This window comes from Schistocerca piceifrons, chromosome 4 (genome assembly GCF_021461385.2).
Source record: "Schistocerca piceifrons isolate TAMUIC-IGC-003096 chromosome 4, iqSchPice1.1, whole genome shotgun sequence".
In the NCBI taxonomy this organism is placed as follows: domain Eukaryota; kingdom Metazoa; phylum Arthropoda; class Insecta; order Orthoptera; family Acrididae; genus Schistocerca; species Schistocerca piceifrons.
This window is the reverse complement of record NC_060141.1, coordinates 335,174,358-335,246,446: the sequence shown is the minus strand read 5'-3', so window position 1 is coordinate 335,246,446 and position 72,089 is coordinate 335,174,358.

Sequence of the window (72,089 nt, the reverse complement as noted above, 5' to 3'; positions counted from 1 at the left end):
TTTGGTGTTGCGATTCTTTTGCACTGTGTTTGTAATTCAGCACGACTCGGATGCTGGTATATAAGCACCAACATGTAGGCAAGGGGTAAATGTGACTTTCGAACTGAAACTTCTTGACCGCCCCTTACAAATTCAGATTAGTCAGTAACTGTCGGTGGATGGTTAATACGCCAGTGAATTTAAAAGTTTCGTTAGTTGAAAGGTTATTAGTCACAGATGCTAGGCTACATTTCCTACTAGATTCATAATATTACTTTTACAATATCCCGTACTATTTTACACGCATTGAGTTGAACAGGCAGAATCCATATCAGAAATTAGAACAGTCATTACGCAAGAACGTGACGCAGACACGAAAGTTATACACTAAGGAACGCACGCACGGATATTACAGAGCTAGAATCTTAAAATTAGAACGCTGCACGAATATAGAAGGTTCCATACGAAGGCTACACACGCAAAAGCTGAACCGTAGAAGGTTACAGTTTGTCTAACAGAGTAGTCGAGCAATGTTACGGAACGCTAATGGCGCCCCAGAGGCAGAACCAGCTGCACGGGTGTTATCTTGGACCGGCTGGAGCAGTGTGAGAAAGAGGCTCTCTGCCTCTCGTCGGAAGCGGCAACCCGCTGTACTCCGTGGAAAATACTCCCCGTGAAAACCGTCGGCCCCCTCCCGCGCGGACAGGGAGGGGTGACGAGGGCGGGAGTGTGGGGTGGGGGGCTGTGTGGACGGCCGTGACGTCGCTTCGCGCCGCGCTGCGGAGCTCCGAGCTTTACGACCCGCGGGGCCGGCGGGCGATATATCTGCGCGCGGCCCGTGTCAACACAAATAATCTCCGCCCTGTTATCTGCTATTGCGGCTCGTAACTCACGCCCGCTTCGACACTTGTCGAGCGGGTGCGGCGCACCCGGCTCGCTCCGCCCACGTCTGGCTTTTATGACGCCCCATAAATTATTACGCCGTGGAATTGAGTTTAATTCATTGTAGTACTTGATAAGTCCATCAGCATGTGGTGGTGTCGGCTACAGCGCCGCTCTCGGACACTCGACGTGCGCACCAAGATAGCCCCGCTGCAGCTGCCAAGCCGGTCACTGCCAATTTTTTATCATTTTTCCTTCTCTACTCTCTTTTTTTCACTAGTCTCACCCACCCCCACGCCCCGTCTCTCTCTCTCTCTCGCTCTTTCTCTCTCCTTGTCTGTCCGCCTTTTTTTTGCGGTTTGGTACGCCGGTAGCCACCCCCTTCTGCTGCCAGCGGCGCCTAAATGGGTGGACAATCGAACGGCGGCGAGCACGTCGGGGAAAAGAGCTCATAACTTGGCAAATGTCTGCTGTGGTGGACGCCAGAATGCACTCTGCCTTTTAACGGTCCAGTTTTATGCTCGGCCGTCGGGTTTTATATCATAATAGCGGCCAGAGCCGGGGGTCGGAAAGCGAGCCGGCAGCGCTCCGGCCGGACTGGGCTGGGCCCGTGTTTATGGCCCGACAGCCGGTGGCAGGGGCGGGGAGGCGGGGGGGGGGGGGGGCGGCGAGGGCGGCAGGCGTGGGGCGCGGAGCAAGCGGCGTTTTCATTAGCCGGCGCGCGGAGCGGCGCCGAGATGCGGTCTGCCCTAATGGATGTCCACCAGCGGCTGCGGCGCGCCGCCTCTGTGGCGCCCCCACGGTCACCGCCATGCTTGCTGCAATGCGTCCTCTGTCTCTATTTATCTCCGTTAACAGGGTCCTCCAAGTTACTAAGAAACATAGTGCCAAATTGAAGTTCCCCTTCTTTAATTTTCGTAACGAAATCTGACATATTCACACTTTAGCACGCCTTCTATTGTGAATTTTTTTGTTATTCATAGTTGTCTTGATCGCATTATGAAAGCTTATCTCTTATTATTTGTCCTCAGAAGCAGTAACTTGTTACGAAGGTAACACGACAATAGTTTCCCAACGCCTGTCATTGTTGCCATCAAGTGACTGTGCTGGGAATTAAACGACTACTGGTGTTTTACTTTCGTTACAAGATACTGCTGCTGCTGATGACTCATAAGAGTCGAAACCAGTTACTTGTCGCATGTACACAAATGCATTAGTGGGAACTGTAAATAAACTTTTTTTTTTAATCGGGATCCGCACCGGCCCCCACTTCTACATAGAGGCTGTTCATTCGGCCCTTTCATTGGTTCTCATTATATTTTGTTTTAGTTGATCGCTATAGATGTCATTTCACGTCTGCTATAATCAGTTTCGATTACTCTATTTAAGTACTGCAGCACCCTCTTTACTTGTCACTTAAGCAATTTTACTTCTTTGGGGCGTAAGTTTGTTTTCGGCCAATAAGAAGCGTTTCAGGGTAGCTGACCATAAGGTCATTCATATTTGAAAGAGAATTGGCAATTACATTCGAGTCTCCCTTCCGTACGGGTTTGCTTGGATGCAAGTTCGTGTAACAATGGTTGGAGAGAAGACTGCATTTGCTGGTGAAGGTGCATGCTGTTGCGAAGATACTAGAATAAATAAAGATCTGGCTGAGATCATTTCGGTTTCTATTCTGAAGTGAAGCTTAGGTGTAGTGGCGAGGTTATGTTGGCATCGCTGGGTTGAAATAACTTTGCTAGTAGCAACGTGGTTACGTCTTCACGAGTAGTAAGATGCAAGCTCTTAGGTTGCATAGACTTAGCTGAATGGAAGAAGATTGTAATATCATACATTACCTTTTCACTTTGCTGTGCCGTAAATTCAGAGACGTTGCCTTCTCCTGAACTGTAATACAGATTTCGAGTGTTCAAAAAACCGTGAGATTAGAAACCAATGTTGCGATTACCTTTTGTGAATATGAATATTATGTTCTAGTGACCGTGTGGCTTGTAAGGCATTTTCTTGTGTTCACCTACAATATAAATGCTTATCAAACCGTATCTTTCAGACTTATTTCAACAAATTACTTATCATTATTTTTATTAAAGCGATGCTGCAAATGTACCATGGACCTTGCCGTTGGTGAGGAGGACTTCATGCTTAGCGATACACATAGCCGTGCAGCAGGTGTAGCCACCACACTGACGGGAATCTGTTGGGAAGCCAGACAAGCGTGTAGTTACTGAAGAGGGGCGACAGCCTTTCCAGTAGTTGCAGGGGCAACAGTCTCGATGACTGACTTATCTGCCCGAGTAACATCAACGAAAAGTGCTTTTCTGAGCCGTTACTGCGGACTGCTGAAAGCAAGGGGAAACTGTAGGACAAGACGACTAATTAGAAAGCAATGACAATTCGTCTGGAAGTTGAGTGTGGTTGTATCTTTAAACTGCACAAAGGATATTTTTGTCTTAGTATCAGCATGACTTCTATGACTCCTCAAATTTGACACTTGCCAAAAAACGCTATCTTAAATATTACCGCTTATTCCGTCCCCTTTTCAACTAAAATGTGATATTCATACACTTAACAGAAGTAGACATTTCCACAATTCCGGCAAGGTGAAACACATCGATGTTCTGGTTCAAATGGTTCAAATGGCTCTGAGCACTATGGGACTTAACATCTGTGGTCATCAGTCACTTAGAACTACTTAAACGTAACTAACCTAAGGACATCACACACATCCATGCCCGAGGCAGGATTCGAACCTGCTACCGTAGCAGTCCCGCGGTTCCGGACTGAACGCCTAGAACCGCTAGACCACCGCGGCCGGCGATGTTCTGGTGCAATTTGACCAGAATATGAGCTCAAAGTCAGGGATCAATAATTTTGAAACGAATAATATAGTGATTACTAGGCTCTTATTGTCTGAGCGTGTGCATTCTTCCCAAACTACGTCTGTATATGTCTTCCTGATGCCCACCACGAATATTATAATGACCACGTGGCCAGGCGATGTTCATGATCATGTTCCTGTGTTCAAAAATAGCTATTGTTGTGACTAACTGGCGCCACACAGTTTTGCACAAAACGAATGATTTTGCACTCATACATTGCGAAATCTATTTGGCCACTCACCGAACATCATGTGGTACCGGGCAACAACAAATTGTTTCTCTTGCATGATTGGCAGATCGATTGTTGTGAATTTTGACTGAATGGAGTAAGCTATAGATTCTTCCTATGTGAAACTCACGGGCGCAATACGAAAATCATGCATGCAATAGGTTCTGAGATAAAAAGAATATTGACTGGTTCTAGGCCCTAACAGGATCACAAGTCTACTGTCGTCATAGTGTTGCGGGACAGTTTCTCTAGAAACGGTCTCACAATATATGCAGACCAGTAATGAAACTTCCATTTGACCACAATACATAATTCACATCAGGAAAAATGATACGCGGAAGTACTAATGATTGTCAGTAAACAACTAATGCAGCCTTGTTAAACTCTTACTTTAAATTCACATTTGCAAGCAATGTAACTATGGGAAAATTTGGTAACGACTTGGGTGATGAAACGGGATGCGGACCCGCTAGGAGGTGTTAAGAGAGAACCGTCCTCGGTGCCAGATTCTTGGAAGACTGCAGGGGACGGGCCGACACTGGTCACTAGCTAGTAGCTTTTGCAGCGCGGAACCACAGCGGAACATCAGATTATTGAATAGACAAACAGAGAGCATCTCCCGTAGAGAAAATGTCTGGGAAAATATTTTACGATAGTAAAATGGGGGGAGGAAACTTGCCTTTTTGGTGGGTGGGCACCTTCGAACTCGAAATGTAGAAAGCTGGTCGTTTCTTTACAAAAACACCAAAAGCAAAAGGTAAACATCTAAATTACAGATAAGGGACGCTCGGTCCTCGGCCTCTGAAAATGTAAGAGACCATTGAAAACTTTGACGTTGGAAAAACAACATTTACTCAAGGCAAAACCTGCCAGTTTGCCTAAAATAACCAAATATTAAGTTGAAACGAGACGCCAGATGGTGACGAGGCAGAGTGCCTCACTGACCAGAGAAAGAGGCAGAGAGAGAGAGAGCGATGCGACTCTTTTCAGTAGAGGGTGGTGGCACGCAAGTGACTGGTTAATCAGTCAGGTTTTGTAAAAAGTAATTTGATCGATCAGCACTTAGCAGATCCATATCTGAGCCAATCAAAACTCAGTGAGAGGCGAAAGACGGGGAAATGCGAGGTTTTCTTTTAATTGACATTCGATTAAAAATCAGATCAAGACTCGGAGCCTCCATTGCCAGATCTTTACGCTTAGAGCCACTTGAACTGATGCCCTGGGAACTTAGAAATATTTTGGGATCGTTTGGACTTAGCCATTGGCGAGAGTCATTGGTTCCACCAATGACCGATTCTGCAGCCACTTCAGCCACCACCTGCTACATTGGACCGATGGCCATTGTAGTCTGGTCCCTTCAACCCCACAAACCAACCAACCTGCTATATTGTGGTGACATCATGTCGCAACCACGAGGCTAGGTGTAGGGAAACCAAAGCTACTTTTTCGTATTATGATTACTTCAAGCTCCGTTCTGAAGACTTAGGGTTTTACACTAATGAACAGTTTGCCTTCAACTTCACCCACAGGTATGACGTATTGTCTCCTGTAGTACTATCTATTTCCCTTAACCTTACGACAATCAATATACATTCCATGATTATATGTAATGTTTTTGCGCAGTTATTAGCACACACCCCCACCCCACCCCCCCGGACCCCGGGACCAGCCTGCCGAAATGGCCGTGCGGTTCTTGGCGCTGCAGTCTGGAACCGCGAGACCGCTACGGTCGCAGGTTCGAATCCTGCCTCGGGCATGGATGTGTGTGATGTCCATAGGTTAGTTAGGTTTAACTAGTTCTAAGTTCTAGGGGACTAATGACCTCAGAAGTTGAGTCCCATAGTGCTCAGAGCCATTTGAACCCCCCGGACCAGCTAAATCAAATATGCCAAAGATCTACATCTACATCTACATCTACATTTATACTCCGCAAGCCACCCAACGGTGTGTGGCGGAGGGCACTTTACGTGCCACTGTCATTACCTCCCTTTCCTGTTCCAGTCGCGTATGGTTCGCGGGAAGAACGACTGTCTGAAAGCCTCCGTGCGCGCTCGAATCTCTCTAATTTTACATTCGTGATCTCCTCGGGAGGTATAAGTATGGGGAAGCAATATGTTCGATACCTCATCCAGAAACGCACCCTCTCGAAACCTGGCGAGCAATCTACACCGCGATGCAGAGCGCCTCTCTTGCAGAGTCTGCCACTTGAGTTTATCAAACATCTCCGTAACGCTATCACGATTACCAAATAACCCTGTGACGAAACGCGCCGCTCTTCTTTGGATCTTCTCTATCTCCTCCGTCAAACCGATCTGGTACGGATCCCACACTGATGAGCAATACTCAAGTATAGGTCGAACGAGTGTTTTGTAAGCCACCTCCTTTGTTGATGGACTACATTTTCTAAGCACTCTCCCAATGAATCTCAACCTGGTACCCGCCTTACCAACAATTAATTTTATATGATCATTCCACTTCAAATCGTTCCGCACGCATACTCCCAGATATTTTACAGAAGTAACTGCTACCAGTGTTTGTTCCGCTATCATATAATCATACAATAAAGGATCCTTCTGTCTATGTATTCGCAATACATTACATTTGTCTATGTTAAGGGACAGTTGCCACTCCCTGCACCAAGTGCCTATCCGCTGCAGATCTTCCTGCATTTCGCTACAATTTTCTAATGCTGCAACTTCTCTGTATACTACAGCATCATCCGCGAAAAGCCGCATGGAAGATACGATACTGGCACATGTCGCCATTTATTTGTCTACGTTTCTATCATGTTATCGTTGCCTCAGGTTTTCTCTTGTTTAACTATTGTAATAATTCAGAGTGATTGTAACCCTTTTTTCATACAGTAGTCAGAATTTCCTCGTTTTCAATTCTGGTGGGTGCATCTGAAAATGTTGATCGAAGCTTCCCGTAATTCTTCTGTTTTTTCAACTTCGTCCTCCAGCAATAGGCTCTGAGAGGAGCAGACTTCTAGAATTTGGCATTCGAGGACTTCAATCCCGATGGTTGATCCCGAGTTGTACCGATGCCGAGCGCCTGGGAGCAGAATCTGGTGTGTGTAGGCACCGTGAGCCAGCGGGCGATACGCTTCATAAGCACGACATTGCTTAATAGGATGCTAGGCGCGAGCCGAGTTTTCAAACTTCACGGAACGTAACGGAAGCGCACGTTCCGCTTAGCTGCATTCTGTTATTTCAACCAGCTGCTTCTCTTTAACTCAAAAGTGGGCGACAGACTTGCGATTGCTTACCTATTGCCAAGCAGGTGTCATTCACATCCTGCCTTCTTACCTGACCTTCCGATAGCACAATGTGATCAAAGCAATTGTTTTTGTCCCGTCGTGCCGCGTATTTCTTGGCTGAACTCCTATCAGGTGGTAAATATCTTTGTCCATACCTAACGTTTTTTGAAGATGTTAGTAAATATTGGGCTGTCCCTTTGAGATGTTTAAGTTGTAAATGGCGTGTACAATCCAGACTGCTATTGCGATATTTATGGGCTTATAGTTTGCTTCTTTGTTTCATGTAGTTAGAGTAAACATTCAGCCCCTTTTCAATGTGCGTGTGTTGTGTGTGTGTGTGTGTGTGTGTGTTTGTGGCCATGTGGTGTAGTGTGTTTACGGAAAAACAATTTTTTAAGCATCGTGTGTAATAAACATGTCATGCGACGGTAGCACATACACGGGCACACACACACACATACACACACACACACACACACACACACACACACACACACACACAAACACACACACACACACACACACACGAAAGGGACGAAAAACAGTAAGGGACAGATGACTGTCAAATACAAGAGTAACACACACAGTTCAAGAAACAATGTCGTTACAAAAATCGTTCAGAGTTCTCCTATGATAAATCGAAAATTCCTGCTCGATAAGTAGTGAAATACCTTACATAACTTGGGTCACAAAAAACGAAGTATGAAAACTGAAAACGAAACGACCTCGATGTGGATCTGTGCTGTTTTTCGTAAATGAAGCAGAACCATGTTGGTCTTGTACCTGCAAGCAGAAATACACGGAACATGATTTTCACATAAAAGGAGAAATAGTAAATAAATATTTATAGCAACAAAAAAGGAGTATCACTTACAAGTCGAATATTATATATCTGGTGCTGAAAATCGCCACACAAACTTGTTTAATCAAATCTAATGTAGATTTTCGACACATCCAGTGTAAATACTGTAACTAACGATTTCGTTGAGAAATCCGTCTTCTCTGGGTAAACATTAGTTAAGTAGTACGCCAGCATTCTTCTCTACCGTAAAAGCAGCTTTTTATAGCTCTGTTATTTAATAGGTAAACAAAATTTTCTAGCCTTGAATCTACAGATACTTAATCTACTACAAATGATGACGTTTTAGTTCCAATTTTAGTTTTCATTAAATTACTCGAAAACTATTAGAGGTAGCCTAAAAAGCTCACATAGTTATTATTTTTAGGTCTGAGGCGCCTTGTCACGGTCCGTGATGCTCCCCCCGTCTGAGGTTCGAGTCCTCCCTTGGGCATACAATTTTCCACATTTCTAAGTCTAATATTTAGCGCCTTCAATTTTTCTTAAAAACCTGGATTCTCATTACAATTTTTATTTAATCATGCAGAAACTTGCACCAATTAATTTTGACATATATCGGCACATTATGACCAATCTCTACCTTTCTAGCTTTATTATTTTGCGCCACTTATTTTTTTCTTAAAACGTTGTATTTGGGAAAACAATTGACCTAATCACTCTAAAATTTGGCATTTAAAACATTATTACTTTAAAGTATATGTTACCAAAGTTTGAAAAAGCAATTTCAACTTTTAATTTTATTCTTAATTACGGTGCAATACTTGGGCGCTACGCGCGGACGCGTTATGATGACGTAGCGCTACTCTCAGTGAACTGGGGTATAAGTCCTGGCTCACCCGCTCGCCTCTGTATCTCGCGAACGATACAGCGCTTGTCCCGCTACATCACCCCCTATTTATTTTTGTGAAAAAAATTATTTCTGAACAAAATTAAATATTAGAAACAAGGTATGTTATACTAGTTGACCTCTTTCAAATGAAATTTGTTTTTAGTAAATTCCTTAACACTACACATACAAAATAATCACGCTTATACACACACAAAAAACCTAAGATAATGGACTTCTACAAATCATTTACATAAATTACATAGTAGTAGTATGGTATTCCGCTTTACGGCAGGCGATGGATAGCCGCGCGGTCTAGGGCGCCTTTTCACGGTCCGTGCGGCTCCCCCCGTCGGAGGTTCGAGTCCTCCCTTGGGCATGGGTATGCGTTGTCCATAGCGTACGTTAGTTTAAGTTAGATTAAGTCGTGTGTAGGCTTAGGGACCGATGAGCTGAGCAGTTTGGTCCCATAAGAAAATGGCTCTGAGCACTATGGGACTTAACAGCTGTGGTCATCAGTCCTCTAGAACTTAGAACTACTGAAACCTAACTAACCTAAGGACATCACACACATCCATGCCCGAGGCAGGATTCGAACCTGCGGCCGTAGCAGTCGCACGGTTCCAGACTGCGCGCCTAGAACCGCGAGACCACCGCGGCCGGCGGTCCCATAAGACCTTACTACAACCTTCCAAATTATAAGACGTGAGGGAAATTACTCGTCATCAGTCTTCCACCATTTAACCATATATGTCAACTTACTGCCTTCATTTCTCCTGTTTCTCCCTATTTTCATTAAAACATATATTTCGACGCTTCTGTCTCCCATTTTTGTTCGTCAGCCTACTGACCTCATTATTGATTTATACATTGGATGTGAACCTCTCACCACTTTCACGTATCTCCTTTAATTAATATTAAAAACGCTTCGGCTTGCCTCTAGGAGCACTACATTCTTACCCTTTGTTATCTTCAGACAACCTTAGTCCCAACTGAAAATTATTACTTTATGCAAATTCTAATGGATCATATTTTAAACATTTCCAGCTTTAATAACTTCTCTTAATGCACAGTGTCTCTCTATTTTCGTTGGTTACTAACCTTTTTACGGATCTAATTTATTATTTATTTGTCTTAGTCATGCTTTTTCTATTATTGGTGCAGAAAAGTTACCCATTGTTGTATTAACCTTTAGAATTTACTTCCGCAAACTACCTATCACCTTTTTTAAAGTCATCATTTCGGTATAGTCATGTTCGGGAATCATTCTTATTCACTAGTAAGACATTATAAATAATAGAATATATACAACATGAAGACATATGTGTTTCTTCCTTACGGTGATAGGACTGAAGAAGGAAATGAAACTTGAAAGGGAAATAAAGTTTCATTCAGCTGGGACCGCACACTTCGCCAAACCGTGTATCTGCCAAATAGTGGCAGACTACCTACAGTAACAAGTTACCGTTATTTTTAAATCGCTTTGCTATCATCCTGATTGGTCCTAGATGCACTTGCTTGAACTTCTTGGTATTAGATCTTTCTTTAGTTTTGACTGCTACTAGCTTATTAATGCTAAAACAAGTAGGGAAAGCTTTTGCGTCATGCTTTCTTTTTCTATCCAAGACTCATTTACTCTAAATTTGATTTGTTCACCGTAGCTTCTTAGCATCTATTTCTGTTAGGATATAGCTCTCTTTTGCATTAGCATCTAGCCATTTACTACCGAGTTCAGTATCTTCCTGCAAATATTCGTCATTCCTAATTACTGTAATAGGCAGTTCACATGGTTTATTATTACAGCCCGTTTGCTTATACGGAATTTGTTCTATTGTTACGTTATCTATGTCAACCGGTATTAAAGCCTCGTGCTGTACTGGCCTAGAAACTTTTCCAGTAGCACCTACTATTCTTGCAACACTTTCTTTTATGTCAGCTAGTTTATTCTTATTAGGAATAACATCAAAGACTGCTTGGGACAAGGCACTTACTTCACTACCACTATCAAACATACAACGCTGTGTTAGTTCTGAGATTTCAGTTTTTATAAAAGAGTGAGTTATTTTAGTCTGAACAGGTTCCTCATAAACATCGTCTAATAAATCCTCCTCAATTTGCATCCAGCTAAATTAGTTTTGTTCTGTTTCAAGTACATTCACACTTAGATTCTGTGGTTCATCACTCTCTACATTTTTAGCTGTATTTTCCAACCTGTACACCAATTTTAAATCAAAGCACTTGACGACTCCCTCTACTTCCGTTTGTTGCATATCAGGTAAACTGTTCTCTAACTCTGAGCAACTGCGTCCCTGCGCAATTGCTACCTATAATACTGCGGCAGCTTCTACAGTTTGTGGAAACTCAATGCACTCGTAGCTATCAGGTTCCTTGACATTATTATTGTTACCCCCTTCATTCATCAATTCCTCCGCTTTAAAACCTTGCAAAACTGACTCTACTTCCTCTACCGCAACTTTAGCCTTCAGATGGTCAGCATTATCGAAGATGTAAGCTTTTACCTCATCTTCTTCCATATCAGACTCAAACCCGTTAATTTCTTCCTCCCTATTATCTGTAGTGTATTCTTGTTCTTCTTTGACCCATTTTTCCTTAGTATCCAAAATGCTGTCAGCTATATTATGAGGTTGGTTTAACACTTCACTGGTACTGTCTATTTCTATTTCGTCATCCCTGTTTTCTGTTTGAGTGTATTGACTGACTGTGGTCTGTGTTTTTGTTACTTGCTGTGTTACCGTTACCGCCTTCTGAGCGCCAGTTTCCTCATACACAGGATTTAGTTTTCCACATGCGGCCTGTTATGTTCATTTGATACAGCATTAGATATGGTAGCAAACTTCTCTCCGCCTTGTCTCAATTGTACAGTATTTAAATTTCTGCTTTCGTCATAATAATTGTTGCGAAAGCGTGGTGACTGTCTACTTCAAAGAAATGTGACTGACGCCCAAACAACAGGGACTTACATGCATCGAGAATAGAAAATACTGCATTGAGAACCGAAATGAGGATTTGCGTAATAAAATCGAAAAAAGGACGACTTATTGCTGCACTCTATGATTTATAAGCCACGTAACAGTCGCTGAGTGCACCCACTTTCCGAATGGAAGGTAACCTGATGAAATAAATTTGTACTATCTACGAAAACCCATCACACTGAAGTCAGTGTAGACTGATAACCACATTTTTGCAATCGACTCGCAACTTAGTAATTTTCGAAGTGTACTGGAACGTTTTTACTTCTATTAACGTATATTTTCACCGGTATCAGTTGTAGTTATTAGTTTTGCTATACTGATAAACCAAAACATTACGACCACTGCAACCAGCAAGACTGAATGCCGCATGATGGAGTTGCTAGCACGTGATTCGTGAAGGAAAGTAGTATAAGACAGTCTAAAACGGATTATAAACTAAAATTCGAAGATATGACTAACTATGAAAATATACACGTAGAAATACATTTATGGTGATTCACAACATGCACCTGTTATGGAACTGATAATTCGTAAGGGACCATAAGAAATATTTGGTTGAAACCTACAATAGTCCAAGTAAGGTATACACTGCCTTATATTGGACCTTCACTTCCCTAAATTGAACCACGATAAAAAAAAAAAAAAAAATAATGAAACTGGCCCCACTCTAACACCATCTTGATGTGATCACCGAGAAGAAAAGTCGAAACAGCTTTGTAATTCAATTGAATAATCTTATTACATTCATCACAATAATATTTCTTCTTTTTTGGTCCCGCTCTAACACAGTCTTCATGTGTCCAATCCCGACAGTTCATATACTCTATCATCCGCCCCCGGGAGCTGAGCGGTCAGCGCGACAGACTGTCAATCCTAAGGGCCCGGGTTCGATTCCCGACTGGGTAGGAGATTTTCTCCGCTCAGGGACTGGGTGTTGTGTTGTCCTTATCATCATCATTTCATCGCCATCGACGCGCAAGTCGCTGAAGTGGCGTCAAATCGAAAGACTTGCGCCAGGCGAGCGGTCTACCCGACGGGAGGCCCTCGTCACACGCATTCAATAAAAAATAAATAAAAATAAAAAAACCTCTATCTTGTTCGTCTGTTCATGTCTCTGACATAAATTACAAAGCAGGTGAGTATGCAAATTTTCTACACTATCTTTACAGGGAAGTCGTTCTTTATATCCTTGTTTTCTAGCTTCTTCTTACATGGATACTAAGTATACACTGTAGAGTCTGCTATTTTGCTCTTTCTCTTTAGGCAGTGGTGATATTTCCGTAGCTATTGAGTAGGTCTCAGATCTTGCATAGCTTTCATATTTATGAGAAGCGGCATCAGTTTCATTGTACTTTCCTGCATCTTCCTGTGGACCCGCTGCTGCAAAACCTTCTGTTGAGACCGCACGTGAAGTTTCTTGTGAAATTGCTGATGAATCTGCTCTGCAAAGACACTGTCATCAAAAAACAACCTAACTCCAAGACTTTTGAACCCTTTTACAACATTGGCTTCTGTTATAGCTCGCCCACATAAACTGCCGAGCATTTCACTTACCTCAGCCTACTGTCGCAAGCTTCATTGTAGAACACAGAGAGAGGCTTACAAAAGGCCACGTCAAGAGGTTGCAGGCAGTGGGTGGTACGCAATGGAAGCGAGAGCATATTAAGCCTGTTACCTCTTACCAAGTTAACAGCGACAGGGTTCTTAAAGTGTGTAGTGTGCCCATGCAGCGAAGGCGAATATTTATTGTTTTTTCTTGCTTTTACAGTTTTTATAAAGTGTTCGAGCCACTGCATAAAATCTCACTTGTGATCCAACCACTTTCTGAGGACGTAAATTTACTCCCTGGAGCTGCTCTTGCGGAGAGGACAAATTTAAACCGGAGCTTCTTGAATACAAGCACAGCTAGTATAACCATCCCTGCGGCCCACATGTAGCAAATTACCGTTGTGTTACTTCCTTTTTCACCACTTGTTATTGCACAAAATTAATGTTTTCCTTCATATTTCTGAGGTTTCTGAAAGGTGGACAGAGCAGTTAGATCCGCGGCGAACATTCGTGTAGGATCCAATTTATTTTCATCAACAATATTTTGTAGAATGTTTAAAAAATATCAACTTTTCCCTTGCAAAATCCAGAAGGACGAGAGATAAATGCGTAATACAAATTGTCGCCAGCCACTTTCAACCCCTAGTTGAATCTATGGGATAAACTGTTCGCTTCCGCCATTTCAAACACTTGTAGTCGAAGGTCATGCCTCGTCAGCCCCCCCCCCCCCCCAAAAAAAAACAAACTCTTTCAAGGTTAATAGATGACTTACCGAGTCTTTTTCTACATCTTCAGGAATGACAACACTGCTTCCAAACTACCATTTTCTACCGTGTTGATATAACTGCATCAACACGCTATTTCAAACTGTATGTGAGAGACGCACAATTCTACCTCACCATCACCATTTCTGTAGGCATCTAGGGCTCTATCCATCATGTCTTCCTCTCAGGTACCATAATTACCACGTTTTGACATTATCTACAAAAACAAAAAAGACTAATATTAGTATACACCTCATTGATTACGAAATTAAGACTATAATTTCAATACTTATAGCAATAACTGATTTCGGAATTATTTAGAAACGCAACAAGTTTGCTTTGAATTTATTTTTCTGAGCTGGACCAATCCAACTAAGCAGTCCAATATAGGAAAATACTGAAAGTCCAATACAAGTCAAAACACGCCATTTTTATTTCTACCAAAGGTCCACGGATAACAAAGACTACAGCAACAAGGGTAAATACGGTATGTTGTCATTACTACTCACTGATTACAAAGTGTATAATACAACTTACCCAACTCAAGAATGTTACGTCTGTTGGCTTGGATGTAGGGATGCATATGCCTTCCAGGTAATGTATTCTTAATCCGAAAAAAGAGAAAAGAATCACTGGGTGCCTTATCTCGAGATTAACTGGGTAGGTAGAAGGAGAAGGAGTGTAGAAAAAAATTTGATAGACCAAAGAAGCACCGTGTGTGACTACGTCTTGCGCAGAATGAGCTTGGACATTGTTTTGAGGTGTGAATGAAGCTTCTTGGACAGCCTCTCTCGATGCTTAGTCCTAACAACCTCCTATATCCTAGTCAGAAGATTTCAGTAGCAGCCTACACCCCTGTGACAGGCTGCCTCTTACATGCGTAAGCAATTAACACTGCATCGTGACGATTCATAAAAGCACTCACTAGTGAAACTCCCTATCGCTACCCCCTCAGATTTAGTGGTAAGATGGACCAGCGGATATTCCGTCAAAAACTGGGCACAGATCAAGCGGGAAAAACGGAAGAAGCTGTACTGAAGTGTGAAAAAAAAAGCAAACGAGAAACAGTGGACCGTACGAGATCAACAAATGCAACATTGAGGGAGAACTGAAACGCTGTGGCTTGGTGGTTAAATGGTTACGATGGTTGACTGCCACGCGGCCGATCATGGTTCAAATCTCGTTCGCCTTGTTTACTTTATTTATTTTTTTCGCGAATTTATGAACTTTCCGTCTGGTCACTGAAATGTTTATTCTCTTTCTGTAGTCTGGCAGCTGTCATATTACATATTGGTTGTAGAATATGAATCATGTGGTAATAATGCCACATAGACGCGCCACAGAAACGAAAACAAAAAATAAACGAGTGTGAACTATGTTACGACAAAGGAATTCAAGAGTCAAAACGTCCAAAACGGAACCCAGCTTTAAAAACGTTAAAAAGATATGTTGTGACAGAGCACAGGGAAAACTATTTGATTATGAAACTGTTGCTTTCATTTGCTTTTGTGACAAACTAATACGTTTTTTATTATTTAGTTCGGCCGCGCGGAGTGGCCACGCGGTTTGTCACGGATTGGGCAGCTATTCCCGCCTGAAGTTCGAATCCTCCCTCGGGCATGGGAATGTGTGTTGTTATTAGTTTAAGTAGTGTGTAAGTATAGGGACCGATGATCTCAGCGGTTTGGTCCCTTAGGAATTCACACACATTTGAACATTCTCATTTGCTTGGGAGCGATCACATTCACGTTCATGCGAACACATAAATCGGGCAAGGATGCATATATCACTCACTAACCAAGCCTACACGTTAGGTGTGTCGATAATAGATTCCTATCATATGACACACATGCAGTCACTAATGCCATGTATGAAATACCAGACGCGTTTCCGGTGGAGGATTCGGTTCACTTGTCGCCTTATCATCAAACGTGAGCGGTTCCCATTCGAAAACCATTTCCTTTCGGCTGCTAACTGAGTAGCTGTGCAGAATCAGCTTTAATATAGTTGCTGTCCTCATACTTCGCTGTTGCATACTGGAATTAAATCACAAAACAGATACATATTTTAGTACAGCGAATAAAAGGAAAATAGATAGCAATTAAATTGGGATGACGAAGCTTTGAACACCGTTCGCCCTCTTCGACGTCCAGTACTGTTACCGCTTAACCAGTCCATCTTCTTAGCTAGGTATTAGCCGGTGTGATAGCGGGTTTGGTCAGAGGGCTAGCTACCCTCTGTAACAAAAAACTGAATGAATGGATCAACGAAGAACCCAAACTGGTGCCATCGGACGTCCGCCGCAAACAAATTCAACAAACAATATAGAACAAAATAGGATCAACAAAAACAAAAAAAGCGGTAATGTGTTTTCCTCCCATGCCACCAGGCCCGGGTCCGATCTCCAGCGGGTTGGCAATTTTCTCCGCTCGTGGACTGGGTGTTGCATTGTTCTCCTCATCATTTCATCCTCATCCCCGGCGCGCAAGTCGCCGAGTGTGGCGTCAGATGAAATAAGTCTTGCACTTGGCGGGCGAACTTCCCCGAACGGGGCCTCCCAGCCAATGATGCCACACGCCCATTTCCATTTTTATACCATTTAGCCGGCTGTGGTGGCCGAACGGTTCTGGCGCTTCAGTCAAGAGCCGCGCAACTGCTATGGTCGCAGGTACGAATCCAGCCTCGGGCATGGGTTTGTGTGATGTCCTTAGGTTAGTTAGATGAACCATGGACCTTGCCGTTGGTGGGGAGGCTTGCGTGCCTCGGCGATACAGATAGCCGTACCGTAGGTGCAACCACAACGGAGGGGTATCTGTTGAGAGGCCAGACAAACGTGTGGTTCCTGAAGAGGGGCAGCAGCCTTTTCAGTAGTTGCAAGGGCAACAGTCTGGATGATTGACTGATCTGGCCTTGTAACAATAACCAAAACGGCCTTGCTGTGCTGGTACTGCGAACGGCTGAAAGCAAGGGGAAACTACAGCCGTAATTTTTACCGAGGGCATGCAGCTTTACTGTATGATTACATGATGATGGCGTCCTCTTGGGTAAAATATTCCGGAGGTAAAATAGTCCCCCATTCGGATCTCTGGGCGGGGACTACTCAAGAGGATGTCGTTATCAGGAGAAAGAAAACTGGCGTTCTACGGATCGGAGCGTGGAATGTCAGATCCCTTAATCGGGCAGGTAGGTTAGAAAATTTAAAAAGGGAAATGGATAGGTTGAAGTTAGATATAGTGGGAATTAGTGATGTTCGGTGGCAGGAGGAACAAGACTTCTGGTCAGGTGACTACAGGGTTATAAACACAAAATCAAATAGGGGTAATGCAGGAATAGGTTTAATAATGAATAGGAAAATAAGAATGCGGGTAAGCTACTACAAACAGCATAGCGAACGCATTATTGTGGCCAAGATAGATACGAAGCCCACGCCTACTACAGTAGTACAAGTTTATATGCCACCTAGCTCTGCAGATGACGAAGAAATTGAAGAAATGTATGATGAAATAAAAGAAATTATTCAGATTGTGAAGGGAGACGAAAATTTAATAGTCATGGGTGACTGGAATTCGAGTGTAGGAAAAGGGAGAGAAGGAAACATAGTAGGTGAATATGGATTGGGGGACAGAAATGAAAGAGGAAGCCGCCTGGTCGAATTTTGCACAGAGGACAACATAATCATAACTAACACTTGGTTTAAGAATCATGAAAGAAGGTTGTATACATGGAAGAACCCTGGAGATACTAAAAGGTATCAGATAGATTATATAATGGTAAGACAGAGATTTAGGAACCAGGTTTTAAATTGTAAGACATTTCCAGGGGCAGATGTGGACTCTGACCACAATCTATTGGTTACGACCTGTAGATTAAAACTGAAGAAACTGCAAAAAGGTGGGAATTTAAGGAGATGGGACCTGGATAAACTAAAAGAACCAGAGGTTGTACAGAGATTCAGGGAGAGCATAAGGGAGCAATTGACAGGAATGGGGGAAATAAATACAGTAGAAGAAGAATGGGTAGCTTTGAGGGATGAAGTAGTGAAGGCAGCAGAGGATCAAGTAGGTAAAAAGACGAGGGCTAGTAGAAATCCTTGGGTAACAGAAGAAATATTGAATTTAATTGATGAAAGGAGAAAATATAAAAATGCAGTAAGTGAAACAGGCAAAAAGGAATACAAACGTCTCAAAAATGAGATCGTCAGGAAGTGCAAAATGGCTAAGCAGGGATGGCTAGAGGACAAATGTAAGGGTGTAGAGGCCTATCTCACTAGGGGTGAGATAGATACCGCCTACAGGAAAATTAAAGAGACCTTTGGAGATAAGAGAACGACTTGTATGAATATCAAGAGCTCAGATGGAAACCCAGTTCTAAGCAAAGAAGGGAAAGCAGAAAGGTGGAAGGAGTATATAGAGGGTCTATACAAGGGCGATGTACTTGAGGACAATATTATGGAAATGGAAGAGGATGTAGATGAAGATGAAATGGGAGATATGATACTGCGTGAAGAGTTTGACAGAGCACTGAAAGACCTGAGTCGAAACAAGGCCCCCGGAGTAGACAATATTCCATTGGAACTACTGACGGCCGTGGGAGAGCCAGTCCTGACAAAACTCTACCATCTGGTGAGCAAGATGTATGAAACAGGCGAAATACCCTCAGACTTCAAGAAGAATATAATAATTCCAATCCTAAAGAAAGCAGGTGTTGACAGATGTGAAAATTACCGAACTATCAGCTTAATAAGTCACAGCTGCAAAATACTAACACGAATTCTTTACAGACAAATGGAAAAACTAGTAGAAGCCAACCTCGGGGAACATCAGTTTGGATTCCGTAGAAACACTGGAACACGTGAGGCAATACTGACCTTACGACTTATCTTAGAAGAAAGATTAAGGAAAGGCAAACCTACGTTTCTAGCATTTGTAGACTTAGAGAAAGCTTTTGACAATGTTGACTGGAATACTCTCTTTCAAATTCTAAAGGTGGCAGGGGTAAAATACAGGGAGCGAAAAGCTATTTACAATTTGTACAGAAACCAGATGGCAGTTATAAGAGTCGAGGGACATGAAAGGGAAGCAGTGGTTGGGAAGGGAGTAAGACAGGGTTGTAGCCTCTCCCCGATGTTTTTCAATCTGTATATTGAGCAAGCAGTAAAGGAAACAAAAGAAATATTCGGAGTAGGTATTAAAATTCATGGAGAAGAAATAAAAACTTTGAGGTTCGCCGATGACATTGTAATTCTGTCAGAGACACCAAAGGACTTGGAAGAGCAGTTGAATGGAATGGACAGTGTCTTGAAAGGAGGATATAAGATGAACATCAACAAAAGCAAAACAAGGATAATGGAATGTAGTCTAATTAAGTCGGGTGATGCTGAGGGAATTAGATTAGGAAATGAGGCACTTAAAGTAGTAAAGGAGTTTTGCTATTTGGGGAGCAAAATAACTGATGATGGTCGAAGTAGAGAGGATATAAAATGTAGGCTGGCAATGGCAAGGAAAGCGTTTCTGAAGAAGAGAAATTTCTTAACATCTAGTATTGATTTAAGTGTCAGGAAGTCATTTCTGAAAGTATTCGTATGGAGTGTAGCCATGTATGGAAGTGAAACATGGACGATAAATAGTTTGGACAAGAAGAGAATAGAAGCTTTCGAAATGTGGTGCTACAGAAGAATGCTGAAGATTAGATGGGTAGATCACATAACTAATGAGGAAGTATTGAATAGGATTGGGGAGAAGAGAAGTTTGCGGCACAACTTGACCAGAAGAAGGTATCGGTTGGTAGGACATGTTCTGAGGCATCAAGGGATCACCAATTTAGTATTGGAGGGCAGCGTGGAGGGTAAAAATCGTAGAGGGAGACCAAGAGATGAATACACTAAGCAGATTCAGAAGGATGTAGGTTGCAGTAGGTACTGGGAGATGAAAACGCTTGCACAGGATAGAGTAGCATGGAGAGCTGCATCAAACCAGTCTCAGGACTGAAGACCACAACAACAAACAAAGTTATAGGGGACTGATGACCTCCGATGTTAAGTCCCATAGTGCTCAGAGCTCTTTGAACCATTTGAACCATACACCACTTAACCACGACGCCCTTCCTCTTCCACACTGCTCTATGTAGCACTTGTTGTGCTTGGACCGTTCACTGTTTCCATTTTGATTATTTTCACAGTTTAGTACAGCTTCTTCATGTTTTCATGTTTGATATGTGTTTAGTTTTTGACGGACTGTCAACTGGTTCCTCTTACCCCTAAATCTGAGAGGGATGTGATGGGGAGTTTCCTTTGTCAGCACCACCTTACCCGACCATAGCATCTGGATTGGCCCGAAACAGTTTCCACATACGGACTGATTGCTTAGGTCGACGAGCTTTGTGAATGGGCGTGATCAGACGCGGAACCTAGTTGTTGGCGTTCTTTGTTATCTTCAAAACGTCATACAATATGATTAAAATTTATCCAATAATGATTTTCACTTTTTCTACCGTCACATCGAGTTTTTTTTTTTTTTGAACAGGTAGGCGCCACGTAACCGCTGTGTCATATGATAGCTCATTGTTAAAGTACACATCCACCAACTCAGAACTGGCTACTACGGAGATGTTCCCCTTCAAATGCAGGAAAATACGGTACATGACAAAAAAGTGAAACTGCCGGAAGACATGATCACATGTCGTTGTAACTGTGTACACAGACGTACCATTGGCTGGTATGTAAACGATTAGATTTGCAATTCTCTGTGGCACGTAGAACGGCAACCATAATGCATTAGTACTGAACATGCCGACTATAGTGTATAAGAAGCATGAGCAGTGTCGGAAGTTCAGTTATCACTGTGAATGATATGGAGATACCACGTGATAATGGGTCACAGCGTTATCATCATGACAGTGTCTGAAAGGCGATTTAATAGTGGGTCACCATTTGGACAGCTCGTCGAATCGTCCAGTATCCAGATTTGTGGGGCATTCGGATATGACAGTGGCCAGTGTTGAACCGCATGGGAACGTGAGGGAAGGTTTACTCGTCGTCAGGGTTCCAGTCTGAGAACTGCAAGAAGAGATCACCGTATGGTGCACCAAAAACACAGTCACTGCTCGACTTCTGCAACTGCCATCCGATAACAAGAAATGGACTATATGTAACTTTCTGTCTCATCCAGCACTTTTGATCGGAAACTAGCAGCAGCCGGAATACGGAATTACAGTCCTGTGTGTAGGCTGCAGTGAACACCATAATACAAATGTCTGCATTTGGAGTAGTTCCATGATCGGAAATGGCGTCACATTGTGTTCAGCGATGAGTTGGGGTTAGGTACTATCCTGGACGGACGTCTCATTCTTCCAATGTTTTGGAGAGCTGCAACGCTGCTACTTGTGGTGTCAGGCTATGGGGAGATATAGGGTAGAACTGCAGGTCACAAATAGTAGTGACTGAGCGAATGCTGACGCCACAGCGGCACACGGACGTCGTTTGTCCTTACCAATTATCTCTCATACCACAATATCATGGTGCAGTATTTCAACAGTACTCGTATAAAGCTAGTCCACAAAAAAAGTGAAATGTCGTGTGGCGAGGGTCTCCCGGCGGGTAGACCCGACCTCCTGGTGCAAGTCGTTTGAGGTGGCGCCACTTCGGCGACTTGCGCGTCGATGAGGATGAAATGGTAATGATAAAGGCGACGCAAACACCCAGTCCCTGAGAAAATCTCCAACCCAGCAGGAAACCGAACCCAGCTCCTCCCCCTGGCATGACAAGCCAGCGCGCTTAGCACTCAGCTATGGTTCAAATGGTTCAAATGGCTCTGAGCACTATGGGACTTAACTTCTGAGGTCATCGGTCCCCTAGAACTTAAAACTACTTAAACCTAACTAACCTAAGGACATCACACACATCCATGCCCGAGGCAGGATTTAAACCTGCGACCGTAGCGATCGCACGGTTCCAGACTGAAGCGCCTAGAACCGCTCGGCCACTCCGGCCGGCTACTCAGCTATGGTGGCGGATGTCTACACAAGTGATGTGTATCTATGAACTGTCAGTGTGATGTTGAGATTCTCCCATGGCCAGCAAGATCCTCAGGTCTGTGCCCGGTAGAACATGTTTGGGTCGAGCTTCAATGTCAACTCCGACCCAACTGAATGAATGCACGCATCGAGGCCAGAGTGGGTGCTGCCTCATACTGATAAGTGGGCTAATATTGCTAGGTTCATTTTGAATCTACCTCGCTGCACAGAGTGGCCGCACGGTTTGAGGCGCCATGTCACAGACTGCGCGGCCCCTCACTCCGGAGGTTCGAGTCCGCCCACGGGCATGGGTGTGTGTGTTGTTCTTAGCTTAAGTGGGGTAGGACGTCAAATAGGCCGACTTGGAGCAGGAGAGGCACCACAGGACATTTTAATTTCCACTGTCTATACTTTTACAAATAAATTGATAAAACTTTGTGGGCATGACCAGAAAGGATTCAAAATTGATACTCATAGGATTGGATGTTCGGTAACATAACGAAATGATTTTTTTACATGTGAAATTTCATCATTTTTTTCACTTACTAATGGCAGTATTTGTTGCTATAGGTACACTTTTCTTCATAAATAAGAGAGATTCCTCGATGACTTTTGCACAGTATACAATCCATACTTGAAGGTGTATGAAACTCTAGAATTTTCCAAATGTATTAAAAACTGTGGTAGAAATTCAGGTAATTAACTATAAAATTTGTGTTTTTTCTAAAAGTTTAAAATATAACAAAATGGTTCAAATGGCTCTGAGCAGTATGAGACTTAACTTCTGAGGTCATCAGTCCCCTAGAAGTTAGAACTACTTAAACCTAACTAACCTAAGGACATCACACACATCGATGCCCGAGGCAGGATTCGAACCTGCGACCGTAGCAGTCGCGTGGTTCCAGAGTGTAAAAATATAACAGTTCACTCTTTTTTTCATAAATTAAATAAATTCTAGAGTTTCATACACCTGTGAGTATGATATGTATGCTGCGCAAAATTCATCGAAGAATCTCTCTAACTTATGAAGAAAAGTGTACCTATAGCAACAAATGCAGCCATTAGTATGTGAAAAATGATGAAATTTCGCACGTAAAAAAAATCATTTTGTTATTTTTTGAACTTCTACTGCAATTAGTGTGAATCTTGAATCCTTCCTGGTGATGCTGACAAAGTTCTATGAATTTATTTGTAAAGGTATAGACACTGGAAATTAAATTGTCCTGTGATGCCTCTCCTGCTCCAAGTCGGCTCGTTTGACGTCCTACCCCCCTTAAGTTAGTTTAAGTAGTGTGTAAGTCTAGGGACCGATGACCTCAGCAGTTTGATCCCTTGGGAATTCACACACATTTGAATATTTGAAACATTACTCGATACTTCACTCACTCAAATAACATTTTAATACCCTTTCTATATGTAACGGTTCATTTAGTTTCCTCCTCTCCTCCACTTTTTTTTGTGAGTCACAGTCATTCCCGCACCAAACTACTCTTTGTAAATAGTCTGCGCTATTTTGTTTTGATTCCCATAGCGGAGTGCTAAGGCCGTGTGTTGGAGGGGTTTCGACATTGACAAGGACTGCAGGCTTGTGCCCTTAAGCAAACAAGACATTAATTTCGTAACTTTATTTGTTCCGGAAGACAGAACTTTACGTCCTTCTCAGGTTCATCAGGATCACTGCCAAACACTGTGCCATATGACCAGTTCTACAATATACTGAGCTCAGTAGTATTTACAGGAACTTAGGGGACGCTCCGGCGACGGTTTTGCCAGAATAATGGTTATAATAGCAGGCAGGGGGACAGGGACGAGGCACGCGACAGGGGGAGGGCGACGCCTGGCGCCGCGGCGCGGCCACAGCAGCGGTAGCGGCGCCCCCGGGCCAGCCAGGCCGGGCTCTGCTTGGCTGTGCCACAGCCGGGCGGGTGATGGATGCGCGCGTTGCGTGCGGCCGCGCCCGCCTGCCGCCCGCCGTCTGATTGATCGCGCCGCTAATGCCTCCCCCTGTAACCTTCATCCATCTCCCGCGCACCTGACAGCCAGCTGTTTGTCGGCGCGCGCGCCCCGCCACGGTCGCCCAACTCCACGCGCGACGCCCGCGCCGCCGACGTCACTGAACGCCCGAGGCCGAACGGGGAAGGACATCGAAAATTACGGCAGCGGATCAATAAGTGTGCTGTCTCAGGTTATCTCAACGTAAGGAGCGTAGCTGACGCTCTCGGGCGATTTGTATTCGAAGCACATTCTCATCGTCCTCAGGTGGCGATGTCTGTTGGCGAAAGCCTACATAACGTAATGAACTGTCGTGACGATACACTACTGCTCAAACATTTTGCACTCTACGGTAAAAGTGCACTGTGTATTAACACTGTGATAACAACCAGTCTTGTGCGGCACTGACTATACAGGGTGTTACAAAAAGGTACGGCCAAACTTTCAGGAAACATTCCTCACACACAACGAAAGAAAATATGTTATGTGGACATGTGTCCGGAAACGCTTACTTTCCATGTTAGAGCTCATTTTATTACTTCTCTTCAAATCACATTAATCATGGAATGGAAACACACAGCAACAGAACGTACCAGTCTGACTTCAAACACTTTGTTACAGCAAATTTTCAAAATGTCCTCCATTAGCGAGGATACATGCATCCACCCTCCGTCGCATGGAATCCCTGATGCGCTGATGCAGCCCTGGAGAATGGCGTATTGTATCACAGCCGTCCACAATACGAGCACAAAGAGTCTCTACATTTGGTACCGGGATTGCGTAGACTAGAGCTTTCAAATACACCCATAAATGAAAGTCAAGAGGGTTGAGGTCAGGAGAGCGTGGAGGCCATGGAATTGGTCCGCCTCTACCAATCCGTCGGTCACCGAATCTGTTGTTGAGAAGCGTACGAACACTTCGACTGAAATGTGCAGGAGCTCCATCGTGCATGAACCACATGTTGTGTCGTACTTGTAAAGGCACATTTTCTAGCAGCACAGGTAGAGTATCCCGTATGAAATCATGATAACGTGCTCCATTGAGCGTAGGTGGAAGAACATGTGGCCCAATCAAGATATCACCAACAATGCCTGCCCAAACGTTCACAGAAAATCTGTTTTGATGACGTGATTGCACAATTGCGTGCGGGTTGTCGTCAGCCCACACATGTTGATTGTGAAAATTTACAATTTGATCACGTTGGAATGATACCTCATCCGTAAAGAGAAATTTGCACTGAAATGAGGATTGACACATTGTTGGATGAACCATTCGCAGAAGTGTACCCGTGGAGGCCAATCAGCTGCTGTTAGTGCCTGCACACGCTGTACATGGTATGGAAACAACTGGTTCTCCCGTAGCACTCACCATACAGTGACGTGGTCAACGTTACCTTGCACAGCAGCAACTTCTCTGACGCTGACAATAGGGTTATCGTCAACTGCACGAAGAATTGCCTCGTCCATTGCAGGTGTCCTCGTAGTTCTAGGTCTTCCCCAGTCACGAGTCATCGGCTAGAATGTTCCGTGCTCGCTAAGACGCCGATCAATTGCTTCGAACGTCTTCCTGTCGGGACACCTTCGTTCTGGAAATGTGTCTCGATACAAACGTACCGCGCCACGGCTATTGCCCCGTGCTAATCCGTACATCAAATGGGCATCTGCCAACTCCGCATTTGTAAACATTGCATTGACTGAAAAACCACGTTCGTGATGAACACTAACCTGTTATGCTACGTACTGATGTGCTTGATGCTAGTACTGTAGAGCAATGAGTCGCATGTCAACACAAGCACCGAAGTCAACATTACATTCCTTCAATTGCGATAACTCGCGGTGAATCGAGGAAGTACAGTACATACTGACGAAACTAAAATGAGCTCTAACATGGAAATTAAGAGTTTCCGGACACATGTCCACATAACATATTTTCTTTATTTGTGTGTGAGGAATGTTTCCTGAAAGTTTGTCCGTACCTTTTTGTAACACCCTGTATACACCGAAGAGCCAAAGAAATTGGTATAGGCATGCCTGAATGTGCAGAGATATATAAACAGGCAGAATACGGCCCTGCGTTTGGCAACGCCTATATAAGGCAACAAGTGTCTGACGCAGTTGTTAGGTCGGTTTTTCCTCCTACAATGTCCGCCCCCGGTAGCTGAGTGGTCAGCGCAACAGAATGTCAATCCTAAGGGCCCGGATTCGATTTCCAGCTGCCAATCGAAAGACTTGCACCCGGCGAACGGTCTACCCCACGGGAGGCCCTACCCACACGACATTTACAATTACATTTATTGACAGATTACCACGATTTAGGTGAGTGTTAACTTGGTGTTATAGTCGTCGCACGACACAGCAGCTCCGAGTTAACCACGACGTGGCGATTTTCCCGTACGACATTTTCACGAGTGTATTGTGAATATCAGGAATCCGGTAAAACATCAATTCTCCGACATCACTGCGGCAGGAAAAATATCCTGCAAGAACGGGACCAACGACGACTGAAGAGAATCGTTCAATGTGACAGAAGTGCAACCCTTCAGCGAATTGCTACAGATATCAATTCTGGGCCATTAACAAGTGTCAGCGTGCGAACCATTCCACGAAACATCATCGATGTGGACTTTTGGAGCCGAAAGGCCACTCATGTGTCCTTGATGACTCCACGACACAAAGCTTTACGCCGACATTGGAGTGTCTTGAAAGGAGGATATAAGATGAATATCAACAAAAGTAAAACGAGGATAATGGAATGTAGTCGAATTAAGTCGTGTGATGCTGAGGGAATTAGATTAGGAAATGAGACACTTAAAAGAGTAAAGGAGTTTTGCTATTTGGGGAGCAAAATAACTGATAATGGTCGAAGTAGAGAGGATATAAAATGTAGACTGGCAATGGCAAGGAAAGCGTTTCTGAAGAAGAGAAATTTGTTAACATCGAGTATAGATTTAAGTGTCAGGAAGTCGTTTCTGAAAGTATTTGTATGGAGTGTAGCCATGTATGGAAGTGAAACATGGACAATAAATAGTTTGGACAAGAAGAGAATAGAAGCTTTCGAAATGTGGTGCTACAGAAAAATGTTGAAGATTAGGTGGGTAGATCACGTAACTAATGAGGAGGTATTGAATAGAATTGGGGAGAAGAGAAGTTTGTGGCACAACTTGACGAGACGAAGGGATCGGTTGGTAGGACATGTCCTGAGGCATCAAGGGATCACAAATTTAGCATTAGAGGGCAGCGTGGAGGGTAAAAATCGTAGAGGGAGACCAAGCGATGAATACACTAAGCAAATTCAGAAGGATGTAGGTTGCAGTAGGTATTGAGAGATGAAGAAGCTTGCACAGGATACATTAGCATGGAGAGCTGCATCAAACCAGTCTCAGGACTGAAGACCATAACAACTACAACTGGAAACATGTTGCCAGGCCGGACGGATCTCGTTTCAATTTGTGTCGAGCGGGTGGACATGTATGGATATGGAGACAACCTCATGAATCCACGGACCCTGCATGTCAGCAGAGGACTGTTCAAGCTGGTAGATGCTCCGTAATGGTGCGAGACGTGTGCGATGGGAGTGATATGGGACCCCTGATATGGCTACATACGACTCTGTCAGGGATACGTACGGAAGCATCCTGTTTGAACACTCGTGTCTGAACACCCGCATTCGCTCATTTCCATTGTGCATTCCGACGGACTTGCGCAATTCCGGCAGGACAATTCGAAGCCCCACATGTCCAGAATTGCTCAGAATGGCTCCAGGAACACTCTTCTGAATTTAAACGCTTACGCTGGCAACCAAACACCCCAGATATGAACATTACTGAGCATATCTGAGATGCCTTGCAACGTGCTGTTCAGGAGAGATCTCCACCCCCTCGTACTTTCGCAGGTTTATGGACAGCCCAACAGGGTTCATGGTATCAGTTCCCTCCAGTACTACTTCAGACATTAATCGAGCCCATGCCACATCGAGTTCCGGCACTTCTGCATGCTCGAGGGGGCCGTACACGATATTAGGCAAGTGTACCAATCTCTTTGGCTCTTCGTTGTAGGATGTCCCACCTATCTTTGCCACCTCATATATTTCCAAAATGGAACAAAATGTGGAAAACGCAATTCACCAGAGATGCATCTATGTCCGGGGTTCATACTGGTAGTGAACTATGTTGTGTGCAGTACTGACACAGTATCAAATTATGCACTTCAAGACATAAGTTCATGGCCTGCAGAAAATAAATCGATGCTACAACAAGTAAGACTCAGTTTTTACAGTTGCTAACACACAGTTGAAGAAAAACTGACACTTTCATTACACAGAATGCTCATTTGTGCAGTGAGACTGAACATTTCAGATTCCGAGGCGTTCAGATATACAGTAAGCAGTCGTGGATAGCCCATGTTCAGGATCTTGTTCAAAAACTAAATAATGCTTTATCTAAAACTGGGACAATATCTGAAATAAGTCATAGCTCAAAAACGAAAAGAAGTCTACTTTGCTTATTTTCATTACCTTATGGCACATAATTTTATTTTTGGCGGTAACTCTTCTTATTCAGAAAGAGTATTTTTGGCTCAGAAACGTGTGGTTCGAGCAATACGTGGTGTTGGTTCACTACTCTTGGAATTTGTGACTTTAGCCTCTAAACACCCACTTTCTTTACTGTTGTTTGTTGTTAACAGTATCAGATTATATCCAAGAGTTGGTAGCTTTTACTTAGTCAATCCTAGGCAGAAATCCAATCTGTGCTTCTTCGACTCTTGTGCGGAAAAGTCTAAACTGAAAATTTTACGCCGAGGAATGCCTGGAAAAATTAAAAAACGAAGCAGACTCCTGAGTTATGTTATTGATTATGTTTATTTAAACTTGTGGCTTGTTGTCTGCCTGCGATTCATATACTCTTTTCAGTTATAATTTATGGAACTGGCCAGTTCCATAACCATGGAGACTTGTTCTTCAATTTGGTCCTACGGAACATGACATGAAAAACGACAGGAAAGAACATTTCATACAAGTAAACAAATATCATATCAAATGTAACAGTCAGCCAACCAGACGCACACAACTTAAAAAAAAAACACATTAACCAGGTTTCGATAGCTCCAAGAGTATCTTCATTGAAATGGTAAAAGTTACTTAGAAAAATATGTCAGGTACAGGTAATATACATCAAATAATTACATATGTGAAAATTCTCAAAAGTTAGGAAACTGTACTTACATAAGAAACTTCCTGGCAGATTAAATCTGTGTGCCCGACCGAGACTCGAACTCGGGACCTGTGCCTTTCACGGGCAAGTGCTCTACCATCTTTTTTTTAAATTTTGGGCTTAACTGGTCCATACTGATGATCTTCTCTGATTACTTTCTGTTGGAAACCCTCCTCCTGCTACGTGAAGTACAAACATTAACTAAAAATCGTTCGTCTAATACACGAAATGCTTGGAAGTGTAATGTAAATTACGCATTTCTATTGGTTACAGGATTGTTTTAGTTAAAAAATTTGCGTAATTTTCTTTGTATCTTTAGTACACATTAACTTGTGGTGCTCAGTTGTAAGGTATATCCAGAAGTCCTCCCTATTGCTTGATTCTTTTGGTAGGATGTAATGCATCGTTTGGCCTTTCAACCAGTTAATTGCATTACGTTTTGTTTTAGGGTAAGGTATACCGTCAGGGTTTAAAAATTCAACAGTCGTAACGGCATTGGGCTTAGTTCTGCCGACGCTCGCTATCTTTTGTCTTATGTAGAGCCATATTTCTTTTTCCCTGTCACACAGCAATCTATGCTCTTCGGTATCTGGTATATTACATAGTGTACACAGCGGTGACTCTGCCGATCGAATAGAGTGAAGTTTAGAGTTCGTCGTAATTTTTCTGTTTACAGCAAAGTACCAGGTCGATTTGACATACGTTGGCAGGTTCCGGCAGGGAATATTTTCCCATATTGTTTCCCAGTTATAACAAGGATACTTTTGTTCTACGTCGGTTCTGGGTTTGTCTTTCATCAAGTTATTGTAAAGTTCTTTTACTTTCATGATGTCTTTTTCAGGAATCCTTGCCTGTATGTAGTTGTATTCTACGAAAAAGTATTTCAAGTGGTATAGTCCGCTGGGTATGTGTTGGACATTTATAGGTGCACTGACGTCAGCAGGCGCTATTTCGTTTAACAAATGTGCAGCAAGGGTACCACTTGGCTCTTTCCATTGTTTGTATGTGGTAGCAAGGTATAAGGCTTGTGCTCTTTTGCTGACATCGGTGAGGTTTAACCCACCACATTTCGTAGGGAGCATCAGAATGTCATATTTGACTTTGAAAATACGTCCGCGGCTCACAAAGTGTCCTAGTGCAGATGCGATGCTTTTCAACAAAGTCGCAGGTTGTGGCAGAACTTGTGCTACATAATTAACCTTGGATGTGATTTATACATTTGCCACTGTTACTTTTTTAAGTTCATCGAGTTTCCTAATACTATGTGCTTGTACAGAGGCGCGTATGCTGTTCAGTAATTTTCGATAATTCGCAGCAATAGTGTGCTTGATATTTCTTTTAAAATCTATGCCGAGATATTTCATGGTTACAAGCTCGCGTAACAGATCCTGTGTTTTCGTCCCAATTCCACGGCCGATGTTGAAAATCCCCGACTTTGTTCTATTAAGTTTTGCAACAGATGCCTGTTCATATTTTGATACTGTTCGTAGTGCGCTCTGTACTTCAGCGCCATTCACGACTAGGAAGCCAACATCATTAGCGTATGCCTTGCACACGATCTTTTCTCCATGTATTTGTAGTCCTTGTAGATGTTTCGTAAGGGAGGCAAGCAGGGAGGGGCTCGATGGCGATGGCGAAGAGTGCCATTGACATTGGACACCCTTGCCTAATGGAGCTGGTGACGTCAATCGGGCGGCTAGTGTGTCCATTGATGACAAAACTGGCTGAGTTGTTTGTTATTGTATTTCTTACTACCGCAATGAATCTAGGTGGGAAGCCCATTGCGCCCATGGTGCGAAGGAGAAAACTATGATTAATCCTGTCGAAGGCTTTGTCAAAGTCGAGTGAGATGAGTGCACATTTTATTTTGCAGCCGTCGGCCGTTGAGATTAGGTTCCTGCAATCACAGAGGGTCTGGAGAATTCTTCTGTCTTTGCCCACACTTGTTTGATAAGGGCCAGCGACGCTAGTCTTTGTGGTTTTCAGCCTGCGAGCGAGGATGCGGCCAAAGATTTTGTAATCGCTGTTTAAAAGCGTAATTGGCCTCAGAGCGCTTACAGATTTCGCATTGGTAATTTTTGGGCACTAACACTACGAGTCCCTCACGAAATTCTTTCGGGATGTCATTTTCAGGGTTTAGCAGTTCGTTGCAGGCCACTAAATCTGCAATAAAATTCCGCCGGAATTCCATCTGCCCCTGGAGCCTTATTTTTCGTGCATCCGTATATAGCTTCTTCGACGTCTTCTTCAGTCACTTGCGAGATGAGAGTTTGTGCTTCCGCGTGGCATATTTTGCCCTGGAGGTTGATCATTAACTCGTCTTGAAGCTGCTCGTCAACTGGTTGACTAGACATTAAGGATTCAAAATGCTGTATGATTGTCTCTTTAATCTCTCTTTGCTTCGGCAGCTTCCTTCCATCATCAGTTGTTATTTCAGATAATATCTTGCGAGACGCCCTTTTGCTTTCACGAATGACATGATAAATGGAAGTGACCTCGTGCTGTATTCTGGGCACGCGACCTTATTTGGTAGCCTTCCAGTTGTTTACGCCGCAGTGCTAAAATCTTTGCTTTAATTTTGTTAATTCCTTCGTAGTTGTCCACAACTGTTGCATTGGACTTGTACAAATCCCTTAGACATTGAAAGTAAAATTTTATAGTTGATTTGTACCAAAAGTTTTTGTCTTTCGAGTAGTTTATGAAAAACCTCCGTATTTTAGGTTTGGCATGTTTCAGCCACCAGTCAGTGCCAGAGCTGTACGAGCTAAATTTGCTTTCACACTCTATCCATACCTTGTAAAATGCCTCCTGACAAGCATGGTCTTCCAGATGTGACACGTTGAGCTTCCATGTGCCTCTACCTCGGAAGGTCCCTTGTTTTATCAGATTGATTGTGTATATGATCCGAAAAAACGGTAGGCCATACTTCGAACTGCAAAATGAGGTGTTTCAAATTGTGCGTTACATATATCCTGTCGAGACGGCTCGCCGAGTGACTTGTGGCGTGGGTGAAGCCAGGGGCTGCACCGTGCATATGTTCCCACGAGTCTATTAGTCTTAAGTCATTAACTATACGTTCTAGTTCAGTACACTTGTTGAAATTGGGAGTTTGGTCTTTGGCACGCAAAACACACTTAAAATCTCCTCCCAGGATAAGGTGTTCATATCGAGTTCCAAATAGTGGGACAAAATCTTCTTTAAAGAACTCCATTCTGCGGTGCCTATTACTGGATCCTGAAGGGGCATACACGTTAATGAGTCGTATGTTGTTTATTGTGGCCGCTATGCCTTTACTGTTTGGTGGTTTTACTACATCTTGGACTACTATGCCCTTCTTTGTGAGCAGAGCCGAGCCCATTTCCGCTCCATGCCCTGGGTTTGTAATGGCGTTGAAGCCAGGTACGTTACCAAGCTCAATGTCTGTCACTTCTTGTGAAAGTATAATGTCACTGTCAGAAGCATATATAAAATCTTTTGAGTTCTGTAGTTTAAAGGAACTATGAATCTTATTAAGGTTTACTGTCGCGATTTTGTATGCTTGTATGTCAGACATTCTTCGTTCTACTTGATCTAACTTTAAAAAACATTCTTCTGTTTTGTCTCGCAAGCGTCAGCTTTAAAACGCATTTTAATAATATTCACCGGTAGCAAATGTTTCAGTGGTGTGTCCGTGTTCTTTAGAATGTTCGTTCGCGGAGACGTCGTCTTTGAAGAAATTAGCCACCTGTGGCGCTAGCTTACAGTCTTTCTTAGTTTCTGAAACTTCTGTCATTTCTTCGTCGGCATTGTTATGGTCGCTTTCGTCTGCCCAGCTGGTTGAGGTTGTCCTCGTGGGTGGGACGAGTGAAGCTTCATGAGAGTGACTCGTTTCTTGGGGGTGGGTGGATGCTGTCTTTGTTGGCTTTTCTTGGACGTCTCGTTTTTCCAGCGCAGAAGGGGAACGCTCCTCAGAAACTGGTGGCGCTTTCGTGTTGCTGTAGATCTTTTGGCTTAAGGTACTACCCATTTCCTTCGCTTTTTGGCGGAGTGCGGGAGCTGTCTCCTCTGCACCTTTGCGCGCCAGCCGGCGTTTCTTATTTTTCTTTGGAGAATTGCCTCTCGACGGACTTTCTTCAGTATCCAAGTTAGTGTCGCTTTCCTGCAAGGTGCGTCGGTCTTCAGCTTCCGACGGATCTGCTGCCTTTACAGTTGCAGGTGCCTGTTTCGGTGGAACTTCAACTGTTTCCGTAGATTGGTGGGACTCTTGTAGGTCGTCAGCTATGACGGCACTGACGTCCATCGGAATTTCAGTGTTTGGAGAATTTGTATTTGCACACGATTCAGGGGCTGAGGAGGCAGTCGGCCGTTCGCGTGCCACGGCGGCGTCAGTTCCTGGCAGTGTTGTCATCGCCGGTGGCCTGGCGGCCTCGCCGGCCGGCAGCTGTGCAACGCGCCGCTGTATACATTCTGCGCGAACGTGCCCAGGCTTGTTACAGGCGGCACAGGTTCGCGGTTGGTCGTCATGAATTAGAATCCCTCTATATCCGCAGACATTGATGTACGACGGGATGTGCTTTTGTAACTCTACACGAAGCTGCCGTACGCCATTTAGTACTGGGAATTTATGCGGGCTTGACCATTTCTCGGCAAAGTTGCTGAGCACTTTCCCGAAGGGTGAAATTACAGCATTAATTTGGTCTGTTGTAATCTCAAATGCAACTCGAAGATTCGAATTGTGCGAATGCCAAAACCAGCATGTGCAACGGTGACTTCACCAACGTTTCCATCTGAGTGCTTAAATTTCATGACGGCTCCGGAAGACTCAACTATTTTCCAGCACAACTCGGAACTACGCATTTTAACAAACACGACACAAGCTACAATCGACAGGTGGATCCCAATTACATCATTAAAGGAGAGCTTCACATCTTCTTGTAACCAATTTTCTACTTCAAACGACTTGGGTCTGGCATATCGAGGATCAAAGCTAAGTTTCAACGTATCTTTTCGACTTGGTTGAGCCATCACTGCATGCTACTCATTACTTCTCGAAGTCTTCTATAAACAGGGTTTTAAGCCGCAGCAAGCGCAAGACTTACCACGCGTAAGCACGGACGGCGCAGCGCACACCACAGTACGTCCTACCTCCACGCCGTCCGCCGGCGAACTTACCATCTGAGCTACCGAAGCACGACTCACGCATGGTACTCACAGCTTTACTTCTGCCAGTATCTCGTCTCCTACCTTCCAAACTTTACAGAAGCTCTTCTGCGAGATACTGGCAGAAGTAAAGCTGTGAGTACCGGTCGTGAGTCGTGCTTCGGTAGCTCAGATGGTAGAGCACTTGCCCGCGAAAGGCAAAGGTCCCGAGTTCGAGTCTCGGTCGGGCGCACAGCTTTAATCTGCCAGAAAGTTTCATATCAGCGCACACTCCGCTGCAGAGTGAAAATCTCATTCTGGAAACATCCCCCAGGCTGTGGCTAAGCCATGTCTCCACAGTATCCTTTCTTTCAGGAGTGCTAGCTCTGCAAGGTTCGCAGGAGAGCTTCTGTAAAGTTTGGAAGGTAGGAGACGAGATACTGGCAGAAGTACAGCTGTGAGTACCGGGCGTGACTCGTGCTTGGGTAGCTCAGATGGTACAGCACTTGCCCGTGAAAGGCAAAGGTCCCGAGTTCGAGTATCGGTCGGGCACGCAGTTTTAATCTACCAGGAAGTTTCATATCAGCGCACACTCCGCTGCAGAGTGAAAATCTCATTCTGTACTTACATAAACTCACAAGACAACTTTTAAATTTATAGCAACAGTGCTATCGTCAAATGACATGATTTTGCTTCATGAGTGCAAAATGTAGGTTATATTAAAAAAGACAGACATTCATCACAAAATAATACAATCGTAGTAGTAAGAGGTGGTGGCATAAGTTAACAGCTGTAGCCGACTAAGAGCGGCACGTACACAGGGCAAGAGTGTAAACCGACACAGCCATGAGATGTACAGGAGAATTAGGAGTGCCATCTAGTAACAAAACGGCAAACTTATAAACATCTACGTTAAGAAATAAATTAGACATTTGTAATATATAGTACCCAGATAATAGGCAATGTGGAAGTTTGCAAAAATAGTAAGTCAGCCTTTTTACAGGTAGTTTTAAATAAAGTATAAGACTGACAATGACAGTTGAATAAAGAAAACCATCATTCCCGACGCTATTCCGAGGAAAATTCCAAAAATCGGGCGGTTGTAAGTAAGAGCTTTAAACCTTGGAAAAAGATTTTATTACGTAATTACAGTTTTTCGTTAGGAATAAAACCGTCTTTAAGCGACAGGTGTTTGAAAATTTATAGTTCTTCAATGATATCGAATCGGAGACCTTTTTTTTCGGAGTGTGAGACATCTTGCAGTTCTTTGGGTTTGTGGCTTGTGATTAACAAGTTGTCGGCAAATGATGAATAATGAATATTAGTTCCCTTTTTCTCCTAGAAGATGTTCTCTAAAGCTTACAGATATAGCTTGCCCTGTTTGTTTTATGTGATAGGCCAGACAAGAGTCACAGACGATTTAATAAACCCATGACTTTTGCATATGAGACGAAGATGAATCCAGATTCTGAATAAGAGTATTTTTTTAGAGAGTTATTGATGGAAAAAACTAATTTGCTATCATATATGTTGTGCAGAAGATGCTGTATTCTGTAAGAGACAGGTCCGAGAAATGGTACAGAAATAAAAGTTTTCCTTTCATTTCGGTCATTAATGGAAACGCCCAGTGTGGTGGTTCTGTTCTTAGTTTTATTATTGAAAATGCTACTTACTGTGTTGTGTTCTTTGTTATTATGAACTGCAATAGTTGTGATCAAATTTATTTCTGCTTCAAGATTTCATTGGACAAGGGAATGGAAATACCTCTACGGACAGCCGAATGAAAAAAAAGCGTTTTTTAACAGACTGGGAGTGTGTTGAAGTAAAAGGTACTATTTGATCAGTGCAAGTTTCTTTGTGGAAGATATGCAAGCGAATTTTCTCATCTACTATTGTTAGACTAAGATCTAAGAAGTGTAATTGTCGGAAAGTTATTTTTTCGACAAGTCCGTTGAAAATTTTGAATAAGTCCCGTTGTTCGGTCCTCTTTAAATAATCAAACTATCGTCAACCTATCTAGAATATGAAATGTTGCTTAAGGCAGCAGCTGAAAAATTTTTAAATAGAAATTTTCGAACACCTGTCGCTTAAAGACGGTTTCATTCTTAACAAAAAATTGCAATTGCGTAACAGAAACTTTTTTCAAGGTTTAGGGTCGTTACGTAAAACTGCCAGATTTTTGGAATTTTCCTCACAGTAGAGACGGGAATGTAGGTTTCCTTTATTTAGCTGTCATTGTCAGTCTTCTACTGTTTATAAACTACCTTAAAATGGCTGATTTATTATTTTTGCAAACTTCCATATTGCCTTTTATCTGGGTACTGTATACTACTAACGCCTAATTTTGCTCTTAACGTAGATGTTTATAAGTTTGTCGTTTTGTTACTAGATGGCACTACTAATCCTCGCGTCCATCTCATGGCAGTGGCGACCTACATGCCGTTTAGTCTGATGTCTCTTGCCCTGTGTATGTTCCGGTCAGCTGTTAACTTGTGCCGCCACCGCTTGCAACTATGACTGTATTATTCTGTCACCACTGCCTGTTATGACCTACAGTTTTGACTGATGAAACAAATCCACGTTATTTGACGATACCACTGTCGCTGGAAATTTAAAAGTTGTCATGTGAGTTCATGTAAGTACAGTTTTCTGGTTTCTATTTGATAATTTTCACGTATTTAACTATTTGATGGATATTCTGCGTATTGTGTATTGAACCAGGGAGCTAGAAACGACAAAGAGGCTCCGTCCCGCCGTAGCCCTCAGTGGTTCAGAACCGCACAACAGGCCACAGCAATCCACCCACCCCACTGCCGCCCACACCGAACCCAGGGCTGTCGTGCGGTTCGGCAACCAGTGGACCCCCAGGGAACGTCTCATACCAGACGAGTGTAACCCCAAATGTCTGCGTGGTAGAGTAATTATGGTGTACTCGTACGTGGTGCTGGCGCAGCAATTGCCGACATAGTATGACTGAGGCGGAATAAGGGGAACCAGCCTCCATTCGCCGTAGCAGATGGAAAACCGCCTTAAAAGCCATCCACAGGCTGGCTGGCATACCGGACCTCGGCACTAATCCGACGAGCGGATTCGTGCCGGGAATCGGCACGCTTTCCCACTCGGAGAACAGCGCGTTAGACCGCGCGGCTGGCCGGGCTGGCTGATGTATATTACCTGTACCTTATATATTTTTCTAGGTAACTTTTACCATTCTGATGAAGATAGTCTTAGAGCTATTGAAATCTGGTCAATGGATTTTTTAAAAAAAAGTTGTGTGCAACCTGCTGGCTGACTGTTACATTTTATATAATTGCATACACGGTTGCTACGCTCGCAGCCACAAAATATTTATAATATCAAAAGAGACATCACTTTCAACACAAAGTTTGGTGGCACATGCTGGCCTATGTTTTCTCCATCGAAATGAAAAGTAGAGGTACGATTAGTGCTGCAGACTTAGTTTAACTGCTCTAAACCTTACACTTTCTGAAATATTAAAAATTTTAAATAATGGAAACGGTGACACAGCTTCTGCGGTAATGCTGCAGTGCCGTAATGCGTGTTGCCTGCACAATCCTGAAGCATGCTGAGACAATCCTTGCTCTGCGCATAACGTCAGAAGTTCTGGCCCCGTTGCCTTCTGTAAAAGTCCACGTATTTCAGAAGGCATGACGTTTAAATCAGTGAAAATAAATCTTCCGTCAGTAGCTGTAGCTCTAGTTTTCATTTCTGTAGAAAAAAAAAGCATACATGTGTCCCTCAAAAAACGTAATTTTGTATTAAAAGTGAATTTTATTTACATTTACCGACTGTGCATTCCTGCTCATTCTGTGAGCCTTTCGTTGCATTTTTCACATGTTGTTTTGTTTTTGGAAATGCATGAGCTGTCATAGTTTGGTGGGACACGCTGTGTAAGTGCAAAGCAGTATCCTCTCTTAAAATAGAGCGGCATCTTCCTTTGTACTCGTACCTTTAGTAAGTCTGGCACTGGCTCCCTTGTTTTCTGCATTTGCAATTAGACAGCAGGGCTCTGCACAGCGCGCAGCATAAGCTACTCGGTACAATATTATGGACTGAGCGAAGGAATGAATGATTCTCTACATGCTTCTGTACCCACTTTATTCTTTCGTCTGTCATTGTCACAACTCCTACCTAAGACGTTCGGCGGTACCAGAACTGTCGCACAGTCCTCCATCCTAGTTTTCTGTACGTCAGGAGTGAAACTGTATTTCATATATTCAGATTTTAACTATTTTAATCACATTGGCATATGACTATTTTAACAAGGGCACTAATAACACTCCTGCTCAGCTATCAAACCCTCAAAGCCAACATCCTCCAACACCCAGTATTTTAATTTGCTGAACAGTATTCCGTTTTTCTAAAGTTGTATCCTCTCATCTCTTTTATCTAGAGTTGTAAAACTGCCTACTGTAGACTACCATTAGTAAATGTAGAATAATGTGGTTTCCTAGTAGCTTTGGTCAGTTAAGGACATACCGGCATTACCTGTACTTCAGGCGTGTTGCATATCTATAGGGTGTTACGTAATTGCTTTATGTACGTATGCGATCAGTGTCTTACTAAATTCCCCTGCAAAATGGAAGCGGTAAACCACTTAGAAACAAAGCGAATGTATAAAAGGCCAGATAACCTACGGAAAACTTTTATTCTACAAACAGTATTTTTAGCAAAACTTAAATTGTCAATGTTTAATTCAGGTTTTACTCGAAAATCTTTGATTTTTAAATTGACACAGAGATATGTTATAGTAAAAATGAAGAAAACAACATAGATTTCATAATTTTGTGCTAGAAAACTCAATTTCCTCAACAAAAAAGTAAAATAAAAAAGATAAAAAGCGCAAAACGAAAATATATCGAACTTATATAAAATATGTTTCTGTTATTGATAGACAACTTTCGCCTTTATCAGTAGTAATAGCTGGAAACTCTTAACTTTGATCATGATGAAGAACGTTATATTGAATACAAAATAACGACAGTAATTACATGTATTTTTTATGTTGGTGCATATAAACTGTACTTTCCTCAAAAATAATTGCTTTAGTTATATAAAAGCTCTGAAGCTAGGAGATCAATTAAATTTTATCACTCATAAAATACAATCTATAGTCTTTCAGATATGAAATTCACAATGAACTAACACTTAAAGATGTGCAGGTCTAATTATGTGCAAAACGAACAACCAGACAAACAAGAAACAAAGAGAATTCTCTCTTACACGTTCCGTTACGTTTCCTTCCCTATCAATGCTACCAGCACCACTGGTAATCCTACCATTCACTACCTCATTTATGTAGGATACCAAAATTACTGAACCGCAGTTTTGGTAAGGCAAAACTTTACTCCCATTTAAATGTTCCTTGCTATTCAGCATGCTAACTGAGGATGGTCACAGGGCACTAAGGTCTGGTTCGTCGTTTTATGCATGGTGATTCTGACCTGTGAAGAGTGTACTACTACTTTTGAAGAATTACTGCTCATCTATGTCATAATGGTCGTAGATCTGAGTCTTCAGAGTCAATATGTTTCTTATTAGCTCCACTTTGGTTTGTGGACGCTGAGCTAGCAGTATTCGCTACACAACCAAGGGCCAGAGTAGAAAGAAAACAGTGAGAACCTTGTGTAAGATGTAACTGAAGTACTGGATGTGACTTACGAGAAACCCTCTTCTTTGTTCGAGGCTCTGTTACTTTGGGGTTCTCGTGTGAAACACTGTCTGGCTTTGATTATTCACCATTATCTGGTCTTCGTCCTCAACGATGATCAGCATCCCAAGTTACCAGGACGTGTCAAATTTTCCTTTAGGCCTGTTCGTAGAAACCAATACCTTACCAAGCACAAGTACTTTTTTATTTAATGCAGTCATGGCTCAGCATTAAAAGTTCAATTTTTTTAAAATTTTTCAATCTCCTTTGAAACCACATCCGATGTAACGGTTATGAGAGTTTAATCTTTTGGGGTGTTTGTTCTCTTTAACCACTTATGTGTTAAACTGCCACAGTTATTTTTAAGATGACTGAGTCGAAATATAAAAACTTGTATTGCTTGTAGTTAAAGCCTGAAAGTGCCTTATGAGATCTTTTAGCTTGTGATCCGCAATCCATATCTGTTGCTGTCAGCTTGTGGCTGTCTTTTGGAAATTTTACCATGTGTTTTAGAATACCCTGATGTGAACGAAGGGATTGATGTTTAGGCTAAGCACAGGCTGCTATCTTATCTCAAAACATGATCATTAATCAAGTGTATTTCTTTTATTTCTTTTCAGGTATTTGAATTGTGATTTACTTTTAATGTTTCATTGCTTAAATTCTGTTATTATTACTTACCTCTGTGTTGATGGACCAAACTTTAAAGTTTTCTTTAAATATTCAAACGAATAACTTAAAGTTTTATTTTCGTTGTGTGATTGATTTGATAGTGTTTCTCATAAGTCCTGTTTTGGGTTGTTCATCTCTAAATATAGCTGTGGCGAACAAATGTTATGAAACAAACTTTGGTTCTTTGTGGGCATGTTGAATACAGTACCTTACCACTCCTAGCTCCATGATATCTAGTATTTCACGATCTTTTAGCTGTTTATAGAGTAATAAGGCTCACAGCTTCAAACATAAACTATTTTCACATATCATCATCTTCTTTTCTACTCATCTGCAAATTATTTGTGATAGTAAATTTGCAATGTGATCAAATTATACACATCACAATTCATTATTAAAGGTTTCAACCAATGGTTCCTCTTAGAATCGACAATGAGGCTGGCAGAGTAGTATTGTTAACTGAAAATGACAGTTACGTGGAAGAAACAAGCGTTTCTATTCGTGAGGACAGCCTTAGCTCAGTGGAACCATCCAGGTTACACAGCATGAGGGTTACTGCATTCTAGTGGAAACTTCTCCTCGAGCTACTAGCAGCTGACGATCGTGAGTTTGATGACCACTAAATCATACCATTTTTCTCTAAAATTATCTTTCATATGCAAACTGATTTATTTAAATGAAGTTGTAGAATTTACTGCCTTGGAATCAGAGGTATCATGTGCAGAGACCTGAAAAATAAGCAATAAAACCCTGAATCAGTAGAACACATACCCAACATGCCGTGAATATGAAAAAGCAGTATAATGATTTCACTGTAAAGCATACATGGCCTGCCCCAACTCTCCCATAAATTACATTCGACGAGAAGTTTAACAAATCATGGGTAACAGCGTTTCTTTTTCACTACACAGACTATCTACCAAATTGTACACACATCCTGTACCTCTGTTTCATGTATGTAATATACCTTCTTCAAAACTGCATTGAAAAATTTAGTATTCTAGTCAAATTGTTTCATACACAAATCATGTGGAACTGCAACCCTCAAGTGTTATCATCTCCTCTAAAATTGTTACAGGACTAAATGTATCAACATAATCAATTTCACATCCTTATGTACACCGAGGAATGTTTTTGTATATTATCACTGGAAAGAAAATGACATGAAAATCCTTAATTTCATTCTCCCATAAACAACTTTTTTGCATACTTATGTCTCAATATCTCATCCAATCTTAAACCTACAAAAACAAAATTTTGCATGCATAATAAACTGTGCTTGCCGACATAGTACCCAGATTATACAATAATGTATTGAATATTTTAAATTGGAGCATGTTACATGTTCTTGAATTACTAGGAAAAAATTTGGATTTTGAAAATCACTTTTCAATACACAGCACAAGGTACTGATAAATATTACTGCTTTATTCTTTTCACATGATAATAATTAAAAGAGTAAAATTTATTTTGAGCTATTGTTTTGAATAGTGTTAACGTTCCATTTATATAAAATAAAAATTGCACATAATTCAGTATGTAAGGTAAAAACCAATTTCCACTTCATCATAAACACCATTGCAATTAAATTTTTGTCATGAAGAGGTCTCACTATATTAATTATAGGTTAATGTTTCATTTCAACAATTATAAAAATTTCTGTGTTCTGTGTTCAGAACAATAGTAAAAATACAGACCACGAGGTCAAAGGCCTGTTAACTGAACTTTTCTTTAATCTGAACCTCGTTTTAAGAGATATGTTACTGTGAAACTGCCAAGGTCCTCTTCACAAAGTTTATTTTGATCAATACAATTTTCAGACAACCTTTGTAGTCAGTACTTTCTGCAAAAATACAGGACATTTGTTGATAAACAGCTTTCACAGGCAAACTATAAAGTTCGTTTTCCACAATGGATACAGCAACAAGCATTGCAATTTTACTGTAGAAAAATAACCACGACTTACCATGAAATTCTTTTATTTGGTAGGCTCACTTTTCCTTCTGTACCTTGCAAAATAATTAAAATTGACACAATTACTTTCTGATGCCTTATTTACCAATATATACACTTCCATTCAGTCAGAAATGTTACAAGACATATGTTTGTGGAATGGTATGTACATTCACATACACACTAGTTGGAAATGTCACTTTCTACACCAAACCTTCATCTTTCAACCATTAAAGTATTCATCTGGAAATTGCATCAATTTGCATTTATCATCTGTTTTAATTATGTATAGTGTTTGAACTTGGGTTCTTCTCTTTGAACTTATTTTTATTGTCTATTCTCTTGTTCTAGGCCATGCGAGTGTGATTCTTTGTACCTACGCCACCTTGGTTCACAAAGTTACTGTACCATTTTTGTAATGAAGACATTCTTGTTGAGGATTTTCAGTATTATGTTCTGAAGTTCCAGTGCTTCTCAGGAATCATAATATCTCTCCAAACATTAGTTTTTTCTTCTGCTCTTAAAATTTTACTAAAATTAAGATATCTAAACTAAAATGGTGAAATAACTGAATACATTCTTCAACAATCAAATAGGATGATGATTTTTTGGGAAGCTATGTTATTCCATTCTGTAGGTGCAATTTCCTTTGTTGAACATCCTGCAAAATGGGAAAACGGTAACTGACCTACGCTGTGGGAAGTGTAAAGAAAATTAGATTTCGCATTTTCTTAAAGATTCATTGACAAATATGTGATGCAGAAGAACGAAGAATTGCAAATCATGATAAATAAAATTATTTGTAGGTATGGAAAAACGGGTACAACAAAATTTATCTATTTATTTATTGTTATTGCTGCCTTTATACCTCCTGTCTATATTTATTCAGCGTGAAAAACCTAAACCTTGCACCACAGGTATTGCGGAAATGGAAAGTGCTATTGATGTAGGGTTTTCAAAGAAAGGATTGTCGGCCAGGGGCTCGTATTGTTAGCCAATAAACAAATTGTATTAATACGAAGTATATTTTTTGTGCAAACATACACTTTCTTAAATGTAACAATGCCTATTAACATCGATAAACTAAAAGTATGATAAACTGGAATGTTAGTAGTGTTTGTTGCAGGATTCTAGTGTGAGTCGTTTACGAGATACCGTATTTTACAGAGTTTCAGCACCGACACACGTTTGTGCCATTGAGCCTGCGTAGTTGCTAGGTACGATGTTGTTATGTTTGGTCACGGTGTGCTTGTGTGCTCCTTGACTACATTGTGACTTGCTAGTCAATTAGTGTGTGACAGTCAGAGCAGTAGGTCTTCAGTGGACGATAGGATGTACCAAACCAGGAAGAACCGACATGCTCATTGTGTCTGGAGAGTGTAGGGAGAACTTAGTTCGTCCTTGTACGTTGAACGTTGTAATATATTCCAACAGACGTCAGCCATCTCATCACGACAATTATTTGTCAATCTCTTCAAATAGTGGCGTGAGAGTTGTAGTGTAACACCTAGACAACGTAACAGAAAGAAACGGGTGACGACAGAAGAAAGGAAAGTAATGTTCTTGCTGCTGTTGCAGTTCATTCACACATTCCTCCGGCGTAATCGCACGAGAAAGTGGCATGAGTCAGGCAAGTGTCCTACGCATTTTCTATTGACATAGGTCTACCCGTATCACATTTCTCTCCATCAAGACTGCGTGGAAACCCGTTTTAACTTCTGCATATGAGCATTAAGACAGGATACTGCATATGCGTTATGTACCTTGCTTAGCTATGAAGCCACATTTCTTAATCACGCCCAGGTCAACCGCCGAAATATGCACTATTGCTCTATTGACATTACCCGTTGATTTCATCAAGTGGAACGTCAGCTTCCGTGGAGCGTAAAAGCGTGGTGTGAGACAGTGAACCATCTGCCCATACGCCTGATTTTCAAAGAAGGAACACTGAACACGCACATTATCGTATCCTCCCAACAGACATTTAAAACAGATGCTAGAAGACGTTCCTCTGCAGACTAGGGGGAACTTTTGATATCATCAGGGGAGTTGTTCAGCCTATAGGCACGAAGTATTACAGATTATCTTCACGAATTGTTCGCAATGTCTTGGGTTGGACGCAGAGGATCAGTACCTCGGCCGGCCCATTCTCCTGATTTGACACCTGTCTAAAAGGATATACCGACTATACCCGATGATATTCAACCATGTATTACTACAGCATGCTTAGACATCCCCGCTGAAATGCTAGCATGTGTGCAGCAATCGTTCCACACCATACTGGAAGAGTGTATTTCCGCTACTGGTTGTCATTTTGAACACAACCTGTGATGGTCAGTTGCCTCGTTACTCGTCAGAATCCACATAATTAGTGTACGTAGTTGTGTTGTTCCTTAGTGTGTGGTACCAAAGATGCTTTGCAAGTGTAAGTGTCGATGTGGGAACTTTTCACAGTACATATCTCGTAAACGATTCGCTATAGAATACTGCAGCAAACATGCTGACATTCTAATTTACCCTACTTTTAGTTTGTTAATGTTGATAGGCATTGTTACATTTAAAAAGTGTATGGTTGCACAAAAAATACACTTTCTAAGTGTTATTACAATCTGGTTATCGGCTAACAACAGAGGGAACTAATGACTGCCAACTCATTCTGTGAAAACCGTACATTAATAGCACCTTCCATTTCCACAACATTTGCGGTGCAAGTTTTCGGCGATTCACCCTGCATAGCAGAGAGAGTTTCCATCATTCTTTCAAATTACAGCATAGTAATTGAGAATACGTACATAGAGTTTCAGTGTCCTGGCTTCATATGTCCAGCAGTGATAGATCACATTTTGAAGAGCAACTTTTGTTAGAGACAAAATGTTTGCTAACTGAATTCGACTGCCCTCGCACGAGTAGATTTCACCGAATTAGGAAATGCTACTAACTAACCAGGTGTGCTACCCCAGAAAATTGATACAGTGGTTTTCAACAATAAAAGCTTACGAACGAATGTCTCTAATCAGAGAAAGATACTTTAAAAGATCGCCTAACTCCCTTCCAAATCGAGTAGATGACAGGACTGTAGACAACGCACATCGCATGCAACCAACCCAGAGCGCCTAGGACCTGCCGCCTCCTAGGGGCGTATCGCATTATGAAGATGCCTGACATCGCTGGGAAGCGCCAGCGAAAAACTCGTCCCCAAGAAAAATAGAAAAAATTTGCTAATCCTCAAATGTAACAGTTTAGAGATAAGTGTTGCCTATATATCATTTAGGGGTGAGATCAACGCCAATTTTAATAGTTCCCGTACCCAGCAACAGATGGGAACACTTACCTAAAAGCTTTTTCATTTGAGGGTTAGCCCGTTTTTCCGCGTATATCTTCAACTTTCCCCGGGTGTGATCTATCACCCCTAGACGTTTCATGAAAAAGACTTTGAAGTACCCTCTATACAAACCATGCGTCTCTCCTAAGCATAGTTAAGAGCATATTCTCTCGTGTTTGAAACATATTTGCAATTTCGTTTTTTAATGTGTAGCTGAAGCCACCCGAACAAATGCTGCTTGTTACGTCTTTCATGTAACTCCCAGTGTCGACGGAAAGCGTAGAATTGTTTCCAGTTGGAAACAAAATGACTTTTAAAGCGTAATTTTACGTGCCCATTCGTTACCCAGCTGCCTCTTATTAGTCTAGACACACACTCCCTTTATTACTGTGTGTTAACACGGATACTAATACGTGAAGAGTAACCAGTTCTCGGCAGTGACAGCACCAGTGACATTTTCCGCCATTCTGCAGCGCTGCTGAGATGCTGTCGGAGTATTAGTTACTCCCCGTATTTCACTGTTCTGTTAATATATATCGCTAAAAACGAATATCGTAAGAGACTAATTTGTGGGCTCTCTATTGAATGAGCACATGAGGAACTGCTTTGAAAATCATTTGGCTTGTAACGGGAAACAAACCGACACTTTCCGTCGAGACTGTGCGTCGTATGAAACACGTGATGAGTAGTATTGGTTTGCGCCGATCCCATCTTCACATGGCAAAAACTAAACTGCGAAAAGTTCAAATGTTTGCCGATACACTAGCGTAACTGTGCAAGGCGTCACTTAGAAAAGACACCCGGTATTTCCTACGAAATGAATCTGTTCATTGTTTCTGTAGGACTAATAATTTACACCCAGCCAGCGAGAGAAAATGAAAATTTCTGAGTGGTATTTCAAGGCATCGCAGGCTGCATAAAACCCAGCGGCAAGGGCAGCTTTATCATCCCAGCTCTTTATTGGCTAAAAATAGGAACCCTGACTATACCAATCAGTTCTACGAGAACCACATATCAATACCACCTTCCATTTCCTCTGTATTTCTACCTCACCCAGCGGAAGGAACAGCTGAAGTATATGGTTTTATGCAGCCTGCGGCGTCTTCAGGTACCACTCACAAGACATTCATATTCTCTCGCTGGCTAGGTGCGTACTCTTAGTCCTACAGGAAAAATGAAGAGGTCCACTTTGTAGGAAAATGAATGTGGTTGAATTTTGTGTAAGTAGGCTGTTTAGGTTTTTTTATTGGTAACGCCACGTAGCGCTCTGTATGAAAATCACTGGCTGTGCTGTGTGCAGTCTGTGGCTGGTTTGCATTGTTGTTGGCTATTGTAGTGTTGGGCAGCTGGATGTTAACAGCGCGTAGCGTTGCGCAGTTGGAGGTGAGCCGCCAGCAGTGGTGGATGTGGGGAAGTGAGATGGCAGATTTTTGAGAGCCGATGATCTGGACGTGTGTCCATCAGAGACAATACATTTGTAAGACTGGATGTCATGAACTGCTATATATATTATGACTTCTGAACACTATTAAGCTGGCAGTAATGGCGCTCTCTGTATTGCAGTCGTTCGAGTAACGAAGATTTTTGTGAGGTAAGTGATTTGTGAAAGGTATAGTTTAATGTTAGTCAGGGCCATTCTTTTGTAGGGATTATTGAAAGTCAGATTCCGTTGCGCTAAAAATATTGTGTGTCAGTTTAAGCACAGTCATGTATAATAGTTCAAAGCGGACGTTTCATTTGTACTAAGATATGTCTTTAGTTGAGGCCACGTTTTCGACTTATTGAAGAAAAACGCGTTGCAGGGTCACTTCTGTACATTTTTATCGAATAATTCGAGAACTGCGACTGATACGTGATTCCTTAATCGTACCACACTTACACACCATATCGTAAATACCATAAAAGAGGAAGCGGGATGGAATCATGGTTGGTAGTGGCAATTTATAATTAAGACAGAGTATTGACATTACCCCTTTTAAAAAATTGACAATTCCAATTTGTGGACGAGCCATAGATAAAACTTCCCAAATACAGTTAGAAACCTAACGTACTCAGTACTCTAACAAGCAATTCCAAATTAAGATAAGGGGTTACTGACAAACTTGAGAACTTCAAACTCCCATTTAGGACTTCCCTCAAAATAGGTATAATGAAGCAATTACAGATAAAAGGGTGACTTAATAACACTTTAACACTAGTGTCAAGCTAAGATGCCATTACATAACATGGCACAATCACTTAAATAAAGAAACTACAACAGAGACACTTATCTTTAAAAAGTAGATGTTTACGTGCTCAGATGTGTTAATAAAAAATTACTAGAAAAAGCTGCACAAGGAACTCAGCAGACGCTATGTAGTTTAAGGGGTAGCCAATTCCTAATATTTAATAAAACAAGTTCATATACAAACAAGTTATATACAATATATATATCTACCAGCTTAACCCGACTTCACGGAAGGAAGATAAATACTAAACTTTGGAAGGGGATATGTGAGCAACTCCGGTAGTGGCCAGGTTCTTAAACACTCCCAGGCCTAAACCTCGGATGACATTTCACTCCCCGCCACGGCGCTGGTATAATTAAAAGTTTGTGCCCGAATCACAAAGACATTCCAATTACTCTGAAACATAGAAACACTCGGCAGAAGCTTTGACTCACACATGGACAACTGTATTAGGCTTTTAAAAACAGCAACATAAAATCATTTGATTGCAAGAAACACAAAGCACTAGTAAAACTTCTGAGAATTTTCAAATAACGGCCACCATTTAACTATGCCAACTGAACTCTGCCACACCGTCTTAAGTTTGGACTATGAAAGTCTCACCATAATAATAAAGTTTAAAATCTCTGATTGCGTCGGTGAACAAACAATTACGACGGCTTTATCCACATCAGGTACACAATACGAGGGTGCGGGTTCCACAGCTTCACCGCTTCCCTTCAAATTTTGTTCCCATCGAAGTCACATAACTTGTATCTCCAAGTTGCCCATGTTGGCAAAACACCCAACCAATTTCACACCACAACGTGTAACGGTCATCACGCTCGTCCGGCAGCCGTTGACACCCGTCTCCCCGCGAATGTCACGAGATCTCGAGGTTTACCCGTTGAATGCTAACAACCAACTCGCTTCACCCGCCAACCCGAAAGATAAGACACGCCAAAGGCAAAGATAGCACACCTCAACCACAATCGATGTCAATTAGACATGAACGAAATAAGACTGGCGCCTGCTCGCCACGGCTCAACGACCTCTAGCTAAAGCCCGCATACCAGGACAAAATTCAATTACATTAAATTTGCTACAAAAAAAAACCTGTCCTTTTTTTCTGTAGGTCTAATAGTTTGCGCGTAGTGAGCAAGTGGTATCTTGCGCGTGGTATCTGAAGGCGTTGCTGGTTGCATAAAACCCATAGATTGGGCTACTGAATGTATGCGTGTGTGTAGTCTGGATTCGCATCAGAAGCTGTTACCGTTTTACCTTTATTGTAGCAATTAGCGTCACCACTTTTTGTGTTACGAAAAACATTAGGACTGTTTACGCCACTGCATTTAATGTATGTGTTATACACTTACGTGTTGTACACCTGCATCTGACACGCAGCTCCTCCTCAACAGAATGGAAGGTCATGTCATACTCTGTTGAGATAAACGTCAGCTAAATCAACAATAACCGTTTTCAACCCGTATGCACTACTGAGACTGGCTGCAGCGATACGTCTGAAAACACAACTTTGCGATACAGATCGGCAGAATAGTGTTTCGTGTCCGGCACTGCCTTGCTCGCCGCCTCTTATTCGATCTGCTGGCAATGTGCTTCTGCGGGGAGCCTTGGCGATAGCAGCGCCAGCACAAATCAACGGCGATGAAGTGCGGGCAGCGACCAGACACATCGTTAGCCGCGGCACACATCTCCGGTCCGCTCTGCCGTTACGCGATCACACGCGCCATTCGCTCGGCCGGCGCGGTAATTGCCAAGCGGAGGAGGCCGGCGGTATCTTACCGCGGCGCGCCCGATTTATTGCCTTTATAGATCACTATTTTGTTTCGTTCTTTACCGGAATCCCGTCTCTCTGCCCCTTCGCAGCCTGCCGTTTCATAACTCGATAAGTCCGGAGTGCGAAGAAATTTATCTGTAGCGCGCCGCGGCCACACTAGCGCATGCTCCAGATATATATGAGTTCCAATCCATCTTCTGGACATAAACTGCCAATAAATTGCCGGCGCTTTCAGAATTATGGGGAACTTTCCAAGTCATATAATTTCCCCGGGACCATTCCTTCGCGGGGGCTTATTCACCAGGATTAATGGAGAAATGTTCAACTTTACGGTCGGCCCGTGTCTATAGATTTTTCACGACCTCCCGGCCCCCGGCGCGCCGGTGAATAATTGCCGCGAGAGAGAGAGAGAGAGATTCGCGCCCCCACCGCCGGCAGTCTTGCGGAAGGCTCGGCCGGGCTGTTACGACCCCGTTCGTCCGACCACCGCGCTTCCCCGCAGTATATCAGCCGGCTGGTAGCCGCAGTCTTCCACGTGGCTTCCTCGCGGTCCGCACTTGCGATGCCCCAGACGGTATCTGCTATTCCTTATCTGACCCGTGCTGAATACAAATCCTACCCTTTAGCCACCAATGCCCCAATAATACACCCAGCAAACCATGAGAAGTATGGCTCAGCTCCAGAACACAGTGACATACACTGTCCGTAAAAAAAAAAAAAAAATAATAATAATATTACACCCTTTTAGAGGTTTCCCATCACTCCAGATCTGTTATTGCAACAGTGCATATGGAGTACATGAAATGGTTATATTTACAGATCAGTTGCACGAGCAGTTCTGAGGTACCAGGTTTCGACCCATGGTGCAACACCCATTTTAGTATGTGGTGTAGCCTCTGCAGGCAGGCACCAACGCAGGAGCTGACTTTGGCATCCAGTTGATCTTACAGATGGCGGATACTGTCCTGGGTACATTACGCCAAGCCTGCTCAACTTCTTTACGTAGTTCTGTGGGAGTTGTTGGTTGACGAGTCGCACGAGTCACTTTTTGTCCCATCATATCACACTCATACATGACTGAAGACAATTCAGGTGATTGTACTGGCGAGGGAAATTGCTGCATGTCTTGCAGAATACGTAGGGTTTCACGGGCAGGGTATGAACGATTATTATCCTATTGGAACAACAGATCGCCTTTCTGTTGTAAGAATGGGAAAAAACAACAAGAAACGGGTATATCAACATTCTGCACGCTATAAAAACATCAAACTTGTATCAGAGCTGTAGCGTATCGCACTCCAGACCACAAGACCTTGGGTGGGGCCAGTTTGTCTGGAACGAATGCACTATATGACACAGTACTCACGCTGTCAAAATCGTACGTGCAAATTACCATCACTATTAAAGGGTAGACTCAGATCGCGCTCTGCTAGATATCCTACTACGCTATCTGTTGGCGGATGACGATCAAACCATTATCAGTACATCCACTATCCCCGAGGTAGCATACGCTGTCATCCGATCGACGTCGTTTAACCAGGTTTACCAGTTTTTTTCCCGTCATTGTATTGCTTAAGGCTGCAGCCTTTCGTAGTCGTGGTCAGTCAAGATGAAATCTTTTACTTTGTTCGGTCACGTCATTTTCGTCTTTAAATATCTTCTTCACTTCTATGCTGGGATCGTCTTCAGGACAGTGTTTAGCTAACTGGGGACGCCATATGATTACGATGAAGATCCCAGCAGAGGAGTCGAATCGTTGATTTGTGGAGGACATATATCAAGAGAAATTTTACGCGACCTAACAACCTACACGAATTTTTAAATGTAGTTTACATTGACATCGAGTGAGATAGCTTTTTCACTTATCTTCCACGGAATCAAGTTTATTTAGTACGGGCGGCGGACAGGAAGGACAGTTGTCAGCCATAACGCTAGGCCTGCTTATGAGGGCCTATATAACTCCGCCATACAGGCCCCGGAGGTTTCATCGCTGCCGACCGACCAACTTGTCACCCCCTGCCTGTGGCATCATCGGTTCCATTAAGGAGGGTATGGGATAAATTCTCCCGACCGTTGTCCGTTTTCGTAACCTGGAGCCGCCACTCCACGTCCTAACAGCTCAATTGGCCTCACGAAGTGGGGTGCACCCTATACCAGCTCTCTCATCCAGGAAAAGTCAGTGGTAATGCCGGGAAGTCAACCCTGATCGTCCACATGGGAACCAGGCGCGTTGACCACTCAGGTATAAGAGGTAGTACTACACAAAATGCTGACCTGTTGCGAAGTATAAAGGCCGTTGTTCTACTATTTTTTCTCCACTCAGCCATGTTTACTGCTTTTTTGTCGATTTCCAGGCAGTTACAGCTTCAACTTTGGGCACCTTAGCACTGGATATCATGTACCACCGTACATCCAGTTATTGCACCTTAGCATACTCTGGTACGGTAACTATAAGACTAAGGATATTGAAGGAGAAGATGTGCCTACTTCTAAATCGAAAGCAAATAAATAAAAAGCAATACACACAGTTGAATGGAGGTAAAACAGTAAGAGAACAGTCTTCATTATCGATACGTAAACGGTAACCAACCCAGGTGTCCCGTTTCCAGCGAAGTTAAAAACATGCCGAGAAAGAAATATTTGTTAAGACATGAAACATTGTGTCGTATCACAGCCATTTGATAACATTACAGGTGTGCCCAATGTGGTTACGACTCGTTCTTACACTTACTTCAGCCATCGTTCTCAAGGAATCACCGATTTGAACAAATTTGCATGAGTTTGGGCACAGGCTTGGGACACACGTTCTTCTCTCCTCGATGTCCTGAGTGTGGAACACACCAGTGCCATTAAATGTCCTAAACGGAAGGGATTGAGGGCGAATAAATGGGAAAGCCAAGCCACCGGACATCCTCGAAGAAGTCATAAAACGTTTGGGTTAGGATTTGAAGAAAATAGGACGATGCCCCGTCGTTTGTGAACCACACCTATTGTCTTTCTCCAAGGCTACAGTTCTCTAGTAACAAGGGTTAATTTGACTCGTAGAAACTCTTGATAACCAGCAGCTGCAGATTTGTCCAGTAAAGTGTACTGCAATATAATTTTGAACGTCTTTGAGATAAATTAGAGCATTAGTTGTGTTCTATTTGGAATCACGAGTATATTCCGGAAATATTGCGTTAATGGGCACTCGTATCAGTGGTTGCTGTATGTTGGAGGCGAGATAGAGAGAGAAAGAGATACAGAAAGAGAAAGAGAGAGAGCGGGAGAGGGGGAGAGAAAGAGAGAGAAAGAGAGAGAGAGAATAAATCGACATGCCACGTGGCTGCGATGTCGTCAGACTTTATACTTTCTGCTGGCGTGGTAATCGAGTCCCAGATGGGTAGAAGCGGATGGACGGCGTACGGTTCAGGAAACTCTCAGCAATTGAGTGTTGGACTATTTCATCCAGTACCGTTCAAAACAACCTCCTCGCTGTGGGATACAAAAGCCGCCACTCTACAGTGGTGCCTCTGTTTACAGCACGTCACAAGGCACAAGGAGTAGCGTGGGATCGAGTACACCACCACTGGACTCTCAGAGCAAGAACATATGTCGCCTGCACTGTCGCAGAATAGATTTGTACGTGCCGATGTCATGGTATGAGGGGACCTACACGCAGTTTACATGTGGCAGTACAAGCCGCTTATTGTTACGTAGAACTAAATGAGGTCTTTTACATGTGTATCATCGTCTCTCGCCAGTGAACGATACAGAACGTATTTATTTTTATTTTTCATTTATTTATTTCTGTTTCATCTAGACCTGCCCTTCTGAACCTCTGTTAGAGGTAGTTTAGCACACAAGCTGACTGTACTACCACCCATTATTGTTCAAATTACAGTCATGAAGTTACTATCTAAAAAAATGTTTAACATAAGACAATGAGTGAAAAAGTGAAATGTTGAAGGTTTCGTGGATTTTTCGATCCGACGTCGAGTCTTGCCCGTTCCCTTTAGTGCATCAAAAGCTAAGTAGCTACGTCTAACCTACTGTTACGTTTCGCACTGCTCGAGTCAAATACATCCTGTGCAGGTATCCAGTGTTCCAGCTCTAATAATCATTTCTGAAAACTACTTATAAAACACTGTAAGAAACTAATAGCAATATTCAACTGTAAATTCACAATACAACTGGTCAGAGGTCCAGCAAGGGAGTTGCAAGGCCCAATGTTCGTATCTCTCAGTGCGGTTGTGTTCACTGACGACCATTGCTTTGGGTCACTTAGGTCATAGAAATCTCTTGAAATATTATAATCACGCATTTTCAGTACAATTTCCAAATTTACAACAAATATTGCCAACAGAGAAAAAGACTACTGTCGAGATGAGTCATGTCTCGACTTGATTTAAAATGTTCGAGCTGTAATCTTTGCATGATGTCAGGGAACACATTGCGAACTCATCAAGCTTAGTAGCTGTATTGTGCTCACTTAGCTCCTCGTTTGTTCTCGAAAGATTTAGGCGGTATTTGTCCGTGATTCTGCAACTTGGCATTTCATAGACTTTGTTCAGCTCTTGGCACCATATACAGAGTAACTTAAACATATATCTCAGTTATATCAACTTAGCATACTCTGGCAATCACAAACAAGGCCGTCAGACAGTATTGTTCTGAGTGTGGTTCTGGTCAATCATGACAATTCATTTGTTCGCCTACAGTATCCGCATGTGACCTCTACCCTTAATAACATAACACATTATTCCACCGGCAGTGAACCGTGTCGAAATGACTTGAATGGCTTGGAAGAAAATTCCACCGATATGAAGTTCCCTTTGTAACTCAGAGTTGATGCGAAACGACAGCAAGTGACAAGCGAGCGTCTTGGTCCCAACTCGGACCGCTCTGCTACACTGCGATAAGATAGGTATATGTCACTAATACAACTACTCTTGGATGCAAAAGCATTAAGCATGATAGTAAATCAGGATTAACCCTTAAAACAGCAGTGAAAAGTTGATAAATTTATGAATACCCTGTTTTCATGCACTCTTAGTTCAAAGCTTGTTTTTACTAGCAACTTGTTCTGTGAGTAGTGTATAAAATCCTTTAAATGCGGCTTCTTATATTCAAATGCAAATACATATACCGTCAAACGGTATTTGTGTTTAATACCAAGAATGAATTTATGATGAACAATAAAATTCAGAATTATAAATGTGAAACAAATTTCCTTCTATAATATGCCTCTCTATCATGGATTCAGAATCGATATTTATATTCTGGAGCCGAAGTCCATAACTGGCTGCCAGTATACATCAATAACGAATTGAAAGCAACCCAACTAAAATTAATACAAAGTAACTGCCCATTTTACAATTTATCAGAAAACATCGACTCAGGGAAGTAAACGCCGTTTGTAATAAACTTATCTTGACATTTCCAGCATGTACACAACTAGTATTAGGACCTTCAATTAATTCTCGCTGTTGGCGTAGAGCGGGCTGTAGTGGAGCATAGAGGAAAGCTACCCATTAAGCAGTAGTGACATTATGATTTCAGACCTGTGTGTGACTTTCGAGTGGAGTGAAAAGAACATGCATATTTATATCCTTCAACATGTCCGGTTTTGTAAGTGCAAAACAATATTTACAGGAAGTGTTACTCTTCTGCGTTCATCTCAAAATATGTGCTGCGGAAGTCATCGTTTGTTAACTGAAGCGTATGGAGAACACGCTCTGTCGAAAAAACGTGCAGAGATTGGTTTCGAAGATACCAAGACCTCGATGCTGAGTGACAAAATGTATCACGGTTAGAGTGGTGTACCATAAACTGCAGCAACCGGGTCAAACGGTGAACGCTGAACGTTACCAAGCACAATTACCCAAACTGAAGCCCACAATATGCTTAGAGAAATGACAAAGTCATTCTGCTTCGTAACAACGGCAAACCAAATGTTGCAAATACAGCGAAGGAAACCTTGATGGGACTTTGATGGAATATCGTACCCCATCCTCATATTCACGAGACATCATTTCTTTCGATTACCATTTGTTTCGATCCATGCAGCATGACCATTGTGATGGGAAGAGGAAATCAGTACCTTTACAATTCTCATTCATGTGACTGTAAATTCTGTGTGCTTAACATTGAAGGTCATAACACAGAAAGTAAGATACAAAATATCCTAAAATTTCTTCGGTAGTTCCAAGCAGGACGAAAATACTAAACCAGAATTATTCAGGCAAAATGAACTAAATGATTTAACTTGTGACTTGAATCTGTCAGAGTACGCAGCGAATAGTTTGGGTTAAGACTGAAAGCAAAACATCTTCAACTACCCGGAGTATCCCTCTTTTGGCACGTGAACAGAGAAAGGGAATAAAGAAAATTCTGTAAAGAAGATAATAATATCGTTTTTTTCTTCTGATATTGTTAGTTTATTGAATTTCGTTAGCGTCATTTTTTATCCAAGGCAGTGGAGATGTTTGATAGACTTGTCAAAAAGTAGCCTGAAAGGTGTACTTGAACATAATGGAAATCTGTTTTTCTCAATACCTTTCATCCTTCCAGTACACCATAAGTAGACGTATAGAAACCTCAAACCTCTGTCGAAATATGTGAACTATGAAAAACATTCGTGGACAATAGTGAGGATCTGAATGTAGTTGGCATTTTTTTTATAACAATCCGGTTACACAAAAACACCATGTTTCATTTGTGAGTCGGATAGCCGAGTCAAAGACAAGCATTGGACGGTAAAAATCTTTCCCAAAACAAAAAACCAACAACCCGGTTTACAGAATAGGAATGTAATAAATGAAACAGTTGAGCCAAGCAAGATGCTATTACCTCCTCTCCATATCAAGCTTGGCTTAGGGAAACAGTTCACTAAAGCACATCGAAAGCTCTGCTTCCTGTGCTTGGAAACAAGACCTCCAGAAGTGTATTATGAGAAACTTGAAGAAGGGATCTTTATGGGTGATAAGTGGGGAGGCGCTGGCGCCAGTCGCTTTCTCCTTTCGATTCACCCGGATCGATTGTTTCCCTCTGGCGTTGCTTATCTTTGCCTCGTTGGCCGGTGGTAGTGCTGGTGGGCTGGCTTCGGAACGGCCGGTACGTGTCGCTGCTCAGATAGTGAAATTTGTGATTGCGTGGAGTTAGCTGGATTTGACCGGTGTATGTGGCTCGGAGTGCGGAAGCGGGCCTGTTAATGCAAGTTCTTGAGGTGAGGCGGGGCCATGGTCTTCTACACAGGACGCTGAGCAATGTGTTATTCATTTTGGCTAGTGGAGTTGAAGTATGTACCACGCAGATGTCTATTCAAGAAGTAGACATTCAAGCTTTCTAGTTTTACAATCGAGCCTACTCGTGTTGTCACTAGCTTCTACCTTTTCTTATGAGTGTCAATATTGTATTGGAACTGCGACGTATTGGTGTAATAATATTATGCTTTGTATCATCGTTGCCCTTTTAAAACTAGTCTGTTTGTGCTGGGGCAATTTTACATGTTTTGCAATTTGAGATCTACAGTTAATTCTTTTAACCATTTTTAATTTTCCTTTGTCTTGATGTGATCTATCTTTGCAGAACTTTATCTTACTATATGGTGGGGTTGTTAACATTGTTTCTTTTGGCTGTGGCTTTGTGTTTGTGCTTTTCTGTTGCAGCACTGCAGCGGGCACCTAGTCCATGTCTAAATCGATGTCCGGAGTACGACGCCTTGGCCGACCAGTACCGGAGGGAACGGGAGGTTCTTTTGGCCGCAGGGAGAATGGCAAACGATACGGCGGCCACTGAGTTCTTCGGGTTGCAGTGAGTGGGGATCTTGCATTAAGGCGTCTGTTCCGTTTGCTATACTGCTTATATATTTACCTTCAAAATCATAAAAAGAGACTAGTGGTCTGAATTATACCTTACGTGCAGCGGGAGTTGAACTTATGTACACGTTAAAGAGAAATACTTGCTTGGTAGCGGAAATTGGAAATTATGTGAACTGTCCTATTGCGCTTGTCCAGGTGACCTATTTGAATGAAAATTATTTCACCTGTCTTATTAAAGTGCCCTTTGTTAAATGAAACTGCTTTTACCTTTTATTATTGAAGAACTTAGTTAGTATAGAAGTTATAAGAAGTTCTTGTTCGCACCTAATTCAATCAGAAAGGTATTGTGCAATGTATTTTTCTGACTTTTGAATGAGAGACACTTATAGAAATTTTTTGGCAAATACTGTGCCCTTTGGGTTAAACTGTTGATCAGTAATAAATTAGTTGTATCTTGCAAGTCCTCTGTACTTGTTATTATTTCACTTGTCACCGGTTTGCACGTAAACTCCACGTTGCAATGGGGCAACAGATCAGAAAGTTAATGAAAGATCATTTGTTTGAAAGTACAATGAATCCAGTGGAAGAAAGGGTTTGGGTTTCGTTAAAAGAAGTGATGTCCAATTTCTTCGGCAACAACGAACATCCAAATTATAAAACCATAGTTAAAATATTGTTGCACAGTTTCATGAAATTAGGATGTAATGTAAGTGTGAAGTTCCATTTTCTACATTCGCATATTGACTTTTTACCTGCGAAACTTAGCGATGTCAGTGAAGAACAAGGAGAAACGTCCCACCAGAACATCAAGGAGATGGAAAAGATACCAGGGAAGGTGGAATGCAAACATGACGGCTGACTATTGTTTTATGCAAAAGAGGGATGGCATAGCAAAGGGAGGGAGACAAAAAAAGATGTTTCGCCCCACATCAGAAAGAACATGGAGGAAAATCAGCAAAGGGAAATTAAAATATCGTAGATGGGTTGTGTTTTTCTCATACTTGTTAACATTTTAAGTGAAGATACTCAATTGTCTAGTCCAGAGAAGTGTGCAGTGATTCTACACGACTTTACAAAGTAAATAATATATTTTCTTTTTCTTAAAAAAATTGTGGTAAGGTTCTATGGTTCCAAACTGCTGAGGTCATCAGTCCCTAGGCTTACACACAAATTAAACTAACTTACGCTAAAGACAACACACACACTCATGCCCAAGGGAGGACTCGAACCTCCGTCGGGGGGGGGGGGGGGGGGGGAGGAACGGCGCGAACCGTGTCAAGATGCCTGAGACCGCGCGCCTCGCACGCGTCAAATAACATATTTCTAAGGCAATTAAGAAATACAGAAACGCTAAAATAAAGTTTGAAATCAGAGATAAAAATGCTTAAAATATCACCTCAGTCATAAAGCATCTTCCCAAAAGTTGTAAAATGCAGCAAAGTGCTATCTTACACATACTAGTGAACAACTACCCTGGACCCCAGCACCGTGTACCAGTTGCAGGGACAACTAAAACTTAATTTTCAATGTACGACACATATTTGAGGAGATCTAACATTGTATCATAAACACTGAAATGTGTGAAAAACTTGCTTTTGCTTCAAATGGAGCACAAATTAGGGAGACTATATTCATTCAATGTTTCATACCGCGGCAGTGGGCGATTTTCAACGAACTTTGAGTTATTTAGAATTTTTTCTAAACTGTTTTCTCGCTTACATACTTACCGTGAAATATTTCACACAGTAACTCATTTGTAAAGTAATCAGACATTTGAAGCTGTTTCGTACATGGGACTTCGATTCTCTGAAAAATTACAGTTTCACTGGTACAATTTTACTAAACTAAACATGTGCTTTCTGCCAGAAAAACAGCGAGAATTAATTCAAGCATGTGATAATCTGTGCAAGTTATATTGTTATATGACAGTTTATCGGAACAGTCACGCTACAAGTCTAAGTTCATATTAATTCGCAGTAGAGGCCACTCGCGACCTGAATAATTAGTTAAAATCAGAGAAATGATCTGATATTAAGTATTCGAGTGACTGTCAGTTTCTGTAGAAACCTAAAGAGATTTTCATGCTGTCTGAAACTAAGGGAATGTTGTGGAAGTACACTGAGTGACATGGGGGCAGAGCCGACTCCCGGAACACTCAGGTACCCTGCTCAGTGTGTGTGTTAAATCTTATGGGACTTAACTGCTAAGGTCATCAGTCCCTAAGCTTACACACTACTTAACCTAAATTATCCTAAGGAAGAACACACACACTCATGCCCGAGGGAGGACTCGAACCTCCGCCGGGACCAGCCGCACAGTCCGTAGCTGCAGCGCCTAGACCGCTCGGCTAATCCCGCACGGCCCCTGCTCTGTACTTCTTAGACAGCCAGCGAGAGGAGGCAATCACTGCCAAGGCCAAGCCAATTACACACGTTTGTGAAGCCCCGCGGCACTGCCACGCAGATGCACAACTTTTAGTACATCTTATAGCGACCACTCATACAAATGTTTTTACGAGATGAGGTGAGGAGGAATTTTTATCGAAAGGCACTATTTTCAGCCGATTGTAGAAAGTACACTTCAGGGACAGACATTGGACATCGCCAAGAGTCCCAGGCTAGGCCTTTGAAAGTCATAAGACACCGACGAATGCGTAGCTCTTCCAAAAAACTTTGTTTAGAGATGCTTGTCATATGGACATTGGTTCACATAGATTTTTTATAGAGTGACGGAGAAGCACAGCGGTGCCAGAGGGAAGCTGCCTCATTGGCTGAGGAGAAAGCCAAGAATAGCGAGGAGTAACTTATCTCAGAGCAGAGTGGTAGAAAGGAAAGCATTGGTTAATCACGTAAAACATAGTCCAGAGAAGGGGACCGGTGCTCTCTGAGTAGCATTCTGATGAGTTGGCGCTTGGAAGATTCAGACACTAGCCAATCAAATTGAGCGTGCACTGAAAAATGGAGCAAAGCGAAGTTCCATTGTCAGACTTCCCCTCACAGGAAACATTATACTTCATTTCTTCTTCGACTTGCTTAGTCAGCTCCAGATCTTGTTCATCTTGCCTCTCGCCTTGGATCACTGCTGCCAATCCACCATCTTCATCAGCTTCAGACGACACCTGATCTGACGCGTTTGTGGGACTTAAAAGATTTTCAGACCATCGAACACTTTGCTGCGAGAGGGGGCCACTGATGCTGCCTCTGATTGAGGTCAAAATACTTCAGTCACTGTCAGCGACACTAGGATGAGACCGAGGCCCCACTGCATGAGAAGTAGGGAATTTCAAGTCAGCTTACAATTTTACAATCTCCGAGCCTCACGCTGAAGATATGCTCTGCGAAGTCATGAACAATTTGCTTCCAAAATCCACAAGCGATGTGACATATTACCTTCAGTAGTTCTACATATTACATTCGGTAGTTCTATTCTGTGCTAAACAACGTCACTACAGTCACTCGATACTAGCGTGATTTATCCTCAGGTTTCGCCCTGACACGTAGGTTGCCATTATTATATGTTTATTAAGAAGCTGCCAAAACTTCCCATTGTTGTGTATGAATAACTAATTATCAGTGAGAGTATTTGAATATCATTTTGCCTTAATTTATAATTGTGTTGTTTTGGATACGCAAATAATCCAAGTAGTTTGAGTATCTTTAGCAGTTAGCATTTTAACGACCCTTCCCCAACAAGATAACTTACAATGTAAGTTCTTTATTTGAAGTATTAGAAAAATCAGCAGGTCAGTAGTTTAAGAGCAGAAACGGTGACGTTTTTACAAAGCAGCTACATTTCTACTAATGTGGAAAATGAAGAAGTAATCAAGAAATAATTCCAATAATTATCACTATGACTAGATAAGGGGCGGTCAAACGGAAGTGAGACATACGGAATGTAGCTGCTATAACAGTTAAAACTTTTATCCTACAGTGAGATAAGGCTATCAATGTTGTCATAGAAAAATGTTTGTGGTGCCTACCGAACCATGAACCTCTTCGCCCAAAGGTGATCGACCACTAATGTCTTTCTTCAGGGCTCCAAAAATATGGAAATAGTACGACGTGGAGAAATCGTGACGGTATGAGGGATAAAAGGTTTTCCGATGAATCTTTTGCAGTGTAGTCGAAACATCTTTGGCGACGTATGGGCGGGTATTGTCCTGCAGCAGAATGATGCCGTTGCTCGACGTTCCTGGCCGTGTGGGCTTGATGGCGCACTCCAGTCTGGTTTCGCTAGGAAGCCCTTACACATCCTCTATACTCATACGATTTCCATATTTTTGGAGTCCTGAAGAAGGACATTTATGGCTGTCTATTTGCCTAGGACGAACAGGTGACAAGTTCGGTAGAATAATGGCTCCGTAGACACTAACCCGCGTGTCTCACAGTGGGCTACATGTATTAAAAGTTACGGCGATTACTTTTGAAACAATAGACAGATTACTTAGCTTTTTCCGTGTGTTCCCTTTTCATTTGACTGCCTCTTTATAATTTGTTTTTGACAGAGTTCAAGGAAATAGCTACTTCTGCCAGTTAATATTAGGTTGGAGCTTAAGTTTGCAGCGTTTTTCAAATGAGTTTCATAAACACAACAGATATACATAACAGAGACTATAACCATCACAAATATATTCTCCTTCAGTATTTACAACAGTCTTCCAGGGCTGGCTACCTTTTTAGAGTCTGCGAGTCTAGAAATCACGTGGTTTTGAGGCGAAGAGATCGAGTCATTTCATCCAGAAAGGAAGTTCCTTGAAGTTTGTTCGATGGAGAACGGAAAAGGTGAAAAATCTGAGGGCACAAGATCAGGTGTCTAAAGTAGGTGCGAAATGACTTTCCAACGCAAATCCTGTGCAGCGATTTTTGTCGGTCTTGTAGAATGCGAGCGGATCTTGTCGTGGAATAGCGTCATTTCACGCATTCTTCCTGCTCGTTGTTCTTTGGTTTCGTCTGCAACGCGTCTTAGTTTTCATGGTTCCCCCCCCCCCCCCCCCTTGGGGAAGCATTTCGTAGTACATCACACCGTCTCTGTTCCACTAGACATATAACATTATGTTCTGTGGATGCGCGTAGGTCTTTGTACGGGGAGGAGCTGCTGCTTCGTTTGGGCTGGACCATTCCTTTCTTTTCCTTATGTTATCATACAGACGCCATTTTTCGTCACCAGTAGCACTACAGTACAGGAATGGTCGATGTTATTCACGAGCCAGTCGGTGACGACCAATCAGATATGCATACGCTGATTTTTGTGATTTTGGTTTAGAGCAATCTTCCCCATTTCAAGAAAATGTCGCAAGACTGTGGAATGATCGCAGTTCGTCATATTTGTCAGTTGTTGAGTACATTGACCGGGATCATTGTGGATTAATGCGTTTAAACGATATTCATCTAACGCCGAATTTTTCCCTGAACGTGAAGACTCACTGATGTCAGAACGATCCTCCTTAAAACGAGAAAACGGTTTTCTTACCGTGCGCTGTCCGATGGCTTTATCCCCATACACGGCCCGAATGTTTCTGGCTGCCTCCGTTGCTGTCACCCCTCTAGTGAAGTGAAACAGAAGGATACGTCGGAAAAGTTCAGATTTGTCCACTTGGCACTCGTTCGGCGTCCACACTCCATCCACTATGTCCAAACGGCAAAATGACAATATGTAAATTGAGATAGCAACAATGAACTACAAATAAAAAATAACACTCTATAAGTAAACCCATAGTAACCAGAATAACAATATTCAAAACAAAAAACAGAGCGTGCAAAAATGTAAAAGGACGTAGAGGACGCTCCGCTGAACAGTTGGAGGTATGGGACCTGGCGTTGGGAAGTCCAGCTAAAGGAGATAATAGGAGTAAAATCACATTACTGTGTATTTTTTTATTTACATTTGTTACAGTCAATTAGAAATACCAGCGGCCGCGGTGACCGAGCGGCTCTAGGCGCTCCAGTCCGGAACCGCGCTGCTGCTACGGTCGCAAGTTCGAATCGTGCCTTGGGCAGTGATGTGTGTGATGCCCTTAAGTTTAAGTAGTTCTAAGTCTATGGGACTGATGACCTCAGATGTTGAGTCCTATTGTGCTCAGAGCCATTTTTGGGAAACACCATAACTGCCACAATGGGAGTATCATTTGTACTGTATCTTACAAAATGTGTTGAAACTGACGGCCATCAACCTAAATGCAAGCATGACATCGGTGAACAAGTCTCTGACGCATCCTGACAAATATTCCTGATGGGTTTCGAATCACATCACAGGCAGCTACAATTCTGGCAACTAATTCCACCTCAGTATCCACGGAGGTCTCGTACAGAAGTGACTTTAGATATTCCCAGAGGAATAATGAAGGTGACCTCGCAGGCCATTGAATAGGACCTCCCCTTCAAACCCAGCGACCAGGAAATACAACGCTGAGATGGTTGCGGATATCAACACTAAGTGAGGCGGTGGACCGTCATGTTGTGTCCGCACTCTCTCACGAACAGCCGAGGGTACGTTCGCCAACAACTGAGGTAGATCAAAGCCACCATATGGAGAAGTAAAATAAATAAAACTTGCATCATGGCTTCCTAATAATCAAGCTCGTTCTCCTTGTTTCCTTTCACGAAATAAAGAATGTACATGTAAATAAACAGCACAGTGTGTGTAAACTTGCCGGCCTGGATGGCCGAGCGGTTCTAGGCGCTACAGTCTGCAACCGCGCGACCGCTACGGTCGCAGGTTCGAATCCTGCCTCGGGCATGGATGTGTGTGGTGTCCTTAGGTTAGTTAGGTTTAAGTAGTTCTAAGTTCTAGGGGACTGATGACCTCAGATGTTAAGTCCCATATTTCTCAGAGCCATTTGTAAACTTGTACGCACGTCAGTTGTAAATAATCTGGAAAACAGTCACCCTGGACAAAGCGGTAGACGACTTTTCTTCCATATCAGCTTAAGCTAGCTACTCCATTCCCAGCTTCCGGACCTCAAGTTGTCCAGTGGGCATTCTCTCATTTTCTATGTCGGGTTATATTTTTGCTCGCTCTTACGGGAACACCCTGTATAACTTGACTCTTGCTACATCCCTGAAGAGTCCCCATGGTGTTGTTCTCGGAACACAAGATGTGAATGAATGTATGACATAAACTGACAAATGGAAGTGTCTACCCTACACAGTTCGGTGCTTTGCAGTGTATAAGGGTAAATGAAGATCTGAGACGAAGCTGTTGCAGCAGACACAGTCCTTATGTCTTCACTGCGGAATTTCGTGCCGTACCACCCCTGCCGTGTGCACTCACCCACCAATGAAAAGGAATAAGAAGGGAACGACCCATCGAATTCACCGAGGAGCCTGTGTAATGGAGTCGCCTCGCACATAACGTTGAAATGAGCTGACGTTCACGGGGACTGTTTTATCGCTTAATAGTTGCTTACGGCTTGGGACGCGAGGCGAGGAGCCGTTTGGAGGCAATAAGCGTGGCGGGGCAGGGGCAGTGCCGCTACCCGCCACCCGCTCAGAACACTCCAAGGCCGCGTTGGGCCACTAGAGCGCGCGGCAGCGGGCCAGGTGCCAGGGGAAATCAGCGGCCGCGAACGTAATGCGGGCCCGCGAATGGCGCCAGTAAAACACGCCCCAAATATCAATTTCCTCCACTCATATCGGCGTGTCTGTTTACAGAACGCGCCCGTTTTGGTGGCAAGTGGCGCAGTAAAACTCGATACACACTCTCCTCCCTCTGTCCTGCCGAGAAAGACTCGCGAGGTGAGGAGGGACCTGGGTAGACGTGCGCATTCACGGCACTCGAGACGACGTTTGTCTTGCCTTTTGCCGTGGGTCGCCATCATCGCTCACATTATCTCAACGAAGAGGTTAGAGAGTGAAAACGAGAATTCCACAACTCTCGACAGAGTAGAGCTCGAAAGTCTCACGAAGTTTAAACTCGTACATGTAGCCGAAAAGCAACTGGAGTTTTGTGTTTCTATGTTTGTGGCCCAAGGGCAAGATCGTTATACTCGTTGTTAGACCACGTGCTGCGGAGCTGTTTGCACTGGCTCTGACTAACAATCATTTACGCAGAGAAGCTAAAGGTGTGTTTACACCAATGCAACATTCCGTGCACACTAGGTAAATGCGGCCGTTTCAGGCGCATGGACCGGTGCTAAGTCATGCATGCCTCTGACTCGTTTGCGCCGGCCGGGGTGGCCGAGCGGTTCTAGGCGCTGCAGTCTGGAACCGCACGACCGCTACGGTCGCAGGTTCGGATCCTGCCTCGGGCATGGATGTGTGTGAAGTCCTTAGGTTAGTTATGTTTAAGTAGTTCTAAGTTCTAGGGGACTGATGACCTCAGAAGTTAAGTCCCATAGTGCTCACAGCCATTTGAACTATTTTTGAACCTCGTTTGCGTTTTCTCCGTTTGGCGCTTTCTTTTGCCACACATCACTGTTATAAGATTCAGTTTATCGCACACATTCAATTTTGCCTTTGCGTTAGCGCTTTGGCCTAGTGGTATAGCGAGAATCACATGGAGTGAGTTTTATAAGTATCATCGTGCATTTCTTTTTTTTTCTGGTTTGGTTAATACCTTGGGTTATAAAGACAGAGTGAAACAATAAAGACAAAGCTGAACAAAACAAAGACCCTTCGTTCCTATTTTCGATGAATATATGTTGAAGAAAATACACTGATGAGCCAAAGCATCATGACCACCTGCTTAATAGCTTGTTTATCCGTCTTTGGAACGAAATACATCACTGATTTTGCGTATAAGGGATCCTTCAGTTCGTTGGTTGTTGGTTTGTGGAGGTGTGTGGTATTAGATATCTACGCACAGGTAACTTAATTCACATAATGTCCTGCTGATTTGTGTACGCGGTGATGGGGCTCGATACCGACCCAGGTGGATTCCATAGGATTTACATCATGCGAATTTGGTCGCCGAGACAAGAACTTCAGTTCACTATGATGCTACTTATAATCCGTCTTGCTTGCAAAAATGTTTATTCGTATGACCGGTTTCGTTTCCTCTACAACCTTCTTCAGATCTGCATTTTCGGTTACAGGAGTAACCTGTCGACTCGAACGCTGTGGCGCAGCATATGAAGGTTGCTGTGTGCGGACGGGTTACTCCTGTAACCGAAAATGCAGATCTGAAGATGGTTCTAGAGGAACAGAAACCGGTCATATGAATAAATATTTTTGCAATGAAGACGGATTATAAGTAACATTGTTTAAACAGTGATTGCGGTATCCCATCAGACATTGTCTGTTTTTGCAAATGGTGCTCCTGAAACCACTGTAGCATGGCTGTACTGCTGAAAGATGACATCGTCGTTGGGGAAGACGTCAAGCATGTATTTCGACATTGGTATCTCAAAATATATATATTTCTTACTGTCATCTCTTGTTAACAATATTACATTATTCCCAGGAATAAGCAGCTTCCACTCAGTTAATAGTCGGCAGAAATCAAACCTGCATTTGGATGGGACTTCCTTAACTCTTGTACAGAAAGGTGTGCAGTATACTGCTGCATCCATTTTCAATAAGCTACCACTGGAATTCAAAAATCTTAGCAGTAATCCACGCGCTTTCAAATCGAAACTAAAGAGTTTCCTCGTGGGTCACTCCTATGCTATCGAGGAATTCTTTGAAAAATTAAGCTGATTCTAGTTGTATTGTTGATTGCGTTTACTTAGTTACAGCTTGACTTTTTTCGGGTTCATAAACATTTACTTTTATCTGTTATTACTTTTATGTTGTAATTTCAAGTACTGACATGTTCCATGACCTTGGAGATTTGCTCCTCAGTTTTGTCCTACGGATATTGACGTGTAAATAAACAAAATAAAATGAAGGGATTCGGGTGATTCACAGCTATCAGATGTAAGCGAAGAACAATGTCTTTCATTGCATAATACTGCTCCCACCATCCTACGTCCATGGCGCGCTGCGCGTTTTGAGCCACTATTCACCTCGATGACGACGTTTGTGGAGACGACCATCGACCTAGTGTAGCAAAAAGGTGATTCACCCGAAGAGCCGACACGTTTCCGTTGGTCGAGGGTTCAGTTTCGATGGTCCCGTGCCCCGTATCATGACTGATGACGTCGGTGGATCAACAAATGGAGGTCTGCTGCGCAGCTCCAGGTTCGACAATGTACGATGAACAGTGGGCTGCGAAACATATGTGCGTGCACCAGCATTGTGTTCTTGGTCGTGGACATCCAACCGTTTGACGCCTAGTGGTAGTTTGACTATCCTATCTCCTTCCGTAGATGCTCACGACAATAGCATGTCAATATTCGCCCGGCTTAGACTTTTTAGAGATACCCGAACATGGACTTTGTCAAATTCGCTTATATGAATGGATTTCCCCATATGCAGCCCATATCTTCGGTGGGGTTTTCCCTCGTACGTGTCGGCACCACTCATTTTTGTTACCGCGTCACGTGCCCGCGACTTCACCAGGAGGCATCCAACATCACGTTGAGTCGTGGTCATTATAGTTTTGGCTCATAAGTGTGAGTGACTAAGGAGTCGTTGGTGCACCGAAACCGTCCATTTTTCTTTTACGAGCCCCTTTGATTAACAAATACACTCCTGGAAATGGAAAAAAGAACACATTGACACCGGTGTGTCAGACCCACCATACTTGCTCCGGACACTGCGAGAGGGCTGTACAAGCAATGATCACACGCACGGCACAGAGGACACACCAGGAACCGCGGTGTTGGCCGTCGAATGGCGCTAGCAGCGCAGCATTTGTGCACCGCCACCGTCAGTGTCAGCCAGTTTGCCGTGGCATACGGAGCTCCATCGCAGTCTTTAACACTGGTAGCATGCCGCGACAGCGTGGACGTGAACCGTATGTGCAGTTGACGGACTTTGAGCGAGGGCGCATAGTGGGCATGCGGGAGGCCGGGTGGACGTACCGCCGAATTGCTCAACACGTGGGGCGTGAGGTCTCCACAGTACATCGATGTTGTCGCCAGTGGTCGGCGGAAGGTGCACGTGCCCGTCGACCTGGGACCGGACCGCAGCGACGCACGGATGCACGCCAAGACCGTAGGATCCTACGCAGTGCCGTAGGGGACCGCAGCGCCACTTTCCAGCAAATTAGGGACACTGTTGCTCCTGGGGTATCGGCGAGGACCATTCGCAACCGTCTCCATGAAGCTGGGCTACGGTCCCGCACACCGTTAGGCCGTCTTCCGCTCACGCCCCAACATCGTGCAGCCCGCCTCCAGTGGTGTCGCGACAGGCGTGAATGGAGGGACGAATGGAGACGTGTCGTCTTCAGGGATGAGAGTCGCTTCTGCCTTGGTGCCAATGATGGTCGTATGCGTGTTTGGCGCCGTGCAGGTGAGCGCCACAATCAGGACTGCATACGACCGAGGCACACAGGGCCAACACCCGGCATCATGGTGTGTGGAGCGATCTCCTACACTGGCCGTACACCACTGGTGATCGTCGAGGGGACACTGAATAGTGCACGGTACATCCAAACCGTCATCGAACCCATCGTTCTACCATTCCTAGACCGGCAAGGGAACTTGCTGTTCCAACAGGACAATGCACGTCCGCATATATCCCGTGCCACCCAACGTGCTCTAGAAGGTGTAAGTCAACTACCCTGGCCAGCAAGATCTCCGGATCTGTCCCCCATTGAGCATGTTTGGGACTGGATGAAGCGTCGTCTCACGCGGTCTGCACGTCCAGCACGAATGCTGGTCCAACTGAGGCGCCAGGTGGAAATGGCATGGCAAGCCGTTCCACAGGACTACATCCAGCATCTCTACGATCGTCTCCATGGGAGAATAGCAGCCTGCATTCCTGCGAAAGGTGGATATACACTGTACTAGTGCCGACATTGTGCATGCTCTGTTGCCTGTGTCTATGTGCCTGTGGTTCTGTCAGTGTGATCATGTGATGTATCTGACCCCAGGAATGTGTCAATAAAGTTTCCCCTTCCTGGGACAATGAATTCACGGTGTTCTTATTTCAATTTCCAGGAGTGTAGTTTCCCTCGACGAGAGGTAATAAAATAATACTGTAATCGTGCTGGTAATTGAAACAGCTGCTTTCACTGATTTGTGGTTAAAGCACAACCTTACGTTTGCCTTACAAAACAGTGCGGATCAGAATATGTCAGAATATGGTGTATGTTTCTTTATCATAAGTTGAACGCTTCTTTAATCTTTGGCATTTAAACGACCAAGCAATTAAATTTGCTGCTCATTGACCATAATGCAGCAGTTTATCTGTTTCTCGCTAGCTACTCTATCAGCAGTAATAGTTCTGGAATGATTGAAGCTCGCCCCTGTGATAAACTATAGATGGTGCTCAATCTTCACCTTACAAGTAAAATATTTACGTACGAATCAGGGCAACTGATCGATTTTAGCCATTGTAGGGACTCTAAATCATCAAAGAAAACTACGCAAAACAGTAGGTACAAGAAGGGAATAAATACTTTTGCAGTCTGGTGTTACAGGGTGATAAAGGGTGGATGGATAAATCGGATAACTAATGAAGAGACCGGGAACAAGGTACTTATGGGATAATAACGACTGAAAGAATACGCAAGAATGAAAATTCCTGTCGCTGTACGTATTCATTTTTTTTTATACAACCCGTCCTCTTCAGCCCCCTATACACAGAAAACATATCATTTATTATGCTATATAAAAGACAGTCATAACATCTACATTTTCTTTTTTTAATGACGAAATGTTGACTAAGTTAGACTGAACAAATTTTAATTAAGTATTTTTTTGCCTAGTATAGTTTAAAACATAAAAGATTTCAACTACAGACTATGTCTCCACTGTAAAAAATTTATAATAATTGTTCGTACTGTGGATAGAAACGGTTGCTCAACAAAATGGTTCAAATGGCTCTGAGCACTATACGACTTAACTTCTGAGGTCATCAGTCGCCTAGAACTTAGAACTAATTAAACCTAACTAACCTAAGGACATCACACACATCCATGCCCGAGGCAGGATTCGAACCTGCGACCGTAGCGGTCGCTCGGTTCCAGACTGTAGCGCCTAGAACCGCACGGCCACGGTTGCTCAACAGGGTCTAAAATCTATTAGGCTATAATAATCTGAGGACAGCATTCCTCTTGTGTCATTTACATAAAACAGTCACATGTTTTGGTGTACGAAGTGTTATTTGCGTGGGGTGGGGTTATAAACATGCAGGGTGGTCAGAAACAGTCTTAAAAGCTTGCCAGGGTGTGGCAGAGGGCTTTGTGCTGATAAATGAGATTCGAGAAAAAGATCTACACACTGCACCATTTACGAGTAATTTAGCCTTGAAGGTAGCCGACCAGTTCCCCCCCCCCGCGCGCAAATTCAAACAGCCTGCCAGACGCGGTATCGAGAAACGTGTTCTTCATTTGGTTTTTTTCACATCGAACAAACGTAGCTTTTGCTCACCTAGCTTAAATTCATCATCTTCTAAAAGGGCGTATTTTAACTAGTAATGAATATTATAACAAGTGGTAACTCATGGAGCTACAGATCTCTGTACATTATCGTATTTTTTATAACCTTGTAAAATAAAACACTTGTAGGTGATTTGATAAAAACTGGAGCATGTGATAATACACTTATCCATACAGGGTAGAAGTACTTCCTGTAATATTATAGGTTACATGTAGCTATCTGAAAAGCGCCACAGACTTCGTGCAACTAACGCAACTATGTGATCTCGAATGGGAATCCTATGCGTGTGCTGTGTTGTGACAGCGACATAATAATAGTAACAACTCGGTATAGCGTAAATTATATACCTGTCCTCCACTCTACAACGCAAATTCATGTATCCACATTGTATGCTGCGTTTATATATTCCATGCCAATATTTGAATACAGGCAGCGGTTATCAAATTTGAAGAAACTTGCACTAGGTAGCCTAGTGAAGATAACTAAGTCAAACCAATCTTCTGACTGGATACCGCGAAAACACACAAATCGATATTAAGCCATATAACAATGATGGAAGAACACTACACAATCAGTGCACGTTGTAAGTATTCACTGAATATTTAATAAGTAGGCCTCTGCTACATTACAAGTCTCCTCGTATAGAAAGCTAAAACAACAGCTAACGCACTGAATTCGACGTCGAATGCAG